Source organism: Vombatus ursinus, unplaced genomic scaffold, assembly GCF_900497805.2.
Source record: "Vombatus ursinus unplaced genomic scaffold, bare-nosed wombat genome assembly UNPS02001419.1, whole genome shotgun sequence".
NCBI classification, from domain to species: domain Eukaryota; kingdom Metazoa; phylum Chordata; class Mammalia; order Diprotodontia; family Vombatidae; genus Vombatus; species Vombatus ursinus.
This window is the reverse complement of record NW_020941197.1, coordinates 2,423,228-2,495,316: the sequence shown is the minus strand read 5'-3', so window position 1 is coordinate 2,495,316 and position 72,089 is coordinate 2,423,228. Positions and strand designations below refer to the sequence as shown.

Below are 72,089 nucleotides of genomic sequence, written 5' to 3'. Positions count from 1 at the left end.
ATTCTGAGCTCCAGTACTTCATCACTAAAATACTTAACATTTGGAGTCAGATATCCCATAAACATCTTAAGCTCAGCATGTCCAAAACAGAATCCCTGATCTTTCGCCCTAAACTTCCCTTCTTCTAAATTTTCCTATTTCTACAGACACATCATCTAGTCCCCGAGGTTTAAAATCTGAGTGTCATCTTTGACTCCTCACTCTTTCTCAATCCAAAAATCCCATCAGTTGCCAAATATTGCCATTTCTATCTCTGCCCTTTCTTGCATAAGTCTCCTCTCTACTCACAGGGCCACCACCTTAGTTCAGACTTAATAACCTCTTGCCTGGATTATTACAAATGCCTTCCAATTGGACTTCCTGTCTGAAGTCTCTCCCCACATAGCTGTCACAGTGATTTTTTATAAGCTGACCATGTCATCCCCCTGTGCAATAAAATACAAAGGCCTTTTCTTATTTCTAGGATCCAATATAAATTCTTGTTTGGCATCTAAAGCTTTATATAACACGATCCCCTCTCCTTTCTGACTTCTTTTTCTTAACATAGTCCCTTCTTCTCCTTCTATTCTTCTTTCACATTATTCCCCTCTCCAAATTCTACCGTCCAACCATACTGACCTGCTTGTTGTTCCTCACACACCACCTTCAATCTCCTACTGCAATGCCTTTCTATTGGCACCTTCCCACACCTGGAAAGGACTCCTCTCCTCACCTCTTCCTCTTAGAATACCTGGTTTCCTTCAAAATTAATTCAAAACCCTACCCTACCCCACCCATAGCTGCTAGTGCAATCCCTTCCAAAATTACTTTGTATTCATTTAGCAGATATTATGTTTATACTTACTTATTTCCATCCCGTTTCCTGCTAGAATATAATCTACTTAAGGGCATAAAACATAAAAAGGAAAACATGAATGGAACAACAATGAAGGACTAAACAAGAATAAGCTGCTTATATTCTAATAGTGGAAGATCAAACATGTGGCCCTACTGAACTTTTCATCATCAGGATGAAAGAAAGAACCTAATTAGAAAGAAGGACAGGGAGCGGTTCTGTTATATCTTAATTATCTTAAAAGAAGGATGGAAAAGGAGAAAAAGAAGCATACACTGGGATGGGGGAGAGAAAGGAAGATTAGGGAAATTATCTCACATAATCTAGATGTAAAAATAGAAGTCTATATAAAATGGAAGGGGGGGCAGCCCTTGAATCTCATTGTCATCTGATCTAGTCAAAGAAGGGGAAAACACACACACACACATAATTGGATTTGGAAATAAATTTCACTTAAGGAAATAGGAGAGAAAAGAGAGAAGGGAAAAAGAGAAATTAGAGAGAGAGTAGATTAAGAGATATAAGAGAGGCATTAGTCCCAAGCAAAACAAACTCTAAGGATAAACAAAAATATTTATAGTTCTTTATGAGGCAGCAAAGATTTGGAATGTAATGAGGTACCCATCAATTGGAGAATGGTTGAACAAGTTATGGTATATAAATGTGATAGAACACCATTGTGCAGTAAGAAATAAAGAAAGTAGTTTCAAAGAAACCCTTGCAGACTTTTATGAACGGATGCAGAGTATAGAATGAGAAGAATAATGTATACGGTAACGATATTGTATAGATAAACTCTCATCAACGTAACAACCAACCATAAGTCCAGAGGACTATTGATGAAACATGCAACCCACTTCCGAATAGAGAGATGATAGACCTAGACTGCAGAATGAGACATATGTACAGATGTACCCATACATATAGATGTATATACATACACATATACATACATATTTATGTGTGTGGTATATATAAACATATATAATTTTTTTCTTTTAGACACAGAAAATGCAGAAATTTATTTTGCTTGACTATACGTGTCCTTGTAATGGGGGTTCTGTTTTTCTTTCATTGTCAATTGGGATGGAGAGAGGGCAGATTTTTGTCCGTTGAAAAACAATTTAATTTTTAGAATACCATCTAACAGCTAACAATCTAAACAATCCATTTTTTGAAGCCTTTCTTTTTTCATTGAATAGCTGGCAAGGTTATGTCTCAAACCAAAATATATAGGAGGAGTAGAGTAGCATGCAGCCCTAATTAACTTCATACAACCAACCCCAAAGACCTAGAGAAGGAAGGGATTTCAGAGGTTGTCTGGTCCAACCCTTTCATTTCTTTAATTAGGTGAAAAATCACAGTGATGTTCAACATTTATTCCAGGTGTGGTGAGCCACCTAACCAGTTGACTGTGATTTTGTCACCTCAGACATGATACAAAAGAATACTGAAAGGAGAGTCAAAGAACCTGGTCATGAATACCAGCCTTACTGTGCCAAACTGCCTAGGTCAAGTCAGTCACTTCGCCTCTCCTGGCCTCAGGTTCCTCAACTCAAAGATAAGGATGGGGAGGGTTGGAATAGATGTCCCTTAAAGTCCCTTCCAGCTCTATATCTATTATCTTTTGTGCAACACTGGCTACCCTGGCCCTCAAAAGCTGAAGACCAGATAGGTTAGATTTTTACCCCTCCCCCAGGGTACTCTGGTGCTCTTAAGTGGATTTGGGGGTATCTAGGATCTCTGAAAATGGCTTTAGCTCCCACCAATGTTGTTTCCTCAATTTGAAAGGGAATCCCACTTCTATTAACCACTGACAATCAAATTCATGTGTGATGAGAACAATTTGTCCCAAAGGCCTCGAAGGCAGCTGAAACAGGTGTTGCAGAGTGCTTAGAGCTTAGTCGTACATCAGAGACTCCAAGATCATCCACTGCATCCTGGGTCATTGTCAATCGTTCTGACTTTTGTCCTACCACTGGACTTCAATGATGCAGAAAAAGAGAGTAAGGCTGATGACTTTGTCCAACTCTGCCTCACTTAAATCCAATTCACATGCAAGTCAAGACATCACCAATGATGTAATTGGTTCTCTTCAAAAACAAAGAATAAACAAGAGCAACAAAAAAAAAATATAATCACAAAGATGCAAACATACTCTCCCAACATGTGGAAGAGATAATCCCCCTCCTTCCTTGTACCACCTTAATCTCTGAGGAGGGGAAGAGGATTAGGTTCATAGTTTAGCTCAGTTCCCATAGAGTACAGTTCCAATTCCAAGTCCAAAATTCACCTCTGAATTGAGTTCTAGGTACCCTGGTTTCTCCATCCCACCTGTAATCCTGGCTCTAAGATTCATGGCTTGAACTCCTGGGTCCTGTAGGAATCACTGCTGACACCTAGAAACTGAGGACAAATGACACAGGACAGAAACAAAACCAACCCAATCCCACTGCTTGGGGAGTAGTACAAGAAAAGGCCTTCGCTTCTCAAGGGTTCAGTTCATGGTGCCCATGCTGGGGGTGAACTGTGATCTTCACACTCTGAACACAGCAGATAAATGGCCAAACAGAGCAGCAGAGAGAGTGACCAGCTCAGTCTTACCAGTTGTAAAGATGTAGGCAACCAATCAAAAGAGATTACCCTATGCATATGGTAGGGGATGCAGAGGCCTCCATGTTAAGCAATCTGGACATGCTCCAAAGTCCTTTCTGGTTACCTCCATGTTAGGTTTACTGGGCATGCTTAGCCCAACCCAGGTTGCACTTTGCATGCTATAATTTCATGGTATACTGTATATTTACCACTTATTTGCAAGTAGGGCTAAAATAAGTATAAATAATAAATAACTGAACTATGAATAATATTTCATTATACAACAAATGATTCATGATTAATAGGAACTGACAATGATTCGGGACAATCTAATTAAACTTTAATTAAATTCTTCAGCATCGTGACATGACAATTTTAACTGTAATTGAATCTGTAGCATATTTGAAATGTGTCAAAAAAAACCCCACTATTCCTATTGATTCCAAGATTTTATCTTTGTAAAGAAAAAAATACTTTCCTTATTGGGCACGTCACAGTTGAAATAATAATAACAATAACAATAATATTAATGACTAACATTGCTATCACACTTTAAGTCTTGTAAAGGGCTTCATATAGACTTATTTGATCCTCACAATAATCATGTGATGTTATAAAGTAAAATAAACTTAATTTACCTCAGATTTATCTTCAATGTGAAAGAACATGCTAGGTGCTTCTAGAAAAAAAAAATCCTAAATAAAAGTGTCAGAGTGAAGTGAACTGAGGGCTCTGAAGCCTTATTGTCTAAGCCTAAGAGTCTATGTAGGGTCTTGTGTCTCTCCTCAGAGTTTTGCTTTCTTCTTTCCAGAAAGAAAATGTACTTGAACAATTCCAAAGGACTTATACTGGAAAATGCTATCCACCTCCAGAGAAAGAACTGTTGGAGCCTGAATGAAGATCAAAGCATACTTTTTTAATTTCTTTTTTTCTTTCTCTTTTTTTTGGGTCTATATTCTCTTCTGTAACATGGCTAATATGGAAATATGTTTTGCATGACTGCACATCTTTATCAAAGTGCTTGTCTTCTCGAGGAGTGGGAGGGGAGAGGACGGAGGGAATTTGGAATTCAAAAATTATAAAAAAAAAAAGAATGTTAAAATTTGTTTTAGTATGAATTCAGAAAAATAAAATAACATTCTTTTTAAATTTTAAAATTAAAATTTTAATGCATTTGACACATTATTCATTTTTAATAGATTGGTTGATTCTGGAAGGTATGATTTGATAACTCAGAGTGATAGGGAGTTTATATTTTAGGTCTCTAACTGCTTCAAGGTGTGGGTGTGTTGTTTTGATTAAGAGAGTACAGAGGAGCTGACTGTTCTTTTTGTACAATGATTAATAGAGGAAATTTACTCAGTTCTGTTCTCTGGCTGTTCTTTGCCAGCTTTTCCCAGGACATCATCTCCCCTGAGCTCATTATGACTAATAACTGCTTCTGTATGTACCATCTTCAGCCATAAGGTCAATTATGTTGCTTTACACGATTATCTGCAATACTCCCAAGTCTGAATAACAAAAATTTTAAAACTCTATTTTAAATGACATTATTCCATTTTGCAGATGAGAAAACTGAAAAATAGATAGTTGGGAAAGAAGCAGTGTTGATGTAACAAGCGTGTCTGGGGAACCCACCCACCCAGCTTTTGCCACTAATGTCGGAGAGAAAATAAACTTGTGTGGAGACCTTCTTACGAAAAGGAAATGAAAAATAAAAAGAGGATAGAATGAACAAATCGTGCCAAATGGTACAGAAGTGACTGAGAATATAGCTGTCTGGGCCTAGAGTGAGAAGGAATGGTGGGCACATCATTCTCAGTGTATGGTCCTGCCCTTGAGCTTCTTCCTCTCTGCCACTCTACAATCGGTAGAGAATAATTAGGGTTTCATACAGCCCAGATGATGAGCCTGTCTCACCAGGAAGCAAAGAGCGTCATTTGAGGTCCTAGCTACCTAGCACCACAGGAGGAGGAATCAGTGGCCAAGGTCCAGAGTTCCCTCAATTCATTGAATACCAATGCCCCTGGAGGTCTGGGGACAGATGCCACTTTCTAGTAGGAACTCATAGGGAAATCTAAGCCTAAGCATTTTAATTGTGTTTGTGGAACTTTTAGGTTTGGGGCATTGCTGATAGACTGGTTAAAGGCTGCCAGGGTATGAGAATAGTTCACGCAATAGTTGTTTTAATATATTTGACGTTATTCTTTTTGTCTCTTCGTTTATAAGTAAAAAATGGTACACAGTTAAGCCATGCTTCTATGGTTACCTCCATTATGCAATGTTCCCGTAATTGAAGTCTATTGAAACTTAGCAGCAAGAAAAGAGGTTGGATTCTCTCAGTGGTTGGCAGCTGAGCCAAGAACTAATTGGATAAAGCCAAATTAGCAATACTCCCATACTAATGAGAAACCGCGGTGGAGCTAATGGTAAGATTTAGTCAGGTCGCTGAGAACCATAAAGAGCTTATTATTTCCCAGAGAAGCAGGGTAGCTAGGTGGTATAGTGGTTAGAGTACCAGGGCTGGAGTCAGGAAAAACTGAGTTCAAATCTGGCCTCAGATACTTACTAGCTGTGTGATCCTGGACAAGTCACTTAACCCTCTTTGCCTCAGTTTCCTCACTTGTAAAATGAAATGGAGAAATAAATGGTAAAGTACTCCATTATCTTTGCCAAGAAAACCCCAGATGGAGTCACCAAGAGTCAGACAGGACTGAAAAAACAACTAAACAACAACAAAATTACCTAGAGTGACCTCTGGGGTAAATATGGAATTGTCATGGCCAGGTTCTTATTATTCATCATGATAAGGCAAATGGCCAGTAGCATCCCCTGATGGTAAAAAAAAAATGAGGAAAAGATTGAGGAGTAAGAAGTATTAAACCTGAAGAAGAGAGAACAGAGTTGGTACTTAAGTCTATAACTACATGAAAAAATGCTACATACAAAAACTTGAAGAGAGCTTCCCAAATTTCACCAAAGACAAAAACAAAAGAAAAGAGATATAAGTTGGAGCATGAGAAATTTAGATTGGATATTTGTTATTTCAGTAGACTTCATTTTGAAGAAAAGCTGTATCCCTGGAATGCTGCAGAGAAAAAGAATTTTTGTTTATTTTTATTAAATCATATTTTCTATATACTTAATAAGTCTCAAGTACTGCCTTCTGGTAAGTAACTTCTTCTTTCTCAGACCTTCGCCTTTAAGATGATCTTCCGTCTACTCTGTATATATCTTCTATGTATCTGTTTCTTTACATATTGTCTCCCACCATCTGATTGTAAGCTCTTTGACAGCAGAAGAGTGTAATGTGAGGGGGTGGTGGGGTTGCTGGACCTGGCATATAATCAGTAATTATAAAATGATTATTGGTTGATTTACTTAAGTAAACCCTTAAATGACTCCTCTTATCGTACACATTCTGTATTCATTTTGTGATTACTTTTCTTGAAGTGGGACATGCTCTGTCAATATTTAGCCAGTGTGAGAAAGTGTCAGATGTAGGGGCAGAAAAAAAAGCCAGTGGTACATCCTGCTATATTCAGATGCTCCAAAAACAGGTGAAGAAAATGGGGACTAATAACATTAGTAACTTTGTCAAGGGACTTAGGGAAACCAGATAAAAGGAAGAGGGCAAGTGTACTTCATAACAAGTCAGTCTATACACAGTAAATGGACCATGTTGTGAGATTAAATATAGTGAGTGCAAGGGAGAGATTATTTAAGACTGAAAGGTAGCAATGCCTGCCATGTTTCATCATTGTGATATGTGACAAGTTTCATGGGTGTCTGTGTCAATCTAGGCTCATACCTTGTGCTACTCCAGACCCCACACCACACATGCAATAGAATTGGAGGAGACAACAATGATGAAAGTTTTGGTCAGATCCAGCTGAGAGCTACCTATCTGAATTATAACTGATGAATTTACTCTTCAATTCTCATCTTGTTTAGCAATGGGCAGTAAGCATATATAAAAGACTCTAAAATATTTGGGCCCTTACTGTGGCTAATACAACACCTCACCAGGGTGAGGAATGAGGATGCCCAGCACACCACTGCCATAAAAGAATGCTATCTTGGGCAGAGAAGTTGCATGAGAGAAACTGCCATTTTGCCAATACCTGCTGTTTTCATCCTTGCTGTATATGTCTCTTACCCATTCTGTACTGATCTTGTTAGCTTCAATCTACAAATTCCTTCTAACTTCCACATGATCCTTTGATTTGGTTATGCTGTGAAGTTTCTCTTTACTCTCCCAGACCACGATTTGGACCATGCCTTCTTTCCCCAAGAAAGAAGTTTTAACCTATGTTAATTACCCTTGATTACCACTACAGTTAGCTTCCTTCCCCCCTCCAACTCTCACCCTCACCCTTGCCCTTGCACATAAGGTACTGACAAGGGATTTTTGAGGTGAGCATATTTATGTAAAAGTATTGTTCTGAAAGTTCTATCTAGAAATAACAGGATAGACGGGATGATGTCATGATCTTTCATGAGAATCATGAGTACATAAAAGCCTTGGAAGATGACATTCTACATCTTATGTATCTTGGACAGCTGTGATGAAGGCACGCAAACCTGGAATGGTCAATTGTCTGTCCACAGATCTAATTCAGCCCAATTGACCTTTCTTGATTGTCATTGAGACTATTCAGAAAGATCTTGAATCAAGGATGAGATAAAGACTATGATTTCCCATCCCTTCTTCATGGATCTTCCAAGCTATCTATAGCCCAGTAACACTTAAAGGTTATACATGACTCATCTCTGGCTTTAAGCACCCCTATGTTGAATTTAACTGTCAGATCTGGTTACACAGCTGCCTTCATTGAGTGCTGTTTCATGCTGTTGTCATGGAAGCATGGCATAAACCTAAGGTCTAAGTGCAGGTGGCAGCATAGATCTGTCCTCATTGACAGATTAATATTTCACCTCATCTGTGCTCACATGTTCTATAGTGGACCAAGATAGCCTCAACTGGGTCTTTTGAGTCAAGTAATTGAGAAATAATCATTATCTAGTACTTAAAGATTCCTATTCTTTAGTATTTAGACAGTCGTACTAGCCACACAAGAAATTTACTTTAGAGTTAGCATAGTAAACACTTAATAAATGCTTTTTTATTCATATATTCATTCAACAACTGAGATACTTGTTCAAATCCTTATTTAACAGGAGCTCTGTATTATTATAAATAAATAAGTCATAATAATTCTTTCATCCTAAACCTCTATCTGCTCATTTTCCCCCTAAAATAAAATATCCCCATTGCTGAAAACCCTTTGGTAGTAGTGATTAGAATGTAAGCTATTTGAAGGCCTGGCTGGTCTCCTAGGAGTGTCACATGAAATATTGGCACATGAAATTGGCACATGAAATATTTATTGATTGAATGATTGATAGGGTCTGGGAGGGCTTTTTCTTTTTTTTTCTTTTTTTTTAGCAAAACCTGCTTTTATGTAGTAGGGAGCTCAATTTCATATCAATATAGTAATCATCATTAGAAAATGACACTTTGGTTTACCAGAGAAATATTTCTACCTACTGGGTAGGGGGGGAGAGGGTGAGAGAATAGACCAAAGTGCAAAAGAATAAAGAAAGACTTAAATCGTTGCAAAAATAATAATCACTCATGTTTGAGCAATACCAATGTAACAAAATGACAATACTATCTAAATTACTTTGCTTATTCACTACCATAAAAATCAGACTAGTTAAGGTTTACTTTTTAGAGCAAGAAAAAAATAACAAAATCAATCTTACCAAACAAAAGGTGGAGAATTTCAAGAGAAATTATGAAAAAAAAAAAATGGGAAGGAAGAGGACCTAGCAATAACAGATCTCAAAGTAGTATACTAAAAAACAGTAATCATCAAAACTATTTGAAACATACCCATATCTTTCCCATCCCCCTTGACTGGAAGAAGACTTTGTGACCTTTGGAAGGTCAAAGGATTTAGACCTCTCCTTGGGATCCTAGCAGTGTCGCTGTGATGACAGCAGCTGCCTACAATGTCCTTATCAGGCACCAAGGACAAACTAGACACATTGAGGAAAGACAGCATTGAGGCGTATCTACAAAGAGCACAGCAGAAAGCTGCACCACACCTAAGGGGAATTTCATGAGGGCCTCACAAATGGAAAATGGAAAATTCTATCAAATGGACTTTCAGAAGCTGTTACCCCCTTTGCCAAATAGGCCCTAAATTTAAGCCCACTTTTCCTCAGACTCTGTAAGTAATTGTGAAAAAGTATATCACAGACTTTGGATGAGGGGAACATTTATACCAACTGTTCATACTATACAATCTCAGTAAAGAGAAAAAAAAATCCCTTTCTAAAAGTTAATTAACTCTATTCAACTAATTAATATCAACTGTTAATCATTGGGTAAACACAGCGGATGGAGTTCGTGAGCTATATATAATATTAGGAAGCTGCTCCTTAGTGTGGATAGAACCAAATTAAAATGTAATTGGGAAATATTTAACAAAATAAAAACATAATAGATCATAGGTGATGTTGATATGTGATTTTCTAGGTCAATACATGTCCCACAAGGAGCCTCATGTATGGTTTAATGATCCCATTTCTATTTGAGTTTGATACCACTGGCCTAGACTATTACACAAGCTCCAGTTGGTTTCCCTACTCCAATCCACCCTCCAAACAGTGGTCAAAGTGATTTAAATAACACTCAGGTCTAATCCAACACACACACACACACACACACACACACACACAACTCTAATGGCTCTCTCATACCTCCAGCTTCACATATAAAATCTCCTGGCATTTGAGGTCTTTCTCAATGTGGCCTCTTTCTAGTCTTTTTCCAAGCTCAAATCACACCTTCTGCAGGAAGCCTTTACATGAAGTAATGCAGAGCCAAAAAAGCAGAGCCAGAAGGAGAATTCACACACTACAACTATGGAGTGAAAGATGTAAACTGCAATAAGTCTGTGAAAAACACAAAAAGTAAAAATGGATTGCAAAGACAAGAATGATGTGGGTAAACTGACATTGCTATTACATTCAAGGTCTTCAAAGGAATTTACATACATATACAAATAATGAATCTAGGTAAGTAGTAGCGTATACTTAAATTTGCACTATTTAAAGTTATAATTATATAAAATATGATAATTTGTTCCTGACCAATGAAAATATACCATGTGAGTTCAAATAATGCCAATAGCCGCTTCATGGAATTAATTATTCATGCTTATTAGAACCTAGCTGTGTTGCATTTACTCCTCACTATAGCCTTTCAAAGTATTCACTATAGACATTATCACTTCTATTTTTGGAAACAAAGAAACTAAGGCTCAGGGAAATTAGGTGACTTCACAGAATCATAAAATTATAGGATCTTAAATTTAGAGTTGAAAGAGACTTTAGAGGCTATATAATCCAACTCCCTCACTTTATAGATGAGGAAACTGAAACCTAGAGATATTTAATGACTTGTCCAAGATTACATATCTGTTAAATGTCTGGGATAGGACCCAAGGTCAGGTCATCATTGACTTCGAATCAAGTACTCTTCCCACTCACAATCCTGCGTACTACCATATTAAAGACAATGTGCCCATCTTTGAGATTGTTTAGCAATTGAGTACCCTCGGGTTCTCCTCTGCAAAGGACAAGAATTAAAAACCACATTGAAGAAGAACACATGGCTGGATTGAAACATGTACCATAGTAAAATACAACCACATTAATAGGTACACAGTTTTATTAAAGTGCTGATTTTGCTCATTTATTTAGCATCTTCCGTTTGTCAGTGGAAATTTGAAAATTATATATTAAAAAACGTTTTAAACGTTTCCACAATTTCTTCATGGAACAGATAAATATTATCAGCTTTCATATCCTATTTTTATAGCTAAAAATGACATTTGGGAGATTTTATGACCTCTGCTTGATCGTCAGGGTACAAGAATAGCAGAGCTGAGAAATGAACTTTGAAATCAAGACTCATCTAATAACTGAAATGATGCTACAAATGTCTCCTTTATTTTTGTACTTCAAATAACAGCACAGGCAGATGGATAGGCTGGGCAGTGGGTAGAGTGCTGGACCTGCAGTCAGGAAAAACCTAATTTTGAATCCTGCCTCAGACATGTATTACCTGTATGACTCTGAGCATGTCACTTCATATCTGTCTACCTCCATTTCCTCACGTATAAAATAGGGATAATATTAGCACTTTCCTCCCAGGATTATTGTGAGGATAAGAGGAGATAATAGTTAAAAAATGCTTTGCAAACCTTAAAGTACCATATAATTTCTAGATATTATTATTATTATTATTACATTACTTCATTAGGACACTGTACTATATTAATTTTTCCTTTAGTGCCATTAGTTTGCCATTTACCTTTTCTACATCTTATCTGATATATTTCTAACAGATGAAAGAAGTGATACTTATATAGTTGGCTAAGATTAATATAAAAAGAAATGTGAATTCCTCTAACTTGTCTGATGTCAATACTCAAGATTGAAAGTAGATTTCCTATCCGGCAGCTACAACGAGTAGACATTGCCTCATACTTTCTTGGAGTAGCCTAACCAGGTAATTGCTCCTATTTTGAATATCTTAATAATAAAGAGAGAAGAGAGACATGAACTAGCATATTGCCAAACCAGACTGTATGGTCCACTAGGACAGTGGCTTTTATATCCCAACATCACTTAGCAAAATGCTAATCACATAATAGGTACTTGTTGAATAAATACATTCCCAAACAGATCCTTATTCTCTGATACTAATGCAAGGTTTTGGTTTTTTTTATTTTTCTTTTTTTACCAGCCTTATGATTTGTCTTATAAAGTTTGCCTGCAGCACTGAATGGGTAGTTTAATTACCAATACTGATTAGAGTTAGGACTTAGACCCAGGTAATCCACACTCCCACGTCAGGCTCTATTAACACTAACCTAGGATCCCTCTATTTAATGAATGGATATCCCTCAACAAAATTATTAAATTGATCAAGTTTATTTTTCATCTCCCAGCCTCTATGTAGGGGCAGGTAAGTGGCACAGTACACAGAGCACTAGGACTAGAGTCAGGAAGACTCATCTTCCTGAGTTCAAATCTGCCAACTCTGAGCAAGTCACTTAACCCTATTTGCCTCAGTTTCCTCATCTGCAAAATGAGCTGCAGAAGGAAATAGCAAGCTACTCCAGTATCTCTGCCAAGAAAACCCCAAACAGGGTTACAAAGAGTCAGAAACAACTAACACAAGTGAACAACAAAACCTCTGTGCACTATATCCTAGTATCTTCTCTCTAGTGTTAAGGGGCCAGGGCCCTTAAATTCTCTACGTTTCAATTAGAACTTGAAAATGGCCAAGACAGGCAGGTTCCAGGATAGAGGGCAGGATAGGATCCTAATTCTTCTTTCTGTCTCTTTTCCTCACTGACACATTCTCCCTTCCTCACACACACACACCAGTCAACAAGTCCTACAGATTCTTCTTTAGAAATATCTCTTACATTTATTCTTTCCATTTAATTACAACAACTATCACTCAAATCCAGGCCTTTATCAACTCCTTGTCTCTATTCTCTGATATTCAGTCCATCCTGTATACTGTTGCAAAATTAATCTTCTTCACAGACATCCTCAGCTAAAAATGATCTCTTCCTAGAGTCTTAACCAGGGCAGGGTAACTGGGAGTTAAGGGGCAGGAGGACCCTTAACAGTATTTGCCCAAAGACAAAAAGTTACTAGCTATGCCTCTAGCACATGAGCCTGCTACTTCCTTACCTGTACAATTGTCCTGTGCTGGATTCAATGCTAAGAGAAGCTTTATCTCTTCCTTAAGGGACTGGCCTTCCCATTTTCACAGTCAATATCTCATTACTCCCACCAGGCTACTCAGGGAATGTTGCTAATTTTGTTATATGGGAAGCTCTCTGGGATGAGGTAGAGGAAAGATACTTGGGATAACTGTGATAACATAAGAAAGTAAATATCAATAAAAATTCATTTTTAAAAAATTAAGTTATGTCATGAAAATCTAAGAGATCCTCCAGAAAGAATGGAAGTAAAAAATAAAAATGCTCCATGCGCTATATGAATTAGACATGAAACAAATAATTTATTCTTAAACCAAAAGCAACATTAATCAAAATAGTTGTAGCATGCATGGCAAAATGATTAGAACAGAATTCAGTAACTTATTACTGGGGCAGCTAGGTAGTGCAGTAGATAGAGTGCCAGGCCCAGAGTCAAGAAGATCTAAGTTCATATTTGTTCTTAGACTCTCACTAGCTGTGTGACCCTGGGCAACTCACTTAATCCTCTTTGCCTCAGTTTTTTCCATCCGTAAAATGAGCTGGAAAAGGAATTGTCAAACCACTCCAGCATCTTTGCCAAGAAAACCCCAAATGGGGTCAAACAGGACTGAACAACAACAACACAAACCTATTACTATTAGTAGAGTCAAGTCTCAGTGGGACATGAAACAATTATAAGGCTGCTGAACAGCTGTTTCACATCTCACATATGCACTGAGCATCGTCTAGTCAATCATGCTAGTGATCTCCATTCCAGTGGCCTTTCTTCAATGAAGGCTGTTTCCTTGCTGCAGATATAACCCTGCTGGTGCTCAGGCAACTTCCATTGCTCCAGCAGACTTATTTCTTGCCTCAAACACTCATAGGCCTTCTGGGACTTTTCACTGCTTACAGAGTCACTTACTAAAGGGAAAGATATAAAAAACTAATAGCTAACATTTAGATAACACTTTAAAGTTTGCAAAGCACTTTATATGTGTTATCTTATTTGATTCTCTTGACAACTCTGTGAATACTATCATTTTACAGATAAGGAAGCTTCTTGACAGAAGCTAAGTGACTTGCTCAACATCACATAAGAGTCTTCCAATCCAATCCAATCTAATCCAATCAACATTTATTAAGTGTCTGTGAAATGCCAAACACTGCTAAATACTGGGAGTATAATTAATTAAAAAAATTTTTTTAAAAGTCCCTGCCCTCATGGAGCTCACAATCTAAAGGGGGAAACAACTTAGAAAAGGAAGAAAAGCTGAGTATTTCTGTCACTTTTTTTTAGGCAATTGGGGGTAAGAGACTTGCCCAGGGTCACACAGCTAGTAGGTGTCAAATGTTTGGTCTGAGACTGGATTTGAACTCAAGTCCTCCTGACTTCAGGGCTGGTGCTCTATCCACTGCACCATCTAGCTGCCCCTGGAAGAAAAGCTGAGGGGGGAATGAGGAGTGGGCAGAGACCAGAGTATATCCTGCGCATCTTGTTTCATGGAACTGAAACTAGGGAGAGCAGCAGATGCAAAGTGGAGTGATCTGAAAATCTAGTTTCTGCCCTCTATAAAAAAGAAGGCAGTGGGAGGAGTTCGGTACTCCACCCTGGAGCCCTCTAAACAGAGGGGAGAGGAGGCTGAATCAATCAAGGCTTGAGAAGCCTCGGGGTGAGCTTACCCTGGGAGAGGCATCTTGTTCTGTGGAACTGGAACCAGGCAGGCAGTAGATGCTGTGCGAGCCATAGTAACAGAGTTCACATTCTACATGGGGAGTTACAGTACCCATACAAGTACATTGGAATAGAAAAAAGCCTTCCTTCTTTACCCTGCACTGAAATCATGGAATCATATGTTGTCACCCAGAGGGTTTCTGCTTTGTCTGGAGTGACAGACAGAAATAACTTCTTTTATCAGATCTAGCACCTATCCTCTTAACTCTGGGGGTGAGGGGGGAGAGAGAGGAGGTATGGGGCTGAGATGGAGGGGGACTCCCAGGGAGGTGAGGAGGAGGGTGTGAAAAAGGGAAGACTCAAGAATTACCAAGTCATTCTAAAGCATCAAAAAGTCAATCTAGGTCTGGGTCTCCACCTGGCTGGGATCAGCCAGGAAGTTCTCTAAAGCAATAAATGAGTCACTTTGTCCTTGCAGGGGATACCAGGAGACATGCTTCTTGAGATGGCCTGTTCATACAGTCTCAATAATCCTCTGTCTCTCCTTCTTCCAGCTTTATTATGGCACATTGTGTGAATCTTTCCTTTGTCCCTATCAACTCTATGATGAATTATATATGTTGTATATATGTCAACTTCCCCTGGTAGATTATAAACTCCCTGAGGTATGCTGTTTTTCATCTTTGAATCCCCAGGAGCTGTAACAGTACCTCAAATAAAGTAGACACTTTATAAATGTTTTCATTGAATTTCTAAAGCAAGGTTTTCATCATGCCACTCACCTAACTCAAAAACTTTCAGTGGTTTTCATTACCTTCAGGGTAAAATCAAAATATTTTCATCTGGTATTCAAGAATAACAAAATGCACAAAATGCTTGGATTTGGAGCCAAGGAAGTAACTCAAATCCAGACTCTGTCATTTACCTGTGTGACTTTGGACAAGTCATTTAACCTTTTCTTGAATCTGATTCCTCATCCATAAAATGAAGGAATTGGACTGGATGATCTCCAAGGTTATATCCACCTCTAAATGATATGATCCTATGAAGCCTCATACAACCTGGCCCCAATCTGCCTTGCTAGCTATGTCTCCTACATGAACAGCCAAAATACTGTATTTGCTGACCGGGTCATTGTGCTTTCTGAAACTAGCACTTTTCTGCCTTTAAGCCTTTGTTCACACTGTTTCCTTTGCCCAGAATACCCTCCTCTCAGGGGTATGCTGGAGCCAACTCCATGGTTTTTTTTGTTTTTGTTGTTTTTTTTTTTTTATGAAAGCTAATGGTTACATTTTCAAGATGGTCCCTTTTTTCTCGTATTTTCACATATATTTAGATAGATTTGTTTTAAGCATATGTAAATATACATGAAAAGATATAAACTTATCGAAAACATAAGTTCATCTTTTAAACAATATGCTTCTCATGTATGCCTATATAGCATGAACTATCACAACTGTGGCTTATGAAAAGTCCAAGAGACATAATTTCTAGGTAGTTAATAATCAATTTATTAATTATGGCTACCAAATAACTAATAGATTGAAGTCAGTGACTTTCTCTTGTAAACTAAAGAAGAACCTTCCGGGGCCCACTGAATGTTTAAAATACCCTTGGAAAATGGGTGTTCCCAAACATTGGGTATTCCCACCAACAGGTGTTCCCAGGAGGAAATCAACTCTGATTGGTTAACAATTAACGAGAGAATGAATTAATGAATTAACGAGAGGTGGGCTTATTCTAATGAAGACTGGCTGGGGTGGGGGTGGAGAGAGATGACTGGGACTCTGACCTTGTCTCTCTCATCTCCATATCTTGTCTCTCTCATCTTCTCCCTCCAAGCAATCTATACAAAATGATCTGTCCTCCACCTAAACCATTTATGCAGTTGAACAATGGGCTGAAATTCACCTAGATAAGATGGTCTTTACCCTTTAGTCAAAAGAAAGCTTTCCCATTTTGGTGGGGTCCCAAATATTAACCCAATCTCATCATCAGTCCTATCCTTCAGAGACTGCTTTGACCTAATCTCTAAATGAGGAAATAGAAAGGGAAAAAACCCAGGATTTCCACCCCCCCCAGTATGTTAGTAAGTGGTTATTAATAATCATTTTTCTTACAGCCTCCAAAGAATTAAAGCAGAGAGTCACATACAAAGGATAATAAAGAGGTGCACATTGTACATGAGCAGGGTAGAACACATGACAAACCAAGAACTGTGCAGAAGTGACGTAAAGGATGTCATTAAAACGGTAGATGATCAGAAATAAATGGGTCAGTCATGTAACCGAAGTGAGGGACAACCAATGGACAGCATGGCATTGTGGAAAGATGGCCTTGGAGTCAGGAAGACCCAAACCCAAGTGTCATCTCTGACACACTGTCTGAGATACTCCAGGTAAGTCACTTCTCCTCTGTGCCCCAAGCAATTGTCTATAATTTCAGAGAAGGTACCAATCTATATTAATAGATGCAGTTTCTCACTGGGACATCTTTATGCTGATGAAATCACAGGTCCAGCCAAAGCAAGCAAACAAACAAAAAACCTTAAGAACAGCCCAAGTGCTCTATTAATATCCATATAATCAATCAGCAAATCCACTGGGAATTAAGTGCTTATTTTGTGCCAGGTACTGTCCTAGGTGCTAGGGATACAAAAACAAAGAATTAAACAAATTTTGACCTCATGGTATCCAGAGATGTAGAGAAAGACCTCCATTCCCCACTCCCAGCTTGTTGGGTGTATCCCATTCCCATGGAAACTTTAGGCGTATAACAGACAAAGGTAATACTAGGTGGCAATCTGCCATCCTTGGAGGTGGCTAAATAACAGAATATCTAGAGCATTGGACCTAGAACCTGAAAAAATGTAAATTCAAATCCAGCCTCAGACACTTACTGTGTGTCCCTGGGCAAAGTCACTTAATCTCTGTCTGCCTCAGTTTCCTTTTCTGTAAAATGGGGAATGATAATAACAGCACCTACTTCTTAGGGTTGTTGTGAGAATAAGATGAAATGATATTTGCACAATATACACTATAATATTTGTATAATATGTAAGGATTATACTCTTTAAATTCAGTCCTAGACTGAATACTAAGTGGGCTCAGTTCTGAATTACATTCTAATACTTGGCCAGAATAGAATTTGTCAGGTCAGCCAAATATTCTGTTAAATACACCATTTTGTTGGCTTATATTTCGCTTCCAATTTAAGGATTTAGCTCCTAGAAAATATTTGCTTGAAACTAATCCAAACAATTTGAGCTTCACATGGAAAATCATTTTTCCCAATAAATGACAAAGTCTCTAAATAAAGAATGAGATTTCTTCATATAAGAATCTCTTTTGAGAATTCTGACAACACTCAATTTTTAAATCTGATGAATTACTAATGTGGCACATATTAAATTGGTAGGATTTAGATAAGATTTCTTGTCCTAGAAATGGAAGACAGGGGAGCCCTGTGCCATTTCTGATGCCATCTTAGAATAATTTAGTTATCATCAGAATTTAAAAAGGAGATGCTAGAACAAGGCCTGAGCTGGCAATTAAATCTTGAAGTGAACAAATTCATATCCTGGAACCCAGGATACTTGTGTTTTTTCAATTACATCTTTCCAGCAACCTTCAAATGCTTGCTGTTTTGGCTTTTCTGTTTTTCATTCACTAGGAACACAGGAATGTTTGCCACCTTTATTAAAATCTCCTTCCTCTTTGTTTTTGTTCATCTTTCATTCTCAAAGAGGACCAACGACATCACAAGAGTGATATCTTGACTTGCACATGGATTGGGTTTGAGTAAGGGCCCTTGAGTAACGGCCAGGAAGGTTCATCTTTAGTTTACAAGAAAAAGCCACTGACTTCAATCTATTAGTTATTTGGTAGCCATAATTAATAAACTGATTATTAACTACCCAGAAGCAAAGTCGTCAGCCTCAATTTCTCCTCCAGAGTCATCAAAGTCTAGTGCTAAGACAAAAGTTAAGATTACTGATGATTGCCCAGGATGCAGTAGGTCACCTTGGCCTTTCTAATAAAGGTATTTCCCAGGTCTCAGTTTGTCTGAGGCAATGCTATTCAAAGAATAAGGGCTAGGTAAGAATAGAGACAAAAGATGGCCCAATTTACCATCACAAAAATATCAATCTGGGAGGGAAGAACCCACAAATTTTCTGGTCAGAAAAGAAAACAATTCCGCCTTCCTTATATTCTAAAATCAAAACACTTTTTCTGGTGTTTTCATGCAATATTGTATATCCAGGTGTGATTATTCCACCCTTCCTACCCTGAAATTATCCCTGAAGTCAGACTTGTACCAAATGATTTGTGTACTGTCCTTTGGAAAAATAATTAGCATATAGCAGCTATGTCCTTTGGCACAGAAATGTGTCAGTTAAGAATAATTCTACAAATTGTAAACAAATAACATGGAAGTCAATTTCTTTTACAAGCTGTTCCCACTTTCCAGTATGTGGGAGATAACTTCATCCTTCATATGCCTGTCTACTAGGAGAGTTTAATTGTTATTTAAATTACATATTAAATTAGTGGAACTATTGAAGTTAATGGATAAAGTGTCCCTTCAGATATGTAATCTATGGGTTCATTTTGGTGTTAAAGCATATGTTTGTCACATAGCACTTCAAACTTACAAGTGTTTAATATTCACAGATTCATAAGCAAAAAGAAGGAAAAAACCTCAGAGATCACGTTGTACAGATTCCTTATTTTACAGATGAGGAAACCCGCAAAGACCCAAATAGACCAAATGACTTTTGTCCAAAGTCACCCAGCTGAGGAGGGAGAAATCTTAGTCCTAATTCAATAATTGGTTATCATTATGAGAGGAATAATCATTCCTCTCAAGCCAAATAAAATAGATTCTGCCTGGTGGGGCCCATTAGAATGTAAGCTATTTACGAATAGGGTTTGGTTCATTTATTTTATTTGTATACTCAAAGCCTAATATAGTGTGTGGCACATAGTAGTTATTTAATAAATGCTTATTGATTAATTGATTGGAAGATAAATTTGAAACACAAAAAGCAGAGCAAGTAAATTTTTGTTATCCATTTTATGCAGATATTTGAATCACAGAATTAAAAATATTAATTTTTTTTTAACTAGACTAGAAAATTAGATGCTATATTAATTACATGAAGCTAAAGCTGATATTAACAGTTTCAACCTTCTTTTCCTCCTTTTAGATCAAAACTACTTTGCCATCAGCTAGAGCTGGGCAAATAAAGAAAGGTTAGGGATGAGTTGATAATAGTTGATTTGAAACAGAAAGAAGTGGGATTGCCAGTTCTTTGGAACAGCAGGATGATGCAACAGGGGTTCATGGGATGTTGGGCTGCTCCCTACCATAGTTTCCAGTAGAGTCAGAGCTTCCAGGAATAGAGAAGTGATGAGTCCACTGACCTCTGTCCTTGTCAGATCTCCTCTGAAGTATTGTGCCCAGTGTCTACAAGCCACAGTTTAAGAAGGATATTGATACCCTAAAGAATGTCCAGTTGACGGCAACTAGAATGCTGAAGGGCCTTGACTACATACCATATGAGGATAGGCTGAAGGAATTGGATATGTTTAGTCTGGGGAAGAGAAGACTCAGGAAGGATATGATGGTTGCCTCTCCCTTCCAAGTTCCCTTGTTATTGTCAGTGACACCACCATCATCTCAGTCATCAAGGCAGGCTTACAACCTTGATGTCATCCTCAACACCTCCCTTTCCCTCATCATGCACACCCAAATCCTTTGCCAAATCCTGTGCTGTCTTCACCTTTCCAATATACCCCACTAACAGTTCAGGCCTTCATTACCTCTGCAACAGTCTTCAGACTGGTCTCCCTGTCTCAAGTCTCTCCCCACTTCAATGCACCCTCCACTCAGCTACAAAGGTGGCACAGGTCCAACCAAGTCACTCCCATGCTCAATGAGCACCAATGGTTGGTTTCCTGTTGCCTCCAGAATCAAGTATAAACTTCTTCTGTTTGTTTAAAGTTCATTATAACTTGGCCCCTTTCTATCTTTCCAGTCTTCTTACATTTTCCTTCTCTCTTAGAGGCAGTTAAGTGGTGCAGTTCCTGGAATCAGGAAAACTCATCTTCCTGAGTTAAAATCTGACCTCGGAGACTTAATAGCTGTGTGATTCTGGACAAGTCACTTAACCCTCTTTGCCTCAGCTTCCTCATCTATAAAATGAGTTGGAGAAAGAAATGGAAAATCACTCTAGTATCTCTGCCAGAAAAACCCAAATGGGATCTCAAAGTCAGACAAAACTGAACAACAGAGATTAATTGGGATGGGTAAAAGTGGAAGTGGGGAAGTAATGAAGATAGAATTCACTCATTCCCACCTAAATGTAGAGAGCCTGGGGGAATTATTTGAAGGAAAGGGCTAGATTGGAATAAAAAGGTCTTGTCCTGAAGCTTCATTTTTCTATGCTGTAATGATGTGACTCAGCATAAAGAATAAAGGCTAAAATTTTATTGATTAGTCCTAGGCATGCTAGCAGAGAGGCCTCATAGAAAAGCTGCCTAATAACACCTTTGAGAAAGAAGTCCCAGCAGCCCCCCCACCCCACCCCACTCACTACACAAAAAACCCTGAGACGTCAAAAGTTCCGGGGGGGGGGGGGAACAAAACAAAACAAAAAACTCAGCAGCAGATGACCAAACACTTTTTAGAGAAGCAATGAATATTGAGCTACATAGGAAGAGTGCCTGAAACATGAGAAGTGATGCACCTAGGAACATGAATTGTCCAGGGAAATCAATCAATAAACATTTATTAAGCACTTGCTATGTGCCAGGCATTTAATTACTGGGAGACACGAAAAGAAGCAAAAGCCAGTCCTTCCCCTCAAGGAATTTACAATTTAATACACGCCATCATATACAAAGTAAACTCTATTACAGGATAGATAGGAAATAATTAGCAGAGGGAAAGCACTAGACTTGAGAGGGATGACAGACCACTTTCTGTGGAAGACTAGATTACACTCTAGAATACTTAAGAGATTTGTAACTTTCGGATAACTCATAATTGTTTTTCAGTAAGACTGAAACTTTTTAATACATTTCAGGTCTAACATTGTACAGGAAATTAGATAAGAGTGCTCTGCAGTGAAGGTTAATGTCTGTTCAACTGAATCAAAATGGGCCAATAAAGATTTCTATTCCTGCAATGGAAGCTTGTTTAACTGGAATCAAACTTCAGGCTTTCTTCAAGCCATTACAATAATTGAGAAGGGCAAGATCTCTGATTTATTCTAAATTCACTCAAGAAAATTCCACTATTCATATCGTTTAAATAATCTTTTGGCAAAATTCCGTGGACAGTACGTATTTGACCACAACATGAGCGGGCGACAGACATAAATGAATACAAACTATGGGAAAATACCGTCACGTGGGACAGAAAGGCTTCAGCCACGCAAAGGTTAAATTCCTCGGACAGGAGAGCTGGCGCCAGACGCAAGCGCGCTAACGTATTACGCAAAAAGGAGGAAATACTTAGCGCTCTCTTTGCTCAGCTCCGCGTTCTCCAGCCGGAAGTATCCGGTTGGAAAACGTCGCTGCTGGAGACAAAGAGACCGGGGTAATTTGGTTCCGGCCCAGATGGCCTGTCAGTAGGAACTCCGCGGTTAGGAGGAAGGGTCGGTGGACACCGGCTGGGAGGTTTGTCCTTCCTTCCTGGCCGCGGCTGCCATGATCCCGATTCCGCTGGTGGTGCTGGTGATGGGGGGTTGGTGCGCCATTTACCTGGCGGACACCTTGCTGAAGGTGAGGGCCCGGGCCCCTCCCCCTCTTGGTTCTCATCTCGAGGATCCTGGAGCTCAGGTTACGAGAGGGGGACTGACCGGGTGTGAATGGGGGGTGGGGGGGGTCCTGCCCCCTTCTTCCTCCCCCTGAGTCCTCTCTTCTCCCTCTGAGTCCTCCTCTTCTTCCCTAACAGTCCTCCCTCTTCCCTCTCAGTTGTGCCCCCTCCCTCCTCCCTCCAGTCCTGCTCCCTTCTTCCTCCCTCCTCTTCCTCCTCTCTAGTAGTCCTCGCTTTTCCTCCTCCTCCTCCTCCTCTTCCTTGGCAGTCCTCCCACCTCCTTCCTAGTCCTATCCCCTCCCACCCCCTCCCTCCCAATCCTTCCCTCTCCCTCATCCCAGTCCTGCCCCTTCCCTCCTCCCTCTCAGTCCTCCCTTCCAGTCCTCTCTCCTCCTTCTCTCTCTCTCTTCTCAGCACGTGGGCTCACTTCTTGTAACCTTGTCCCACTGGGATAGGAAAGAAGGGGTACCCTGCAAGGTGTGGGTCAAGTTCCATGGGTTTTGTTTTGTTTATTTGTCTGTTTTCTAAGAAATGTTCATGCTAATTCTGTTTCTTAGCTGTGTAATGATTTTGACCAAGCCATTTCACTTTCTCCCCTGGGTGGCACAGTGGGTAGAGGTGATTAGACTTAGAGTCAGTAAGATCTGAATTCAAATTCTACCTCAAGACACTTAAGATAGCTGTGCAAACCCTGGACATAAGCATCTATACACCTCTCAGCCTCAGTTTCTCCATTTGTAAAATGAAGATAATAGCTAACATTTCTGTAGCACTTTCTATGTACCTGGCACTGTGCTAAGAGGATTATTTCATTTAATCCTCACAACCATCCTGGGAAGTAGGTGCTATTATTATCACTACTTTTCACATCGGGGAAACTGAACCCAACAGAAGTTAAATGACTTGCCTAGGCTCACACAGCTAGCAACTACTTCATGGGGTTGTTGTGAGAATCAAGTGAATTAACATGTAAAATGCTTTGCAAACCTTAAAGCACCTATATAAATCCTAGGTTTTATCATTATTTTATTTTATGCATTTAAAAACATTACTCTGAGAAAGGATCCATAGGTTTCACCAAACTGTCAGAGGCTCAGAGGTGGCAGTGGCACATAGCTAGTTAGTGGCAAAGCCAAAAGCCAAGTTTCTTAGCTTCCAATCAGTTTTTTCCCCCCTGCCGTATCAGCCCCCTTCCTCAGTCCCCTAACAATGAAGGAAGAGAATTAAATCCCAATCAGAATAAAAAATTCCATAAATAAATATAATGATTGTAGATTTAGAGATGTAAAAGACCTCAGAGGACCTCTAGTCCTCTTCTCTTGTTTTAGTGATGAGGAAACTGAGGCAGAGAGTTTAAACAGTTTGAGTTCACACAGGTAGTATCACTGGTGAGATTTGAACCAGGGAGCAGAGTCAGCACTCTTTACAGTCTATCAGTTTTTTTTGTTTTGTTTTGTTTTGTGTTTTGGCAGTTGGGGTCAAGTGACTTGCCTAGGGTCACACAACTAGTAAGTGTCAAGTGTTTGGTCTGAGATCAGATTTGAACTCAGGTCATCCTGACTTCAGCACCGGTGCTCTATCCACTGCGCCACCTAACTGCCCCTACTTTATCAGTTTTTAAATGGAATATGATAGTTTGTTACTTGGCCACATTAATAATAATGAAGTGGAAGATTGGTACAGTAGAAAGAACCCTGGCTTGAGAGTACAAGGGCCTGGGTTTAAATCCCCTCTCTTTCCATTTTACTACCTGTGTGACCTCAGGGAAGTTTCCTCACTCCTCTGGGTCTCAGTTCCTTATCTGTCAAATGAGAAGGTTGCTCTGGATGGCTTCTGAAGGCCCTCACCACTCTATGAACAGCAACTAACACCTTCACTGAGGTTATAGATTAAAAAAAAATGCAACATCTTTACTTCAAATGCCATAAAATGGTCAGTACACTGGACTTAGGGTTACAAGCTCTGTATTCAAGTCCTCGTATTTCCTAATTGAATATTGACAATGCACTTTAGCTTTCTGTGACTTAGTTCCTTTCATCTCTAAAACAGGTAAGATAACATTTATATTTCCCCCATGACAGAGTTATTGTGAAAAAAATCTAAACCTTAAAGTGTTCAAGTAAGTTATTATTGAGTGCTTCTTAAGCTTTTTTAAAGAGCCAGATGCAATCATTAGTTGAATCACTTTTGCTTTGGAGTAAGTCAGTCCAGTGCAGTGCATTGGAAAGAATGCTGGATTGGAGTCAGAGGACTTCTATGTTCATTTTGCTCAATTACAAAATGAGAGGATTGGACTAGGTCAGGGGTGGGGAACCTATGGCCTTGAGGCCACATGGGGCCATTTAGGTTCTTAAGTGTGGCTCTTTGACTGAATCCAAACTTCACAGAACCAATTCCCTTAATAAAAGGATTTGTTCTGTGAAGTATGGACTCAGTCAATAGGCTATACCCAAGAACCTAGAAGGCCACATGTGGCCTTGAGGTCACAGGTTCCCCATGCCTGTGATATTTCTAGCCCCAAATCTTTTATCCTAATCTTGATAACCTACAGAAAATGATCTATTTAATTTTCATAAATGTCTTTAAAAGTTGGTCTTCAAAATCACATGATCACTTCTTTCTCCTAGGCATCAGATTCTTTGAAGACTTCTTATGAAGAATGGCTGACATCTTATGGATTGAGCATCTCCCCTTTTCACATACGATGGCAAACCCCTGTCTTCAATCGCCTCTTTTACGATTGGGGACGTTGGAAACCCAGGCTGCTTTACCAGTGGTATTCGTTGTGTGCTGTTTTTTGCTTTAATTGATAATAGGGACAATTATATTAATTTGTTACTCAGGTTAACACTAACATTTGTTAACCTCATAATTTTGTAATCACTACAATATAAAACATGGTGATTTAAAGGCAAAATACCCCAATCAGCAAATGTAGTACAAAGTCATACACATAACAGTACTAAACTCTTGGATATTCATTACATTCAGGTATATATGTACATATGCATTGCTTCTGTTCAGTAAAACAAGTGAGATGTATGTGTAAGTAAATACAATAATTACAAGAATGGGGAAAATATATTGTTTGCATAAAGTGCCAAGCACTATTCTAATTGTTCTACGTACTTAAATTATAAGAGTTGGGTAAACTTGTCAGTTTGTTTTTCAACAAAACATATTTTTGGGGTATATTATTTAGCAGATTGATCAGTTTCTCCTATTTCAATAGACATGTCTGAGGTTGATACAATAGAGATGTGGCTGTATTTCCTTTACTTGTTATTATTTAGAGTTAATAAGTAAAATTATGACTGATCATTGAACCTAATGATATTTGAGGTGTGAAGTACTGCATATTAATCTGAATTTCATCTTGACAGGTTCAATTTAGGAATGGTCTTTGGAATAATTGCCATGTTCAGTTCTATTCTTCTTCTTGGAAAAACCCTGATACAAACTTTGTCACAGATGTTGACTGAAGTCCCTTCAGCTCAGAATGATAGGATGCTACAAGTTGTGGTCAGTGGCTTTTCTTTTCCTTTTTCTCCTTACTTTCTTGAAATGTGTAAAGAAAATGTTTTCCACGGCTGCTTTTCACTACTAATCCTCCAAAGATAGATGTGAAAATAGATTAGAAGTCTCATGACTTTTCCAAATACTGTGACTTGGCTGAAATATGTGTAGATCTCTTTTTGAAAATGAGAGAAATTAATGTGAAAATTTATGGATTTAATAGACATAATTAGAGGTTAATAAAGACTAATAGTAAGTCAGTAATAGTAATAATTTTAGGTTAATAAAGATAAGAATATTAGAAAAATTACACACATTTTTATGCAAGATTGCTACAAAAGGTAGTTTTCTTCTACTCTTCAAAACTATCAATAAGTTGAGTTAATACTTTGGAGAAAACACATTTCATTCATGTTGCTGTTTAAAGATTATCTTTGGGGGCAGCTAGGTAGCACCGTGGAAAGAGCACTGGTCCTGGAGTCAGGAGGACCTGAATTCAAATGCAGCCTCAGACACTTGACACTTACTAGCTATGTGACCCTGCGCAAGTCACTTAACCCCCATTGCCTAGCCAAAATCAAAAAAAATTTAAAAAAGATTATTTTAAAAAAATATTATCTTTGAAAGTAGTATAGTAAAGGGACAGCAGGGCTAGCTTCAAATCACTATATGGGAAAGTTGCAGTTTCATTCTTTTTAAATTTAATACCTCTCCAGTTCTTAGAGTACACTTAAATTGTATGAATTAATACCCTTTTTATTCATAGTAAAATGTTTTTCTGAGCAAACATTGTCACTTATGTACTAGGGTCTCAGTGACATCTACTCACACTTCTCTAATGCTTGAAGGTTTGTAAAACACTTTTCTTGAAGCAGCCCTTTGAAAGTAGATATTGCAAATTAGGTATGTAAGTTTCTATCTTCTCCGTTTTACAGATGAGGAGACTGAGGCATAGAGAGTGAAGTGACTCTTCCATACAACTATTGAGTATCAGAGCTATGGCTTGAATTCTGGGCTTCTGAGGCTAAGACCAGTACAATTTGAGCTCTTTCTAAGGTCTCATTCTGTCTCTTTAAAGTATCTGTTTTTACATTTATGGATCATGTAAATAGTAGCAATGATGCAACTTTACATTTCTCTTGAGTAAATAGCCTCTTCCCTGTTGACTTTGCTGGTGTCAGTTGATTTTTATTAGAAATGTTTACATTTGTCATCTTAATTTCAGTTATGAATGTTGTCTTACTGCTAACACATTAACTCAAAAATGTCTTTAATTTTTAGTAGCAGGTCTTTTTTTTTTTTTAAGTGGCAAGTTGACCCTAGTCTTAAATTGTTACTTACAGTCACTAGTAAGCTTGTTATTTATAGTCACTAGTAGTGGTGAGGCTGGGCTTAGAAATTAGTTGCAGAAAATGAAGTGAACAGAACTAATAGATCATTGTACACAGTAACAGCAATATTGTAATGATAATCAAGTGTGAAAAACTTAACTACTCTGGTCAATAAAATGATCCAAGATAATTCCAAAGAAATCATGCTGAAAAATGCTTTCTCCCTCCAGAGAAATTACTAATGATCTCTGAATGCAAATTGAAGTATAGTTTTCTACTTTATTTTTCTTGCTTTTTTATTTTTTCTGATAGGGATAATATAAAATATGTTTTACATGTTTTCATATGTATAATTGCTATATTGCTTGCCTTCTCAGTTTTGGTGGGGGGGGAAGAGAAAGAGAATTTGGAACTCAAAAATTTTAAAAAGAATGTTAAAAATAAATAATAATTAAAATTAAAAAAAAAAGAAATTAGTTGAGAACTACAGAGAATTGGTCATGTAATAGTAGCATCTAGTCAGTGGCTTATCTGTATTAGGGGGTCCAGGAAAGTTGATCTCTCCTTATCTTTATGACTAGAGTGGTAAAATATCATTCATGTAGAGAACAAGTTATTTCCAAGGTTGGCCTCTCACTTTATTGAGCTTATTAAAGCATTTCATTGTATTAGCAGAGCTATATTTGGGCAACTCTAGGCTGCCCTGAGATTCCCGTGTATTTTTATTTTTTATGTACATGTTTAAGTGTCATCTGCAGAATTAGACTGAAATTCTGAAGCTGCAGGAACGTGTTTTCTACTTACTCTCTAATGCCCTGTGGAATTAGTCTAATATTGTTATTGAACAAGAATTTGGGACTCTGAGTGGTTTAGAGATCAGTATTCTAGTACAGCTAATTCCTTGTGGGCTGCTGGCATGGACAGAATATGGCAAGGGTCAGATCAGATGCTGGTCAGCTCGATATTATGACCAGCCAACTGTTGTTTTCATATTGTCACAAGTTCATGCTTATCTCTCAGAAAAAGAAAATATGGCCTAGTTGATTATCTATTGCTTTATTTCGTATAACAGGATAAGGTTGGCTGACTAATTTGTAATATAGAGAGAAAGTCTGAGAAAAAACATGCGTCTTCCCACCTTCCTTTCTTAATCTTTACCCCACTTATTACCCCATCCCCATGTACCCAATATCCTGATGCTGCTTCAAACTTCCTACTGTAGCATCCTGCCTAAGCTTCCCTTAGCCGTTTATTCTCCAAAATTATCTTCTTTAACATCTTGCCAATCAACTCCCATTCTCTAGACATATTTGATCTTAGCCAGGTGCTAGTATTGAAGAAATTTAGTTGAACTAATTTATAGTGATAAGTGAATGACTGATAGAGCCCTTTAATCCTCCCATGGGTATTAACATATCTAAAACAGGATGGCTCAGGATCAGGAAAATGATACACACAGTGACACAGGGACTCTTACAGTGTCGATGGAAAGAACAGCAACGACAAGCTGCACATTTTGTGCCGTGGCAGAGGGTCAGAGCTTGGCTGTACTCTTCAGTAGCTGTGTGATCTTGGACAAGTAACTTAATCTTGCTGAGCCCTAATTCCTCCCCATTTAATCAAGAGGCTGGATTAAATGATCTTTGTTGTCCTCATCAGTCTAATGCTGTAATCCTAAATATAATGACCAAGCTTGGCCCAAAGAGGAGATAAGAAGGGGGACTATGGATGTAGAATATTACATAACCTGGCAGGCAAGGTTGATGTGTTGGTTAGTTTTTCTGAACTGCCTTTTTCCCCCCTTAATTTTTTGTTTCAGGGAATGGATTAGTAGGTAGGGAGTTGGGGGGGGGGATGTGCAGGGCATCCCAAAAGTTTTAGTGTAAATTTAAGTTCTTAAAGCTTTTTAAAATCACCTTCACTTATCAACTTTTATTTTGGGTTGTTTTTTTAATTATCACCTTCATTTCCAAATATTTTAAGCTTTAACAACTTAAAACTGCACCAAGACTTTTGGGACAGCTTGTATTTTGAAATGGAGGTGATATAATAAGAGATACATCACTATAATTCTTTTAATATAATTTATAAAAAGAATCTCCTAGAAAGAAGGGGAGGGACCAACTTCATTTTTGCTCTGGACCGCTATCAGCACATGAGGTAGCTCAAGTATTAGATAACCTAACACATATGACATGACTCTTTTTACTGCTCACCCTTCTGACTGGCCGGATAAAGAAAAAGGATTAACAGTTACATATATTACAGAAAAATTACTTTAGTACTTTATATCTTTTTAAAAAATATATATTAGTTACTTTATTTGTAACAGCAAAAACTAGAAATTACCTGTGTGCCCAACAACTAAAGAATGACTGAATGAATTATGGAATATTCATAGAATACTAAGATACAGAGCTATGAATGAGTGATAAGAATATGAAGTATCCAAGAAGGGAATGATGAATATAAAGTGAGGTCAGAACTTTATACACATTAATTTCACTTCTCCCCTCATCCGCCCCACTCCACACACACACACACACACACACACACACACACACACACACACACACGTTGTGTCCTTCAGTTAGACATGTTCCTTGAGTACAGGTGCTGTTTCTTTTTTGTCATTATAACCATAGTCTCTGGCACATAGTAGGCACCTCAAAAATGCCTTGAGGCCTACAACTATTTTTTATTTGTCTTTATGTTCCCAGGGCTTATCACTGCCTGACATATAGTAAGCTATCAATAAATGCTTATTGTTTGATTTTGTGTCTGTTTCATTGTTTCTTTTTAGCTTATAATACAATTTTTTTGAATAAAGTAAAATTTATGGTAGAAATTAAAAACTGAGCCATTTATTTTCATGCCTGTTTTGTATGTGGAATATTCACAAGAGCCATGACAATATAACAATAATAACAATAATAATAATAATAATAGGAAGCTAAAGTAGGAACAATTTAAAATAATCTGTTTTTTGTTTTGTTTTGTTAAATAACTTGGTACACTAGTATGTGTTTTGTTGTTTGCTTGAACAGGTTCCTGGTGTAAATTTACCTGTCAGCCAACTGACCTATTTTTTTACTGCAATCCTTATTAGTGGTGTCATTCATGAAATTGGCCATGGGGTGGCAGCTATCCGGTAATGTAATCAGACTTTTTCTCTTCTATTATATGTTAACAAAGTTTTTAAAAGAAGTGTTGTTTCAAAGTTAGCTTCTTAAGTTTGACATCTAATAACAATTTTTAAATGGAAAATGCAATTTACAGTACTTTATTGCATTTTAAATTTGCTCTCTTACAGAATGATATCTTATTTAAGGTAGCTAGATCTAATTCTGCTACAAAATTTGGCAGTCCATTTTACTTTGTCTTTCATGCAAATTATCTTCAGTTTTTTGTACTAATGGCAAGAACAAAAATTGAGAACTTTTTGAAGGAAAAGGGACTTTTTTAGTAAAAGTTTAAATTGGTGTGTAAAAGCTTAGTGTTATATTAGTTCTTGATTTATGAATTGAAGCAACATTACTAAATTCTTATTCCTTTTTCTATTTCTTAGAGAACAAGTTCGATTTAATGGATTTGGAATTTTTATCTTCATTGTTTATCCTGGAGCGTTTGTTGATCTATTCACTACCCACTTGCAACTTATATCTCCAGTCCAGCAGCTAAGAATATTCTGTGCAGGTGATTTGAAATTGTTCTTTTAAGTATCAACTTTATGAGTTCATTTTGTATCTATCCTTTACAGCATCACAAATGAAGACGTCGTGTCTGTCAGAATTTGTTTCTTGGTGATTGTCTGTAACATATAGTAGACATTACTGCTGTTAATGGGAAAGGTTAGTAAGAAGACTGAAGTTGAGTTGAATCTAAAAAAAATAAACTATTCATTTGTACCAATATTTGATTAGGCTTTTGATGAATTGATTTTCATGGTACATTGAAATGCCCTTATATAATTCAGGAAAGTATTCTGTGTTGCAATATATGCTTACTTGCTAAGGTTACATTCTGCAACTTGTCATTCTGGATGTATAGATGAGAAATCTAGAGACTTGAATGGATACTTTTGGATTGTAAAGTGTTTTAGCTATTCATGTCTGCCTCACCTCTCAAGCATTTTCACATCATCATACTAACTTTGGTTTTTAGTTTATTAATAATAATAATGATGATATTGGATTGTGAGTTCTTTGAAGGCAGGGACTCTCATTTGCCTCTTTTTGTATCCCTAGTGCTTAGCAAGTGCCTGATAGTGGCACTGTGAATTAGCAGAAGGCACTTAATAAATGTTTATTAATTGAATGAATGAATGAATGATATAATGATGATGATTGATAGATAGCATTTATATAGTGCTTTAAGGTTTGCAAAGTACTTTACAAATGTTATCTTTTATCCTCACAACAGCCGTGCAAGGTAGGTGCTATTGTTATTCCTGCTTTACAGATGAGGAGACTATTGCAGACAAGTTAAGTGACTTGCCCAAAATCTTACGGCTAGTAAATGTTTGAGGCTGGAATTGAACTCAGGTCTGCCTGACTCCAGGTCCAGCCAGCTGCCTGTAGTGTGTGAGTTTATGCTAAAAGCAATTCACTTGGCAGTGAAGTAGCTAAGAAGTAAATGCTTCAATATATAGATATTATGCAAAGTGTGCTTTCAGTTGGCTTATTCTAAATATTACTTCTGTCCCTCCAGTCTGCACATTTGTGTGTGTGTGTGTGTGTGTGTGTGTGTGTGTGTGTGTGTGTGTATGTAAATGTGAAGAACATCATAGTATAATAGATAGAGTGCTGACGGAGTCAGGAGGGCCTGAGGTCATACTAGCTTTGTGACCATATGGAAGTCATTTAACCTCACCATGTCCCTGGCAGTTGTCAAAGACTATCATTATGTAAATTAAAGTTGCTGATCTGTATCAGCAGAGTGAGTTTCTATACTAGGAATTATGGGTCTGGACAACATAAATCAACCTAAATCCCTTGTTGATTTCTAAATTACCATAAGGTTTTATAACTAAGGAGTTCTAAAATTTGCTCCAGGGTTGAAGAGATGTGTATTATCACTTATTGCAACAGCCTCCCAGTTGGACCTCCTGTGTCAGGTCTCTCACCACTCCAGGCCATCTCACAGGCTGCTACCAAAGTAATTTTCCTTAAGCACAGATCTAACCTTGTGACTCTCATACTTAGCCAATTCTATTAGATTCCTGTTGCTTCTAGAATAAAATAAAAACTCCTTTTTTTAATTTTTAAAGCCCTCCTCAACCTGGTCCCAGCCTATATTTCCAGCCTTATTGGACTTTACTCCTCCTTCCTCACACAGCCAAACTGGCCTTCTTTCTGTGTCCCATGTAACACTCTCATCTCCTTCTCCATGCTTTTGCATTTGCCATCCTCCATGCCTAGAATACATTCCTTCCTTGCCTCTTCCTCCTAGCATCTCTGACTTCCTTTAAGATGCAGTTCAGATGCAGCCTTCTGTATGAAGCTTCTCCTGATTGCCCCATTTGCTAGTGCCCTCCCTCATATTTACTCCCAAATGAAATTGTATTTAATTTTGCCTATATAGATATCAACATCTATGTGCACAGAATAGTAATGTACATACATATGTAAACTTTATATTTGTGTGTGGATATATATTATGTATGTATGTATATACATGCGTATCTTGATACATGTACATGTGTGTATATGTGTGTGTGTGTGTGTGTGTACTTGTCTACTTTATTAAAATATAAACTCATTGCAATGGGGAACTGTTCCATTCCTTGTATTTGCATCCCCAGCACCTAGCATAGTGCCTGGCATGTATTTAATAAATATTTGTTGATTAGTTGATCGATCAATTCCTTTCTCTTGGGAAGTTAGTGAGGATTTTTGAGTACAAGAAAACAAATTTGAAGAGATATTGGTGGACCTTGGGAGGGTAGGAGGTATACTATTTAAAGAAAGAGTGCCTAACTTTACTTGTCTCCTAATAAGTTAGACACTTCTCCTGCATTGCTACATCTTCTTCTCTCTGTAAGATTTAGAAATCACTTCTCCAGAGTAGGCAGTCAGTGCACTAGAGATTCTTCTTCAATTCTAGTGAGAATACTTAAAGGAAGATTATGCACCAGCATAATTTTGGGAAAGGAAAGGGTAGCCTTGATTCAACAGTGCTTCAGCATCAACATGGCTTCTCAAAGAAAATGTCTTAAAAGTTCTGTTGTACATATCAGATGTAGTACAGTTCATCCCAGGTATGGTACATAATTGGACTTTTATATTAAGCCGCATGTTCCATTATCTGACTCAGATTTAAGATTTTTATTTTTTAAGATATTTTTGTGTTTTTAAATTTATTTTTATATTTTTAAGATTTTATAGACATTCCTGTAAATTATGCAGAATTGATTAGAAATTATATGCTAGTTTTGTTTTATATTTTAGGTATGATTTGCTACTATTTTTATGTGTACACATATGTATATGCATATACATTTATGTTATATATGTATTTCTGTGTTTTACTGTGACTGGCACTGAGGAAAAGTGAAAACTATCAGTTAAATCAGGTAATCACTAAACTATTTTCATTCAAATATTTGGCAGCATTATTTAGATGAGTCCAACAGAGGACATTCTTTCTTTGTGAAACTGATGCCAATCTGAATCCCTTTTGCTGTAATTTAAATATACTTTGGTTTAAATGTCCTTAACCTTATGTAATTAATAGCCTGGATCCCATTTCCTTTCTTCCTCCCTTCACCCCCACCCCCTCCTCATAAGCAGAAAGCTATGGACCCCTTATCAGAATAAAAAAAAGTACATTGGGTGACAAAGGAAACTCAATTATATTGAAATAGAGTTATCAGAACGAATATATTTTTTAAAGTTCAAAGACCCTGGGTAAGAACCTCTGCTATAGCAATATGTTCTTTTGTTGTTGAGTCGTTTCAGTCATGTCCAACTTTCCATGACCCCATGTTGGGGGTTTTCTTGCTAAAGATACTAGAATGGTTTGCCATGTCTTTCTCCAGCTCATTTTACAGATGAGGAACTGAGGTAAGCAGGGTTAAGTGACTTGCCCAGAGTCACACAGCTAATAAGTGTCTGAGGTTGGATTTGGACTCAGGTCCTGCTGACTCGAGGCCTGGTACTCTATCCACTGTGCCACATATCTACCCCAATGTATTCTTATAAATATATTTGAAAAGTGAAATTTTGCTACAGTATCATTAACCATTCCTAGTTGTTATCTTGTCCTTTTTACCAAAAGGCAAAGTTCTTAGGATAGTGATATAACTTACATGCTTCTTTAGGAACATATATTTCCAGTATTTCTTATTTATCCTACTGTAGTAGTCAGCTAGGTGGTGCAGTGGGTAGAGTGCTATGCCTGGAAAGTCAGGAAGACCCAAGAGCAGATCCAGCCTCAGACATTTACTACCTGGGACACCCTGGGCAAGTCACTTAACCTTTGTTTGCCTCAGTTTCCTCACCTGTAAAATGAGTATCATACTAGCACCTACCTCTCAGAATTGTCAGGATCAAATGAGATATTTGTAAAGCATTTGCCCTGTTCAAGAACCTTCTATGACTCCCCATTGACTGTAGAATAGAATATAAAGTATTAAACACATCAGTCTGGTATTTAAGGCTCTCCATTATGTAATCCCACTCTTAACTATTTAATGTTATCTACCACTACTCCCCAGTATGAGTCCTCTGCTCCAGACAAACTCTTCTATGGCAAAACAAAACTAGCAAACTATGGCCCCACCCAAACCAAGGGCATCTCCTAAACATCCTAAAGGCAGAGCCCCTTCTGTATCTCTAGGGTTTGGGATAGTTTTTCAGTGGTTCAACCCCAAGAATTGTCAGACTCTGCTTTTGGGTAAGGCCTGGCCCCTTGCTCCAGCCCTGTCCACTTTAATCCAGCACATGTTTAAGTCGAATACATAGCTAACTTAATTACAGTTTGAGAGAATTTAGGGAATATTGACTGTGTATTTGAAGGACATCAAAAGTAGTCAAGTCTCTGTGTTCCTAGGAAATTTATGATTGATTTGGTTTTTTGGGAGAAGGAGGTAGTTTTTTAAGTGTTTACTGATAGCTTTTATTTTTATATCTATATTTCCCAATATATTCCTCTCCCTACCTCTCCCAGGGAGCTGTCTCTTATAACAAGGAAGAAAAAAGAACAGGAAAGATAAAAAACCAGCAAAACTAAGCAACACCTCAGCCAAATCTTATTTTATATGCAGTGTTCCATAACCATGGTGTTTGACCTCTGCAAGAAAGGGAGGGAGATGCATTCCCATATCTTTTCATGAGAGTCAACCTTGGTCATTATAATTTCACAGCATTCTTTTTAAAGTTTTATTGATAACTTTTGTTTTTCACATTGCCTGAATTTCTCCAGGACTTTATTTTTTAATATTCTTGTCTATTTTTTGAGGGGGAGGGGACAAGGCAGTCGGGGTTGGTCACGTGACTTGCCCAGGGTCACACAGCTAGTAAGCGTCAAGTGTCTGAGGCCAAATTTGAACTCAGGTCCTCCTGATTCCAGGGCCAGTGCTCTCTCCACTGTGCCACCTAGCTGCCCCTTGGCTCTTATTTCTTGCTATTATTTTCATGTCTTTTTGATGACTTCCCTTAGACTTTTTATGTTACGTCCTTCATCCTAGGTTCTCTATCATTGTCTATCATGGTTATTTTTTTTTAAATTTTCTCCAGGTTTTTCAGAATTCTTCCTCTTACTCATCTTATCATCTTTTCTCAAAAAAGTCATTGACGTCTGTAGTCTCCACTTCCTCACTATTTCTTAATCCTTTCCAATCCGCCTCTATTACTTTATAAGAATTACTCTCAATGAAGGTCATCTATGACTTTCTAACTTACATATCATTTAGATTTTTCTCAGTCTCCATCTTCTTCAACTACTCTTAACATTTGATACGTTTGACCATGTAAATGTTATTTAAAAGTTTTGATTTGGACCAGCAATTAGTTTCTCTGGTAGTTCTTTTATAGTTAGTTTAATTTCCTTTTCTGAGATTGAATTATTTAACATCTCTATTTGATGTTCTGTTAATTTGAATGTTTTATATTTTTGTAGGTAGTTGATTTCTTTTAAATGCTCAGATAACTACATGGTAGTTTCTAATCATTCTCTTTTTTTTTCTTCTGAATTTGATGTGATTTCACCCTGTTCATTTATTTGTTACTTTGATTTTCTTCCCTCTGTTTAATCTAGATTGGCTAAAGGTTTATCAATTGTGTTAGTCTTTTCAAATAATCAGCATTTACTTTTGTCTATCAGTTCTATAATTCTTTCAGTTATCTCTTATAATATTCAAGATATTCTCTTTTATATTCATTTTCAGTTTGTTAGCTTAATATATACCTTTAAAAATAGACTAAAAATAGCTAGATGGCGCAGTGGATAGAGCAATTCAACATCAACCACAAAGTTTTCTCTGATTCCAACAACAATTATTCCCTCAGCTTTTCAAAATTGTATCACTTGTAATAACTTGAATAAAGTAATTAAAGTGTCTCCTAAGATTGTCTACATTTTGCTGTTGTCTTCACTTATTCATAGATTTTACCCTCTTTTCAGGTGTCTGGCACAATTTTGTACTTGGAGTTTTAAGTCTTGTGGCTCTCTTTATGCTACCTGTAATTCTTTTCCCACTTTACTACACTGGAGTTGGGGCCCTTGTTCTGGATGTCACTGAGGTAAGACAAGTCAGGCTAATCGCTTGATTAGCAGCAGCAACAGCAGCAAAGATTCTATCAACTCTTGTGTAGTATAATATTCTTTAATGTGAACAGTAATTGTCCATATGTCCCTATGTGCAGAAGACTCACTTGTGTTCAAGAGAAATTACTCCATGCTTCATAGCTCGAGCTATGAAGAACACTAGATTTGTTTAAAAGACAGACTTATAAGATGGCCGAATCCATCAAAGGTAGAATGTGGTGCATGTTATTTATTGGTGAACATAGATGGTTTCTCTTTGTTTAAATTTATAGCTGAACTTTTCAAATGTGATGATTCTTAAGGAATAAAGACATTAAACTGAACCTTGTTTTCTAGTGGAGTTAGTAGGAGGGCAAGTTAATTCCCTAAGTTCAAAAAATACTATGATAGCTCTATAGAGTTTTTGTTTAGATTCTGGATGGAAGAAAACAATAATTTCCAGGCAGAGATAATGATGAGTGAATCATGGAAAGTTTTAGTTAGAAGGAAAAATCTTAAAATTTATATCTATTGAGAAATGTTAATTAAGAGTTTTAAAACAGTTGTCCTTTCGTAAAAGGTTTTAATATCCATGCTCATTGTAGAAGAATGTGTACATGATGTAGTTAGATAAAGCTTTTCAGCTTACCATATTAAATGTGTTTGATGTTGCTGAAAACTTCTAACTTCGATTTAAATAAAATAATGTCGTTCTTTGATTCAAATCAGGCCTAAAATTTTCTGTAGCAAGTAAATTGACTCACCTTTTTTTAAGTACTATATATTTAGAGTAATTTTAAATTGGCTTAAAGGGGCGTTAAGTGAAGATACTTTAAGGATTGTTTCCAACTTGTTTTTCTCTCCACTACCATCTTCCCATTCTTATTCTCAAGGACTCACCTGCTAATGGACCCAGAGGCCTCTTTGTGGGAGACCTAGTCACCCAGCTCCAGGACTGTTCAGTTCATAAAGTGGAAGATTGGAATTCCTGTCTGGGGATCATCTCCCAGGAGCCACAGATTGGTTACTGTATAAGTTCAACAACTTTGCAACAGTTAAGCTTCCCAGCCAGAGGTATGTGTATGCTGGCTATAATAAAACCTGTAATACTGAGCAGTCACTTCTACTTAGAACATGTAATTTCCTTATGGTTTCTTTGTTCAAAGATAGATTTCTGAAAGTTCAGTGGCAATGTACTAAAAAATACTAGTGGTCATTCTCCCTGCTACATTGGATGCTGACATCCAAGTTTCCTTTCTCATAAATCCATTTTAACTTTCTGTCCAATTTTCCTACTTAATTCTTAAATCTCAAGATTACTAAAGTTACTTCTCTATACTTTCAAAAATATGTGTGTACAGTCAGCAGTGATAAGAAAGCTCAGAACTGGAGTAAAAAAGTTGGTCTTCATAATTACTTCTGTCAGAGATGTATCAAAACTTAGATAATTATTATCTTAAGACCTAACAGTATAAATGGTGGCTATGCAGAGAGTAACAATCAGTTATTTTTATAGTTCTTCACAACTTAGAAAAGCCTTTTCATAAGCTTTATCTTACTGAAGTTTTCAACAACTTTATGATCTTGGCAAAGCAGGTATTTTGCCTCCATTTTACAGGCTCAGATGTTTTCTCATATAGGTAGTAAGTGCAAAATCAGGGAATCAAGTCCTGGTCTTCTGACTCGAAAACTTTATCCACTCTGTCACTATTTATTGTCCACTGATTGTAAGAGCATACACATCCACAGATGGTCATTTGGGTAGTATTTTCAACTGTGTCCAGACATATATATTGCTCTGATTCTTTTTGTTTTGTTTTCTTTCTTTCTTGTTTTTTTTGTTTTGTTTTGTTTTTGCTTGGCAGTTAGAGTTAAGTGACTTGGCTAGGGTCACACAGCTAGTAAGTATCAAGTGTCTGAGACCAGATTTGAACTCAGGTCCTCCTGACTCTACTGTGCTACCTAGCTGCCCCTATTGCTCTGATTGTTAGGATAGCACAATTATTGTGCAACTGTGCTGCCCTTAGGGTCCAAGGACAGGCAGAGTCCTTGATGAACACACAAGGCTGACTTTGAGTTTCATCAGCCCCACAGATTCACCAGACCTTTTTTTTGTTGTTGTTGTTGTTGTTGCTTTTTTGGTGAGGCAATCAGGGTTAAGTGACTTGCCCAGGGTCACATAGCTAGTAAGTGTCAAATGTCTGAGGCTGGATTTGAATTCAGGTCCTCCTGACTCCAAGGCCAGAGCTTTATCCACTGCACCATCTAGCTGCCCCAGACTCACCAGACTTAAACATTTCCATCTTGTACCTTAAAAGCTGAAGGAGCCCATCTTACCTAATGTCTGAGACTATAGAAGTTTAGAACACAGGGTTTATCTTTGTTGCTAGAAAGAAGCATCCTGGATTGATGTTTATATCCCTCTTAAGACAAAAGCAATTTGGAGTGGACTATTAATAAAAGTTGGTGATTTGGGTCGTGTATTTAAAAGGGCAGTGGCCTTGGAATCCAAAGACTGGAGTTCCAGCCTGTGTCTGCCATAACTAGTTGTGTGACCCTGGATGAATCCCTTAACTTCTCTGAACCTCAATATGCACATCTTTAAAGTGGTGTAATACCTTTCTTGTTAACCTGCAAGATGGTTATGAGAATTGGGTCAGAAAGCAGATAATTAAAAGCACTTTATAAAATTTAAGTCTTATAAGTAAGTATTAAGTATTAATAATAAGTATTAAGTAATGTCTTAAGTATTATAGGTAAAAGATTAGGTGATAATATTATATATACAGCTTATATATAAGCTTATGTGCATATATATATGCTTACACATATAGCTTATGCACAGCATGATGAAATGGTGAATACTTAGTTTAAAAAAAATTCTTGATCACAAAGATACTAAGATAAGATAATAAGGATGTTCTTCCTTATACCTTCTGTAGGCAGTCAGGTAATAATATAGTTCTTTAAGGTTAATATTTTTATACATTTTTCTTAATCTAAAGTAGATTTAACGGCAACCAAAAAGGGACACCATATTCTTTAACAATTCAAGTAACTAAAGACTATTAAGGGGGCAACTAGGTGGTGCAGTGGATAGAGCACTGGCCCTAAAGCCAGGAGGACCTGAGTTCAAATTCGGCCTCAGACCAAACACTTCACACTTACTAGCTATGTGACCCTGGGCAAGTCACTTAAACCCAATTGCCTTAAAAAAAAAAAAGACTATTAAGCTATCCTTTTGCCCGATGTATCGATAACTAGATAAATAACTCTAGTTATGTTAAGCTTTGCTCAGAAGTTTTGTTTTCAGTCCTGTGTCATTTTCTGTGCTTTCCTGTGATTCATCTCCATCTTAAACTGTGAAATCTCAAGTGACTTATTAATCTAATAAGAAACTTGACCAATTCTGAATTTAATGAGAAGTTTTGTAAGGGTGCCTGCACTGCCAAATGCAACAAAGCTCTTTTCTTATCAGATAGAATTCAGGTAAGAATTTTCTCAGAAATCTTTCTAAATTTTTTCCTTATTGCTTTCATGATTCAAATGCTTTTTGATTGGTATTTCTAAGTAGTCAAAAATGATTACTAATCTTGCCATGGTGGTATAAAACTTTAAAAAATCATAGAATTGAAATCAAAATATATTTCTGTAGCCTTCATTTCATCTGCTTATGGATGACAGCGGTATTATGGCCTGAACACTAGAATAGAACTTGGAAACATAAGAGTTTTAATACCAGCTCCATTACTGTGTTATGTAGTACCTGATAAACCTTTGTCTCAGTTTAAGCCTCTGTTTTTTAGGATGAGGATAATTGGTTCATTTATGGAAATATTGTCTATTCATTTATGAGCTATAAATGGCTTTAAAATTATATTCTAAAATAAAATTATTTGTGTGGCAAATGGGTAGGCAGTTAAGGTAATAAATAAGTCTCATATAGCATTGTGCCTTCATTTGGTTAAAAGTGGATTTTGTGCCCTTTTCAGTAAAATAAATTATAGTCATTTCTTAATGTGAATAAAGGGGAAAAAAATGGAGGCCCTGGTCATCTCAAAGCCATTTATATTAAATATAGAATAAGCTTTTTTATTTTCATTTCAATATTGGCATATAGAATTGAGAGGAGGATTTGTCACAATATTTCCACTCATTAAGCTACTGTGGGAATGATTTCCCTGTTTTGCCTGCCTTACTTGATCCTTCTTCTTGACTCTTTCTTTCCCATACCCACCCTCATTTCTTTGTGTTGGTATATTGGGATTGGATGGTATCATTTCTTAGTGTGATACAAACCACCAGTCTAAACTCTGGCCTTCCCTATGTAGGTAAAGGAAGTAATTAACTAAGCCACAGGTTGCTTAAGACACAAGTTCAGGGAGAGAGAGGGAGAAAATTTGGAACTCAAAATCTTATGAAAGTGAATGTTGAAAACTAAAAATAATTTAATTACTATTTTTTAAAAAGACACCAGTTCAGATAAAGAATAAGAGAACTGTGTTGAACAGCCAGAGAGTACTTGGTTAAGCTAAAAGGCATTTTTAGTGAGAACTTGAAAGTGAAATTTCTGATAGATAAACCCAGGTGTAAATAATCTACCTAATGATACATTTTGTTAAAATTACTAGAACCAATTTCTTACTATCTTAATCTTCACTCACTTCCTTAATTTAGGTTAAATATCACATCATTCTTAACTATTGCCATCCCTCACCCATGAAAGAACAGAATAATCCTGGACAACCCTTGGAGTTGGGGGAAAGATAACACTGGGTCTGGGAGGATCCTCATTGGTCTTGAATTTATCCATGTTAGAGTAGACTTTGGGAAAACTGAGTTTCTGGAAAGGCAATTCAAAGGATTGTCTATAACTATTGTCTGTTCTTGGGTTTATTTTTGTAATCCAGACCTGTGACTTCATTGATGTATGGAAATCCCAGTAAGGAAATTCAACTTATACCAATGCAAATCTGCACCTCTGCAATTTAGCCTTAGAAATTTGTTTGGGGTACTGAGGGTTAAGTGATTAGCCCAGGGTCATAGTGCCAGTACATGTAAGAGACTTGAATCCATGACTTTTTAACTCTGCGGCCAGCTCTCTTCTACTCTCACACTGCCTCTCAGCAGTTGTATATAATAGGCCCAAGAATAGACTAAAATTCCCAGTGTGGTTGTGGAACTAAAAATTCCTCAGAGGGACTTTTCTATAGCTGTTGTACGTCAGAGCAGGCAGAGGCAAACTCTTCTCCCGAGCTCAGCATCCAGATCCAAATTCCCAGATCAACTACTGGTCAGTTGGCAAGACCCTTCTTGGCACTGTCTTGCTCGAACACATCTCCTTCTTAGTGTTTTGAATAGAAATGAAAGTTAATGCTATTCTGATTCTTAGTTGATTGGTTTGTTTTTTTATTTTTTTTTACCTTGAAGGTAGTTCACATTCTCCCTCTTTTTCATTGTTTCAAAGGCATTGCATTTCATATATTCATGGAGCTTAAATTCCTTTTTTTCTTTTTTGAAAGCATTGTGTTGGCTAAGAGGCAACATATTCAGCAAATCCAGCCCTCGATGAACCTACTATTTTAAGGAGAATGGGATTGAATACTAAAGGAGAAAATTGAGATCCCTAAGTGAAGCTATGAGTCAAATCTCACGTATCCCACTTGGACAACCTTAATCCCCATCTAAAGGAGGTGAGGGCACCCTTGGCATATGCCCATAGTGGGATGGGATAGGACTATTATGTTGTCCACCTTAATCTTTACCAAAGGAAGTAATATAGTAAGAACCATCCTAACTTAACTTTAGAGACTAATAAAACTAAAACTCCTTGGACCCTTGTATCCCCACCTCATGTGAGTACTAGGTTGTTCTGTACCCAAATTTTCTCTATTATATGGAATCTAAAGAGTATCTCAGTGCATAATAAAATTAGAGTCATTTGGGGGTAGGAAAGTCTCAATAATATATATCCCAGATTAATAGATACTTGATTTAGTTTGTATACAAATGTGTAGTATAATTGCTGTTTCTTAAAAGTCTTTACATTTGGGGATCTCAAATGATTTGTCTGTAAGCAACATGGATTTGAGCACACTTCAACTAACATTGGCTTGCCTTTGCATCTCCATTCATCTGCATTTTTTTAGTACTTTGCATAAATGCACACTGTTTTTGTTCCTTGGAAATCTTGTTATATGTGCCCTTGGTTGAATAAGGCAGCAGTGGTGGTACTTAATTCCTGTTATTTAAGAGAGTGGTCCTGCACTATATAGATTGGCATTTATTTTCTTCAGTCCACCCTGGACCAAATTATCTCTGAAGAGTCAGTCACAAGCAGCTTCAGGAGCTGTCTGGTGACTAATTCAAAGTAGACTCAAGGGTATATTTGAGCTGAGAATACTGAAATTTACCCTAGAGTAGAATTCTAGGCCTGATTAGTTTTAAGTTTTTCAAGAAAAATGGCTCAGATTAAATTATGATTTCTAGCATCAAACTAGATGGAAGAATATCTCTAAGGCTCATCTCAGTCCCATTCTAATTTTTACCTGCTGGGCCAGAATTAGACTTACTTTCCATTCATTTCATTAAGTACTTATTAAGCGCCTGCCATGTGCAAGGAACTGTGCTATATGCTTGGAATACATAGACAAGAATGAAGCAGTCTCTGCCCTCAAGCAGCTTATAGTCTCTAAATATTCTTAAGAATGAAGTGATATTAGCTAGAATATACAGGGACCACATGTTTGGCACCCCTATTTTAAAGGTTTAAAATTAAGGCACAATAATTTCAGCTAAGTAACACGGTTTTTGTGCTGCCCACCAAAAGATCCAAATTTTAAAATCAATCATATTCATGATTCCCAATCCAGCACTTGATACTTAGTAGGAGATTCAGTATTTTACTTTTGTGATATATCTACCTATTTCTATATCTATATCTATATATCTCTATGCACACACACACATACCTAGAGAGAGATAGAGAGAAAGAATACAGAGGCCACATAGTCATACTCAGTATTTTAGTTATGTAATTTTTTTAAAGAAATACGTTAGTGAAAAATGCCAGGTGTCACCAGTTACAATTACTATCCATTATTAAACTAGAAAATTTATTTAGGTCTTAAGCACAGGTCTAATAATACTCTGTAAACTCCAGTGGATCCTTATTGCCTCTAGAAATAATGATAAACTCCTCTGGCTTTTAAAACGCCTTACAATCTGTCCCCAGCTTATTTTTCTAGCCTCATTATATATTGCTTCCTTTCCTGCACTCTCCAGTCTAGCCAAACTAGTTTTCTTGCTATTTCTCCCGCATAAAACTCTTACCTTCTATATCAGTGTCTTTGCACTGGTCATTCTCTATGCCTGGACTGATTTCCCTCCTCGCCTTCACGTTATAGAATTCCTTATTTCCTTCAAAATTCATTTCAAGCATTACCTTCTACATGAAGCCTTTCTTGATCATCCCCAACTATAAGTTCCCTTTCTTCCTAAACAAACTGCTATTTCTTGTGTATACACATATTTGTACAAGCTGTCTCCCTCAGTAGAATGTATGTTCCTGGAGAGCGTAGACCATTTCATTTTTTCTTTGTATCCTCAGCACCTAGCACAGAGTCTAGAAAATAATAAATACTTAGTAAATTATTGAAAATCGATTGGCATTTGATAATTGAGTGGTAGATAAAATAAGACAAGTAATTGTAAGCATGGTATATACTAGAGATGTCTATGCCAGTAGATGCTTAGGAGTTTGCAGTAAGAATTTCAAGTAAGTAAACATCTTCAACTTCCATTAAAGTCCTACTCAAATGCTTTATTTCATTTTAGTGTAAAAGTTTTTAAAGATTATTCTAGCATGGTACACATTCTGGCAGGCCCTCTCAAGCTGGAAAGGCCCTGAGTCCAGTCCTGGGATGGTCTCTACGCCTTTTGTCTGAGAGCCAGACTCATTCGGTTCACAGAGTTTGGTGGCCAGCAGGTTGGACACTCATTCTTTTTTCTTTTTTTTTTATCCATAACAACCCACAACAATAAAATCGTGGGTCCTAACAGTATTTTAAGCATTCTCAAATACTTATTTTTCTAGCCATTAATAAAAAAATAACCATATCTTAACAACCAAAACAAAGTGGAAATTTAAAGCAACTATCGGCATACTTTGAAAATTTGAACATGATTTACCTAAATTATCCCAATAATTACCTGTATTTTGTACCTTGTTTTCATTATTGACAAATAGCTAACTTGTATAGATAGGGAAGGCTGAAAAAATGTCTTCCCAAAATGGTCTATTTAAAGTGCGTTTGTGTGAGTCTGTGCACACATGTACAAGCATACCTGCATGTGTACATTTCGACAAGATCAAACGGACTAAGTCTTAGATCATTTACATTTCTGGTTTGATTAAAATATTATTAATTCAGATTAATAAGACTACATGTTCAAGAATAAAGCTGTTTTTGTAAGTGCTGGGCTTAGACTTCCTATCAGTGTAAAACTCCAATAGGTTTTCGATCCAAGACTTTCTTCAGTATCATTAACAGGTGTTTTATGTAAGCATTTCTTGGCATGAAAATTTTAATTCCTCTACTCAGCCCAACTCTTACACTTGAAACCTCTGCAACCTTGGACCTCAGATTCTTCATTATTAATTGAAGTGGTTGAATCAGATGATTTTGAAGGTTCCTTGTAGTCATTTTATATAATCACATTTACTAGTATAGCATACATAATATTTTCTAGCTCTTTTATATATGTATATTTGGATATCATTTATTAACATCTAACACATGTAAATAAAAGAGCTGGAAAGGACCTTCAGAGTCATCTTCAAACAATCTCATTTTTTTGATGAAAAAACTAAGATCAAAGGTTATAGAGATTGTAAGTATCCTAGCTGAGCACACTGGAGAGCTCAAAATTTTCATGCAATGCTAAGGATTGTTGAAGTAAAGCATTTGTTGATGATATTAAAGAAAGTCTTGAATTATATAAGATTTTAGGCTGATATTAAAGCTGTACCACAATCTAAGAATTATACATATAAAAGATATAATTTTCTTCTTGAAATATAGTCTTAACTGTCTGAGTATATTAATTTTTAGTTAAATCAGAAATTCTAATTTGTCCTTTATGTCTAATACATTTGAAATTTTAAACATTTAAAGTCAGTGAAGAAGACCAGGAATGATGAAGTGAAATCAGCCTTTTCCCCATGTGGACCAGCAAGCTAGCTTCTTTATCCTGCCCCAAATGGAAGTGATGTCTACTTGTATTCTACCAAAGAACATTTGAAAAAAAAAAATCCATGGACATAAACAGTCTCCCCATCAGCACTTCATTCTAAAAATGGCGACAAAGACCTTCTACATAAATAGCAGCAGACAGTCCAGTTTGGTCACAGTAGGCCCCTTTGAGAAAGTTCCCAAGGTGAGTGGATTTATGGTGGCCAACATCACAGGATCTAAGAATTGCAAGAGACTTTAGAACCCATTTAGTCCAAACTGTACCTGACCAAGAAAGAATCCTCTCTCCAACAGATCTGACAACTGGTCATCCAACCTTTGCTTAAAGACCTCTAGTTAAGGGGCCCCACAGCTTGCTAGGGCAGCTTTTTCTACTTTTGGACTATACCGTTAGAAGTTTTTCCTGATATAAAGCCTAAATCTGCATCTTTGCAGCTTCTACCTTTTGTCCCCTAGTTCACTTTAGGGCCAAGCATAACAAGTCTAATATACTTCTTGAGGCTTGTAATAATGTCTGTAGTGCTAGTTGGGTTCTAGACATTGTCTTCTTCTCTGTTCTGAATTTAGCAGCAATGTAGGCCTTCCGGGGGTAAACTTGGATGAATGAAGTCCAAGGCCTGTTGGACCTACTATATACTGGGCCCGTAGGTATTCAGTAAAGACTTGTTAGTTAATTCATTGGGAGTGATTTAGGAAAATATGCTGAGACTTTAGAGTGTAATTAAATTTCTACAAATAAACCAAACCCTAAGTATCAGTCCTGTTTACCAATTAGAAAAGTGGATATGTGCCTCAAAATATTAAGAAACTATTAAAATCAGATTGTAAAAAACCATTAAGCGAAAATATAAATTATGACATAGCACTCTAGAAGTCATTCAGTTTTTTTCACTTCTAAACCTTTTCACTTTTCTACCTTGAAGACAAATAACTTTATTAAATGTGTTTTTCATATAACTGATTATATCTCTGTCTAGTATACAAAAGGCTCGATGGGACAGTTGAATGCTGTAGCAACAACAGCCTCACAGATGTCTGCTTTTCCTACAGTAATAATGTGGACACTCATTTGGTAAGTAACTCTTTTAGTGGACTGATAAATATCTATCAAAAACAGAATGAGGAAAAATACAACCTGAGCCAAGTATTAGAAAAGGCCTAAAATAATGACTGTAACAACGGAAAAACTAATGAAAGGTATAATTGCTTATATATATATATATATATATATATATATACACACACACACACACACACACACACACACACACACACACATATATATATATATACACATATACATATATACATATTATATATAATGTATATATTGCCTTCAGAAAAATAATATCCTAATGCCTTATTAAAGGAGGCAGGTGTACCAACTCCTAGAAAATTTGTCATTGGAACTCAAACTTTGGCCAGACCCAGAAAGCTAAAAAAGGATGCAAGTTCAAGTATGATGATAGAGTATCCAAGGACCAGCCTGCTTAAATTTAAAGAGGTTCCTCACTAGAAGGCTGTCTGACTACCAGTAATGATTTTTGTTTTTTGGCCACAACATCTTATGAAACCATCTGCTGAGGAGGGGTTGTGATCTGCATTGATGGAGGAAATATCCACCCAGGTGAAATCATGGATCTTTGGGAGTGTTTGAAGGATAAAAATGAATACAGGGAATTAAAATAGAATTTTTATTACTATTACTTCCATTTTTGTCATCTAATATTTAGTCAGAAATCCAACACTCTTTCCATTATACCATATTTTAACAACAAATCCCAACATTTTCACATTTGACTTTTTTTTTGTGTGTCAGAGACAAAATGAATCTTCAAAAGCATCAAAATCACAGAAAATTAGAGCAGTAAGGGACCTCGGAAGTCATCTAATCCATCTCCTATTTGAAATCTGAATCCCTTTGAAATACTGAAATAGTTTGGCTGGGCAGTTTCAGCAGGTGAAAGTGTTCTATTAGGGGAGCTCACAAACCTCAACATGCAAAGGTTCAAATCAGTGTTAAAATTTGGCAAAGTAGTTTAGACTCACTAACCTCATTATATTCATTTAACTTCTGTTGTTTAGAAGCAGTTTTTTTTTCTTAAAATCACTATTGATGACTTAAAGTCCTTATTCATTGCTTTTAAGCAGATTTTAATTTTGAGGTTCAGCGCATCTGAAGCCTCATCTGAGGCTTTAATGTTAACAGATCCCAGTGCCTCAGAGCAGAGGTGTCTTGAGGCAACACTCTCAAGTGGGCTGGAACCAGATTAAAATGTGATTATTTGACAAAATAAATTTAAAATACAGCAAAACATAATAATGTTAATATATGATTTTCTAAGTTAATATATAGCCCAGATGGGTTCATATGTACAGTTTAATGACCCATTTCTATTTGAGTTTGATACCACTGCCTTAGAAGACCTGAATAAATAAGCCAACCAGGTCTAAAACTAGGGTATGGTCCTGGGGACTCTGGATAACTAGTGTACCAAAAGACAGCAGACTGACTGATGGTAGTCAGAAATTAGCAAGTTCTTCCAGTTCCCTGGCCCCATGTTTGTAAAAATATATTCCTGCGTAAAATGTAATATGCAGTATAAGATAAGATTAGAAAGGTAAGGAATGACAAGGGTCCAAGCTTCCATCACCTCCATTGATGCAAAATACAGCATGATTTAGTACCTACTCTTTTTTTTTTGTTTGTTTTTTGTTTTTTAGTACCTACTCTTTCTGAATTGTTGTGGCTGAAAACTTTGATCACCTTCTGGTGATAAATCTCAGAACTTAACTAAGCCAGTACTCATTTGACAGACATGGTGTTCTCTGCTAAATCCACAATCAAAGTCTTTCCAACTTGGTAAGGCTTCACTTGTGCTTCCTGGCACATCCCCTTTGTTTACCCAAGGTTACCATCATACCATAATAAGGCATCAGATGAGGATTTTAGTGGAAAAAAAGAACTTTCTTTTCTTTTTTTTAGGGATTTAGTTTCCTGCATTTCCATAATCTCTTTCTTACCTCTCAGTGTCATTGATTCAGTAGCAATTAGAGGAAGACATACCTGCATTAAGTACTCCTTTATTTTACTGGAATAATTTCTACTAAGGCCAAACTTCTTGCCCTCTCAAGTCAGAACTTCAGAGCTGCAACCCCTTTGTTTAATTTCCTCATTTGACAGATAGGTGAACTGATACCAAGAGGGAAAATGTACTTGCTCGTTGTGGTGCTGTCTTAAATAAGGAGCGTCCTCATAATTAGATGAATGATGGTAGCATTCTATTTATATGAAATGTTTCTCTTATAGCATCTGAAGCCTTTAGGCTTCAGTTAGGGTGTAAAAGGTGTTATTAAATGTGTAAATATCACCACCAAAACAAGGTGAATTGCTCAGATATGAAAAATGAAAGATAGCTTAAGTGATACAATAATATCTTCAATGTACTAAAGAACCTGAAGAAGACTTCCCATGTGTGGGGTAGTACCTCTATGAAAGACACAGAATAAAAAAACCTGAAAAAGTACCCAGATCTATGAAATCACAATTCTTTAAAAGCAGGAATTCTTAACCTGGAAGTCCACAGGCCCGCAAGGAGTCAATAGAGAGGTATCAGGTGGTCTGTGAACTTGGATGGGAACAAAAAATTACATCTTTATTTTCATTAACCTTTTATTGAAATGTATTCCTTCAATTGTGAATTTTTTAAAGTTATTCTAAGAAAAGGGTCCGTGGCTTTACCAGAATACAAAGGGGTCCATGGCTCAAAAAAAACTTAAAAGAATCAAAATAAGAGATGTGCTGTATCATCTTGTATGAGAGAATTTAACTTGCTACATTTTTCCTGAAAATAAATCACTTTTGTTTTTATAAGGAGACATAATTGGCATGGTTATGACTCATACCTATGATCTAATGTGTTTGATTTTATGACTAATTAAAAATGTATTTCTAGTATGCTTGTCTGCCAGCCCGGAAAACAATTGAAGCTAATCAAGTGTGTAGAAGTAATGCAGATTGTCAAAAGGACTTTATTTCAAGTTTATGTGTAATACCGTCTTTGGAAAATCAAACTCGATTAATTAGAGTGAAACACTCACCTCAGATTGATATGCTGTTTGTAGGACATCCGCTGCACCTTCAGTACACAGGTTAGTAATTCTGTTAGGATCTTGGAGAATACCTGAAATACCAAATACACTTGGAAAATTTTTTGTACTGATTCTGTTCTAAAGTAAACAGTTTTGTGTTTTGTTTTTTTTTCCCCCAGAGGCTGCTCTGAGAATGTGCTCAAAGCAAGCCAAATTAAATCTAGGTGAGCAAACCAGAAGTGTTCTTAGAATGCTTGCCTGGCCATTCTTCTCTGAATCCCTGAATGATATATAATAGTGAAGAGGGGCGTAAGATCTTTCTTTTCCCACCAGCTGTAGCTCTCCTATATGTCCACTTCAAATATTGAGTCTTTTGTGTTAGGTGTCAGTGTGGGATAGCCACCAGCTCATCTAGCTCCCCCAGTACTTCTGAGAGCCACTTAAGGAACTAGTACGTGGACCAGGGTGACACTGTCAGTAGACAAAAGTCAAACGGTCCCTATTCATGGAGCTTGCATTCTATTGGGGGAGACAACATGTCTCTTATTGTAAGATATGAAACAATATGTCTCAGAAGAAATTTATACTAAATTAATACTAGGGAATTTTGGAAGGGAAGCACTAGCTGCAGTGCTTTCAGGATAGGCCTTATAGAGTTTGAGCTCAACTTTAAAGGGGATTTTAAGAGGCAGAGGTGTGGAAGGATTGCATTACTAGCATAGAGGAGAGATTTTGCAAAGTCGTGAAGATAGAAGCTAGGGCATCCTCTACTGAGGAAGGAAAACTTCTAAGAAAGAAATTCTGAAGACACAAAGGAAAACCATTCTGAGGTGGAGGAAAAGGGAGAGCTGTACAAAGAGACCCCTGTGTATATACAGGGAACTCGGCAAACAATTTGGATTTAAAGATGTAAATTTAGACTTGTCTCCTTTTTCTTACTTCTCACACATAGCAGCACATAGGATCATAGCTGTAGAACTAGAAGGATCTTTGACGTAGCCTAGTCCAACACCATATTTTATAGATGACGAAAATGAGACTCAAAGAGTTAAGTGACTTATTCAAGGTCACATTAGAAGTGACAGAGCCAGGATTTGAATCAGGGTCTTTTGATTCTGAATCTATTTCTTTTTCCACTATTTCTAAGAAAATTCTTTGGTAACTTCCAGCTTTAAATACCCTTAGAAAAGCCCAAAGGCAGACCTACTTTTTCTTGCATCCATCCCTCTAATGTGTCATGATCAGAGCTGTGGTTTGTTTATTTAATAAGTATGTTCTATCAGTGTCATTTGTCCTTACCTCACAGTAGTTTGTGGAATAAAAGTCTCTCCCTATCCAGATCAACCCCTCCCTTGAGCCATAGAAAAATCAGCAAAGAAACCAGTTATAATGACTCCATTTGTATGTAATGTTCTGACTTGGTAGTCTCCTGTCTGTCTGCTGTGGGGAAAGTGACATTTTTCATTTTCTCTTCTCTGTTATTGGTTTTCTAATTACTTAGTCCTGCTTTTTGATAGTGATCTTTTTATTTAGGTTATTGTAATCTTATATAGTGTTCTTTTGATTCTGCTTTTTTTCACTCTGTAGCATTTTCTCTATTATTTTTCCATATTTCTTTGAATTCCTCATATTCATCATTTTACTACACAATAATATTCACTAACGTTCAGATACCGTAGTTTTGAGTAGTTTGGTTTATTTTTTTAGCCTTTCCCCAAAGATCATCTACCTTGTTTCCAGTTCTTTAGAACCAAAAAGAGTGGCATATGTCAGACTTTTGGCTCTGTCTTTGACATCCTTGAGGAAGCCCCAGTGGCACTAGTTGGATCAGAAATTATAGATGGTTTCAGAGCTTTGTTTTAAGAAGATTAATTTAGTAGTAGGGTTCTTAACTCATTTCAGTCTGCATTCCAACCCCACCACTCAATAAAAATTCTCTCCAAGATTGCCAGTGATTTCTTAACTGCTGAATCCAGTGTATCTTCTTCTAAGACTTCATTCTACTCAGCTTCTCTGCAGCTTTTGGACATTCTTCTCCTCTTACGCATACTCTCCTCCCTTATATTCTGTGATACTGCCTTTTCTTGATAATATTCCTTGATAACTACAACTTCTCAGTCTCCTTTGCTGGCTCATCCTATCCATTAAGCATGGGGTACCTCATGACTCCTTCCTAAGCTCATTTCTCGTGGCTTTCTACCTTTTTGGTAATCTCACCAGCTCTCATCAGCTGAATTACTAGTTCTATGCAGATGATTCCCAAATCTCTATGCCTAACCCTGATCTCTCTTCTGAACCCCACTTCTGTATCACCAACTGTTGTTGGATATGTCTCTTTGGAAGCATCTTAAACTGAGCATGTCCAAAATGGAACTCAAAATGATCCAGAGCTAGAGGGGTAGCTAACGAAATGAGACAGTATCCAAAAAGATCATAGTAGGCTTAGAACATTGGATGAATCAAATACATGTAATTCAATAGGGATCTTACTGAATCTTATATTTGGGTCAAAAAAATCAACTTCATAAAGTATAAATCGGGGAGGCATTTTTTGATAGAAGTTTGAATAGTATCTGGTGGTTTCAGTGAGCAAGAAGTTCATGATGAGTCAGTCAGCATTGCAATGTGACAGCCAAGAAAGCTAATAAAGTTTGGGGCTGTATTAAGAGAGTTACAGCTCCCAGAAAAGGTGATAATCGCTCCATACTCTGTCCACGTCAGACTTCATCTGGAGTACCGTTTTCAGTTTGGGACACCACAGTTTAAGAAAGATATTACTTAGCTAAAATGTTCAGAGGAGGCCAAGCAGGATGGTATTGGGTCTGAGTTCATAAAATGAGTATTAGTTGAAGGAACTAGGGAGATTTAGCCTGAAGAAGATATGACATTGATGAGGTATGATAGCTATCTTCAAGCATTTGGAGGGTTGTTATATGAAAGAATGATTACACTTATTCTGTTTGACTCCAGTGGGAGAATCAGGAATAATACATGGAAGTTGCAAAGGTACAAAGGTTTGAGGAAAAACATTTCCTAACAATTCAAGTTGCCTTGAAGTGGAAGGACTTCTTTATTAGCAGGTTCCCTGTCTTTGGAAGCCTTTTTTTTTTTAAATTTATTTATTTTGATTTATCAACAATCACTTCCATGAGCTTTTGAGTTTTAAATTTTCTCCCCCTCCCTCCCCAAGACAGCTTACAATGTGATATAGGCTATACATATACATTCCTGTTAAAGATATTTTTACATTGGTGATGTTGTAAGGAAGAATTAAAACCAATAGGAGGAACCATCAGAAAGAGGAAACAAAACAAAATAGAAGGAAAAAAAATAGCAAATAGTATGCTTTGATCTGCATTCAAACTCCACAGTTCGTTCTTTGCATGTGGATAGCATTTTCTATCATGAGACCTTTGGAGATGTCTTAGATCCTTGCATTGCTAAGAAGGGCTAAGTCTATTAATGTTAGTCATTGCATAGCATGACTGTTACTATGTACAATGTTCTCCTGGTTCTGCTCACTTCACTCAGCATCAGTCCATACAAGCCTTTCCAGGTTTTTCTGAAGTCTGCCTGCTCACCATTTCTTATAGCACGATAGTATTCCATGACATTCATACACCCCAACTTGTTCAACCATTCCCCAATTGATGGACATTTCCTCAATTTCCAATTCTTTGCCACCACAGAAAGAGCTGCTATAAATATTTTTGTACATGTGGGTCCTTTTTCCATTTGTATGATCTCTTTGAAATACAGCCCTAGAAGTGCTATTGCTGGGTCAAAGGCTTTGGAAGTCTTAAAACAAAGGTTGGATGACCCAGATTGTTTCAGGGAGAATTCCTTTTCAAATGTAAGTTGGACTAGATGGTCACTGAAGCCTGTTCCAACTCTGACATTTAATTTTGTGATTCATTATATTTCCTTGAAAGCCATCCTTCCTCCAATTTTCTCTATTTCATAGTGGTCTCCATGGTAGGGCTCATGACTTGACACCTTGGAATGTAAGGAGAGGGGTCTCATCCCACTCTTCTTAAGATGAGCAATCATTGGACTTGTCTCTAACACAACCAACTCCTTCATCAACTATTCAGGCTCCAACTCCTCACCCCAATGTTGTGCATTGGCCCTTTAGGGCAAGTATAACCTATTACTCAGGAAGCCACAGCCGCAGCTGTGTGACATTGGAAATTGAAAAAATTCCACATGCACATACTCCAAAACATCTGCCCCCTGGATTACCTCATGACTGTCTTAAATAAGGCCCTCTGGGCAAAGACCAGTGAGGAAGAAAGAGTCCTGCCTCTCCTTCCTTCTCATTTCTTCTGTGGAATAAAGTGAGTCACTAAGGATGAGCCAAACCCAGACCCATTGTAATCTACATTATCCATTTCATGACATTATCTTTATTCCAAACCCGCCCCTTGATCAAATTTTCCTATTACTCTTCAGGGCACTACTGTTTTTCCTTTCCTCAGGTTCACAACTTGAGTGTCATTTTAACTTCTCACTCTCCCTTTCCCCAGAGAGTCAATCACTTGGCAAATTTGTCATTTGTATAACATCTTGTGTATATATATCTCCTTCTCTCTACTCATACACCACCCATTGCCTTACACCTGGACTATACTGTAGCCTTTTTTTAAAGAAAATTGTATTTATGTCATTAAATATTTTCCAATTACATGTAGAAAAATTTTTTACATTTATTTTTAAAAATTGAGTTCCAAATTCTCTCTCTCTCCCTTCCTTGAAAAGACAAGCAATTTGACATCAGTTATATGTGTGAAGTCATGCAAAACATTTCCATATTGGCCATGTTACAAAAGAAAACAGACAAAAAAAAACACACAAAAAAAAAGTAAAGTAAAAAAGTATGCTTCAATCTGCATTCAGAATTCATCAGTTCTTTCTCTGAAAATGAATAACATTTTTCATCATGAGTCCTTTGGAATTGTCTTGGATCATTGACTTGATCAGAGTAGCTGAGTCTTTCATAGTTGATCATCTTCACAATATTGCTGTTACTATGTACGTGTTCTCCTGGTTCTATGCTATAACCTTCTAATGGATCTCCCTACTTACATTCTCTCCCCCTCTCTAATCCTCCTTTCACGTAGCACCCAAATAAATACTTCTAAGACACCTGTCTGACCATGTCAGTTCCCTGCTCAAAATCTTCAGTGGCTATTTATTGTATCTAGGATCAAATACAAACTCCTCAGCCTAGCATTTAAAGGCCTTCACAGGCTGGTTCCTGCTTTTATAGACATTTCATATTATTCCCCTTCACTCACTCCATGTTGTTATTCTAGACCAACTATCAACATGTCATCTACCATCTCTGTTCCCACACTCTGGAAATGTATTTCCTTCTCATCATTTCCTCTTAGAATTCCTACATTTCTTCAAGCTTAACTCTTTAATCAACTTAACTGATGCTTTCTACTCAATGGGGCAGCTAGGTGCCACCGTGGGTAGAGTGCCAGGCCTGAAGTCAGGAAGACTCATCTTCCAGAGTTCAAACCTGGCCTCAGACACTAGCTGTGTGACCCTGAGCAAGTCACCTAACCCCATTTGCCTCAATTTCTTCATCTGTAAAATGAGCTGGAGAAGGAAATAGCAAAGCATTCCAGTATCTTTACCAAGAAAACCCCAAATGGGATCATAAAGAATTGGACATGACTGAAACAACTGAATATCTACCCAAAGCCCATCTCCCTCCTGAAATTACTTTGTCTACATAAGTGTTTTATCTCCCTCCCAGTATAATATAAACTCTTTGAAGGCAGAGATTTTTAGTTTTGTCTTTGTGTCTCTGGCACCTAACACAAGACCTTGACCATGCTTAAAAAATATTTGCTGAATTGGGTTACATTTTTTTAAAGATGTATACAGAAAATGGAAGCCAGGGCAGGTAAGGGAGTATGAATATATAAGAATAGCATGGTCCTTTAAAAATAGTATTGAGAGCTAAGTCTCAGAATGATCTGGGCCTGTTGTGGAAAGCTAAAGACAAGATGTGGCCGTTGTAAAGGGGATAACACTCATTTTTGGTGTCTGGTTTCTGGTATATTTTTTTTTTTAACACATTCAGGATACACTCAGCTTTACCCCATTTCTCACCTTAAATAGATAGGAGTGTATGTTTGGAATTACACTCTGTGTTCTATTACTATATATTAACCCAAAGCAGCACCCCAAGAAACAGTGGGATTCTTTCCTTTTTTTCTATTTCTCTTGAAGCACCTAACCTTCCTAGGTAAATTTGAGGATGAACTTCCTTTGGTATTATATTTTTGCCCAATCTCTGATTGGGAGGTTGAAGAAGCCTAATCAACTTTGGATAAATGCATATATCATTAAATATATGCTGTTTGTTGACTCATTAATAATATTTGTAATCACCACTTTTTTTTTTTTTTAGTGAGCCTCAGCAGTTTCATCCCACGGTTCAACTTTCTAAGCATTGATCTACCTGTGGTAATAGAGACATTTTTCAAGTATCCTTTCAAGTGCATAAGTAACTTTATACAAAAGGTTTGTATGAAAAGTGTGTTGCTTAGGGTCTGAACACAGAGTAATTAGGCAGCAGGGCATAGGTCCAATAACCCTCTGAATTTGAGTCCCAATTGTATCACTTACAACCTGTGTCATAAGGCAAGTCACATAACTTTTATGAACCTGTTTTCTTCTATGTAAAGTGGGCCGAGTAATACTGGCCTTTCTCACAAGGATCAACTGAGATCATGTGTGTTTAAATGCTACATAAATATAAGTTTTTATCCATAAAATAGATGAAGACCTGACAGGAATCTCTATGCCGAAAGAAGTCATTTTAAAACTGGATAGGCATTAAAAGTGTGCTTGAATAGAAGACAGGGAACAAGATTTCTAGGGAGAAAAATAAAAGATAAAATATTCTGGGGAATATATAGAAGCCACATTAGAGTCGGATGGGTGAATCTGAAACCTTCCTATTTATTTGGCTTACAGCTGGTTATCGCAGACGGGTAAAGCATCTGAGTTGTTAATGAAGGCAGAGGTATGCTTTGTGCCCCCATTTGGGCCAGTTCATTTGGTTGCCTTTTTATCATGGCTGCAGACTATTTGCAAACACAGTTAGCTATTTGTCTAATCTGTGCCATTAAGGGGGAGCATGCGGCTAAAGAAGAGCTGTAGAGAAAAATAAGTGGAATAGCATCGATCTGTTGTCACTGCACTCAGTCCAATCACATGGCATATCAATAGTGTCTTCTTTATATGTGAAAGACTGGGGTGGGGGGAGGAGGGAACAGAAATGAATGCGATAACCAGGTTTCAATAAACTAGATGGTTAAGTAGAACATATATTTTGAACACATTTGTTTGTATTGGTTTTCTACTTTCCTGTGTTTCTTACTTTAAAGGTTTAACAGAAAAAGAAAAGGAAAAAGGCTATATAAGTAGTTAATTCAAAAGATACCAAAAAGACTATGCCATATATCCTGTAATCTTTATTTGTATGGCTGCTATTGTCTTAGGAGAGAATTATCCCTCTACACCCTGCCTCTAAGAAGTTACGTTGACTAATGTTCAAGAAACAAAAACTTTCATTTGTCCCATCATATAACCTACACAAGGTCAAAAAGTAATTATTTTCCACTTCTTCTCCCTCCCCGACTATTTTCCTTTTTGTATCATTATAGTCAGAATTATACAGGCTGATGCTAAAGGAAGATGTAAGTTGTCTTCTTTCATTAGCTATGTCTTTAAGCTAATTGGGCCTAAAAATATGTTCATTTGATTGTCAAAAAGGCATAGCCTCTTCTGTATTGCAAAAGCTTAGGAAAAGAGTGATTTCACTTTTAAATGGGAAAGACCACTGTAGTCTTACATGTCAGTGTGTTGAAATTTTTCTCTCAATTGTTCAAGTATGGTTTTCAATGGTATACACATTGTTCATCCCTTTACTGTTTATTCTGCTTAACTACATATAATCAGATACCTGATTTCACTCTCAGGAGCACTGGCTGTCATCAATGCTGTACCCTGCTTTGCTTTAGATGGACAGTGGATGTTAAACTCTTTTCTTGAAGCTACCCTTAGTTCACTGATCATAGACAAGCAAAATAGAGATTTGCTAGGATTTTTAATCTTGCTTGCTGGTAGTACACTTTTGGCTGCCAATGTGGCCCTGGGACTCTGGATGGTGACAGCCCGATAATACATATATATATGTATGTATGTATCTGGAGTCATTTGACAAAATCTGTGAGTTGTTACAATGTGCCAAAAAAAAAAACCGTAACATTTGTTGCTGATTAAAAAAAACTTTGCTTGGTTTGAAATATAAATAACTTCCTTAAAACTCTCTTAATCAGCACCATTTAATGAGATCCTACTAAATCTAAAGGTCTGTACTAGGTATTCTTCACAATACCTTTTGTTACCCCACTGATAAAAGAAATAAGAAAGACCTGATCTCTGACCTCAAAGGATTTCAGTCTGTTTGTGACAACTTTTGTACATTAATTTGGACTTTATAAGTTCATCTGTAAAAAAAAAAATATTTGTCATCATATCTAAGCGGTATGTTACCTTGGGATAAGGGAATGAATAGAGGTGAAGAGGTGAACTTATATTAGGTTTTGAAGGAAGCAAGAGATATTCTGTGGCCACACTGAAAGGGTAAGAATTTCCTAGGCTGGCCCGTCACAACTGAATCAAAACATCTTTGGTCTGCAATGTTTTTAATTTAGTGCTAGATTATTTGTCACAGGAGGAAACTTGGGTAATAGAGAAAGGTCTAGCCTCTGAGTCAAGAAGACTTGGGTGCGAATCCTGAATCTACCATATAACTGGCTTTGTGACCCTAGACAAGATCTACGCAGTATGCTAAGACTATAAGTTACAGAATTGTTACTGATTAACATTAGTACAGGGAGTTTTCCTCAACATAAATTCCCTACATCTACAGATCCAGACCAAAAATTATGTTTCTTTAAAGCAGCTTTGATTAAACATTCTCTTGACAAAATTTTGTTTACATAAATATGGTGTTAAATTTCCCTGAATTGTTCAGGGACGTGTGTGTGTGTGTGTGTATGTGTGTGAGTGTGTGTGTGTGTGTGTGTGTGTGTGTGTGTAAATTAATGACATAAAAAGAAATAAAAATCTAGACATTATTTTTCAAGCCCTGTGTCTCCAAATATGCTTGGAGACTAAAAAAAGTAGATGCTGAGACCTACCACAACATGAGGTTTGTTTTTTAACACTTTGTAACAACAGTTAATTATTAAATAAGATATTACCTTATCTTTAAAAAGCAGCCTTAATGGTGAGTTTAGTTGTGAGCTTCAAGCAAAAATCTTTGTCTTGTATAACATTCCATCAGTCTACCTTGATAGTGTTTTTAAACCTACAAATCACAGTATAGGTATAGGTATTGGTTTATGGGTACCATGTTGTTTCAGGGCTCTTACTCTCCTGTGCTTGGCAAGTTGGACTGGAGGCTGTCTTTCCTCTAGAATAATGGCATTTGTGGCTGTTTCAATTAGTCCTAGCCCTGATGTCAGAGTTATACAATAGGAGCTACTTTTCAGGGGAGGCAGCTAAGTGAGAAGGTAGAAATACAGGAATGGGATCCCATTCCAGCCCAAACAGATCCTTGAGTTTGATGTCAAAGAAAAATCAAAGGCTAGATGAGATTGGGTCTTATGACCTTATTATGGCTAAATATCAGTATAGCTCAGCTGAGCCATTCTGGAAATAAGTGGTCTCACAGCTACTAGGCCTTAGGAGAGGATTATCTATTCTTCCAGGAAGAGGGAAGGTTGATTAGCCACTTGGGAAGGGTTCTTTGAATCCACTCCTCCCCTAGATACTAGCAGTGTGACCATTTGTCACAATACATGTATAGAAAGAATCTCCCTCAGTATTCTGTTCCTGAATAATTACAAAATAAAAGTAATCCAAATAATTGCAAAATTCCTGAGGAAAAGGGTTCTAATTGTTCAAGACAACTTGCTATTTACAGTTTCTCTTATCTCTTGAGTCCTTTCTTTGGCCTGTTCAGCTTATGTGAAGCCCTTGACAACTGCAGGCTCTTCTCTTAGTTCCTAATTCTCCCCTTGAACATAGTTTCCTCCCTATTTTGGCTGCCCTTCTTATCCTTCATTGAGTCACAATCTGTCCTGTGTCTCATGACATCTTTTCTTCCTTCCCTTTGGATTTCATATACCTCTGATATTTGGAGAGGTAGCTAAGGAAGGGATGGACTCCATTATTGGACCAATTTTTTTGATCTATCACAATCATGACAAACTAGGGTTTCTGATGTCCTTTGTTTACGGTGATTTTTGAGCTTAGAGTCATTTCTCAGAACATGGTAAAACCATTTCCACTTTAGATTTACAGCTTTCTAGTTTCTTTTTTGGGATCTCCGGGATGGACTCTGGCTCAAAATTACCCAACCTGACTTAGAGTATACAGAACTGGACAACCACCTGGAGAATCTGAGAATGGCCTTTTTAGCAGAGGAAGGTAAACATTTTTGCCTGGAAGCAACTAAGGAATGCTTTTAAGGAGGTTAATGCAAATTCAGAATCAAGCTTGTAAGTGTTATGTGAACAATGGTCAGCCTCTTGGGATCCTCATAGAGTCCATAGGTATAGGAGGCTTAAGCTAAAGTGGGTATTATATGTAAGTGCAATCTTTTATGGAGTCCTAGAAGTCTATCTTTTAATGAAACAACCACACTGGTTCTATTATTTCAACAGGGAATAATTATGAAAAGTTTTCCAAGACCTCCAAGACACCATAAAATGCAAGGAAAAGAACTGTGTGTCAAAGGACCCTGGATAAGCTAGAGGACTAGAGAAATAAGTTTTTTCTATATCAGATAAATGCAAAAATGATGACTCCTCACAGTTATTGAGAATGAAATCATAGAAGACAATTATGCGCAGTCTCAGAAAAACATCCCTTGATGCCACTTTGAGAAATAGAAAACTAGAAAGAGATCATTGCCTTGGCTATAGTATGGAATTTGTTTTATTAGATGAGTTCACTAGCAAATTGTGTAAAGGGTGGTATTAGATAGAAATGTGTGTAAGATGATCACAATTAAAGAGGGATTTATGGAGTCGGAAAACATACTTCTGTGTTTAAAATGGCAAAATGTACCATTGAACAGTCACTGTGCAAAAGTTGTATAAGTTGTAGTTTTCATATCGCTTCTCTTTCATGTGGGATATCCATTTTTTTAATTGCTTAGCGTGATTAGAAAATTGGATTCTTTTAGGGATGAAGAAAATTGTCTTTGTGCTGCCATTTAATTTAAGCAGGGAAACCTTATTTTCCAACTCTGTAGTGTTCTAACTATGGTGCCATATTTATATTTTTCTTTTTTTCCTTAGAGATGTTATATAAAGAATTTGTTTTCTGTAAAACATCTCTGTAAAGGAATTTGTAAAACATACAGCATTTTACTTTTCTGGTCATATTTCTATAGAAATCATTACCTTATTCCAACCTGAAATATGTGAATATATTTCTTCTCAACTTGTTGGGCTCAATCACAATCATCAGATTGCATGTATTAAATGTCCACATGTAAGTGATGCATAAGTATTTTTTTCCTAAAAAACTCTTTGACTATACTATATTAGATATACAGTGAATCCTTTTTTGGGGGGCATGGGGGGTGGAAGATACGGCCAGGCATGGTGGCGCATGCCTGTATTCCCTACTGCTGGGTGAGGCAATTCTGAGCTGTATCAGGGCCAAAGACAATCAGGTGTCTGCACTAAATACAGTACCAACATGGTTAGCCCCTGGGAGAGGGGGACTGGTAGGCTGCCTAAGCAGGGTCTAACCGGCTCTGGTCAGAAATAGAGCAGGTCAAAGTTTCCATACTGATCAGTAGTGAGATTAACCCATCAGTGGCTGCTGAACTTCCAGCCTAGGCAAAATAAGAGGACCCAGGCTCGCCTCCTTCCCCAAAAAAAAGTTACGCTTCAACTTGAAGACAACTTAATTGCTGGCAACTGTTGTTAATAAATAACATCGTGGAACCATATTTTGTACTTTATACTGACTTGATTCCATTTCTTTCTGATCATATATATAAAATAATTCTCCTCTGATGATTGAATAATATCTTAATTGTCTATAATCTTTTCATATTTTTGTCTAAAATGAAACCACTCCTACTGAAAACAATCACTGGTTCTCTGTTAATTTCAGACATTTTGGTTATTGGTGCAAACTCTGAAGCCTGTTCTAGATTCTCTTCCTTTGCAGTAACTACTTTTATGCCTATGGTTATGTATTTATAACCTTTGGATATAGCTGAGTGCTTTATTTGCACATAACAAAATAAAAATAATTTTTAAAAAAATTTTAATTTAATTAGTTTTTTAATTTTTTCAGTTTTTAGAGGTTCAGAGGAAAGAGATTTTAGCTATTAGTTGTATATTGTATCAAGTTCTTAAACCTCCATATCTAATATTTCTTTCAAAAACTTTTCCACTCAAGCTCTGGCTGTATTTCATAAAGCCGAGTTAGCTGCAGTTATCAAAACAAGTTAGGAACAGCTGTCATTTTACTTTGTGCAAATGGGACCACTGGCTAGGAGAGTTTTCATGCCTGAATTGTTTTACCTTGTAATAACAGATTCTGTTCTCTCTGCTATAGATAAACCCTTCTATATTCCTGAGCCCTTTTCAAGCTTGAGTTCTATGTTTATGATGAACAGTAGAAGGAATAGGACTTCTCTAGTATACGAAAGTTAGGAAGGAAAATCAAAATGTAATTTATAGTACTCAGGTTTATAGTCCATCTTGCTTGGGTTAAGTAGGAAGTGTTTTATTCCTGGACTACTGGTCTGCTGCTGAATTGAATAAATTCATCATTTCCAAAGAATGGGGAAAATTAAATAGGCTATATGGTTACATTTTATTTAAGAGACAATAAACCTATTTTAATCTATGTATGTAAAATGTTTATTTTGCTTCTGAGGCTTCACTGATTTGAATGATCCATTGTATATTTTATCAGAGCATGGCAAATGAATTCAATGAAAGGAAAACCTCTCTTTCTGACCTTATTAATTGTACAATAGGTTGTACTTCTTAGGGTGGAGATAGAGAAAAATGGATCCAGGAAGCTGCAATTCTAATTACCCAGGTTCACCATTGTGTGATTTACTTTAGTATTAAAGGGGGAAAACGCCTTTATTTCATGACTCTGAGTTTCAGGAGATGATGAATTTCATCTTCTGCTGAGCTTATTTGGTTCAACAGAATAAATTGTGAAACATTTGCAAATATTACTTTGTCTTAGAAATAGTTTTTAGCTAACTACTTTACATGGAATAGGTAGACTGTTTTTCTTTAAAAAAAAAGTTACACTGATATTTCTTGCTTTTACATCACATTCATTGCCTTTAAAAAACAAAAACTTAGTTCAATTTCATTTTTGTTCCCATCACATTCATTTTCAAATATATACTTCCCTATCAGGCCTTCCCTTATATTTTAAAGCACCATAAACAACTTAATTGAATGGAAGAAGGAAATAGGCACTTATTAAGCACATACTGTGTGCTAGACATTGTGCTAATAAGCACTTTACAAATATTTAATTTAATCCTCACAACATCCCTGAGAGGTAGGTGCTATTATCCCCATTTTATGGTTGATGAAACTGATGAAGATAAAGGTTAAGTGACTTGCATAGGGTCACATAGGTAGTAAGTGTCTGAGGTCAGATTTGAATTCAGGTCTTTTTGACTCCAGGCCTGGTGCTGTATCCATTGTGCCACCTAGCTGCCTCATCACTGTAATCAATGAATACTTGATTTTGGTTTTTATTAAAATTCTCATTTGTATGTAGCCTGATTTATTTTAACTCCAGCATTTTTAAGGCTCTAAGTCAGCACTTGCCTATGTTACCCTTCTTTCAACAAACATTAATTTATTTGTTATTATTAATATATCATAATATTATTGTTATGTACACTAGGGATACAAGATAAAAAAAAATCCCTCCCACACAGAGCTTACATTGAAACAAGAAAAAATGAAATTGAACTCTGTAAATTTTTAGTTTTATGGGAATTCTCAAAAGAAGAGAGAGATTTTTGTATAACAAGTGAAAATACTAAAATTGTGAACAGCCATTGGAAGAAAAGGAACCAGGTTTCTTATCGGCAAATCAAAAAATACACACTATGGTTAAAAATTAACAAGTATCTTTGAAAAAAAAAGTCAAAAGGAATAAATGAAAGAAGTCAGTGATCAGTGTGCTGATGCAGCAGTTTCTAACATGTTAAAACTTCCTCAGGATGATTAACCATTGATGGGGAGAAGGGAAATGGCCCACAATAAAATGGCTAGAAAGGCTCTGCCTAGTACTTTAGATTTTGCATTTGAACAAGAATAGGCAAGCAAAGAAAAATCTCAACATAAGAATTTAGGTACCAGATATCCCTGTAATTAAAGTTTTACTTCCTTGTTAAAAGTTGTTCCCTTTAATCCACTGGTTTTTTTTTTTTTTTCAATCAGTCAACAAGCATTTGTTAAGAGCTTACTATGTGTAGGCACCGTGCTAAGTGCTTGGCAAGCAAAGAAAGGCAGAAACAGCTCCTGACTTTAAGATCATATATTCTAATGAGGGAGAGAACATGTTAAAAAAATAAATAAACTAGGTACGTACAATATAACACAGGATCAAAGAAGGTGAATCTGAGAGATCAGGGCACTAGCAGCTGAGGGGACAGGGAAAAGGCCTCTTGCAAAATGTGGGACTTGGGCTGAGTCTTGAAGGAATCTAGGGAAAAGAAAATTCCAAGGTGAAGTGGCCAGAGCATTCCAGGCATGGGGAATATCCACTGCAGAAGCACAAAGACAGGCAATGGGATCATTCTTTTTTTTTTTTTTTGACCTGTGCCTTATTCCCACTAGGAGTGTGCTCTTCAGAGCTAATTAAATCAATTCCTTTCTTTAAGGAATGTGTTAGTGAGTGATGGTGAATTAATTTGTTACTGAGTATTTGCATTTCTTCCTGTTTTCTCCCATTGCCATAACTTTTCTCATTTCCACAGCCCTTCCTTCCCATTCACACTGGTTCAATCTCTTCCATGCCAATCTTAGAAGCTCTTATTTTGTAAGGGGTATTTTGTATATGTTTAACCTAAATGTTAGGTCTAAGTATTAATATCTAACAAAAACAACAGTATGTTCACAGTTCATACTTAAGGAAATGAAAAATATTCTTTCTCATACTGTAATTTCATTTGGAAAATTTTCTTTAACAGATCTAACAATTCTTGTGTAAGAGAGAAAAATTCTAGTTTTGAGGTTTTTCTGTGCAATTAATTCATTTTTCACTCAGTATAGCACCAAGAAATACATGGATTCTTCCCATCATGCTTGGCAATGAAGTTTAAATCTTTTAACATATGTATGTTAACATTATTGTTGGCTCAGTAATAACTTTCCCCCTTAAAGAAACCTTAAATACTGTAACATGCATATGGAAGAATATAATATATGGTATATTAAAATATATAGGACACTTGAACAATTTTCTCTTCAGCCACATTTCATTGCAGTACACTAGACATCATTTCCAAAAATATTGGATGTTTTATCTTCAATTATATATGTGTATATATATATATATCTCACTAAATATGTATATAATTTCAGTGTTTTTAATTTAAAAATCTGCTTGTTGCTTATGCTTTGTAATTTTCATACCTTTCTCTTTGGATTGTCTGCCATTCATCTTAAATGTATAAAATCCATGACTGGATGTTTCTCCAAGTTTTAAGATAAGTGTGTGATCTTTCTCTTCATTTGTTTGGGTATACTAAATGAGTAATTCTGGAATGCCGAATTTCTGGATTAGCTGTCCCATACTTGTATTGTTTATTTGTAAGTATCGGAAAGTCTTGCTTTCTGACAATGTTAAAACTGAGAAATTTGGGTATATGTGTTTGAATTGTATTTGTTATGATTCACCTTTGTATTTTTTCTATTTATAATAAATTTTCAATCCCAAATGCATTTGGATTTTTATTTCCATTTAACATCTTAGAGACAAAGATTGCTTATTTTAAAATGTTTTAAACTCACCCAATTCTAATCCCCCCCCCACTCCCCGCAAGAGTTAGTGTGTTTATTTTATTGCGTATACTATTTATCACTACGAAGATTAGGAACCTTAGAGTATGAACTCCCTCAACGCCTTTCCCCAGCTTTTTCAAAACCTTCACAGCCTTGTCACTCTGGTTCTGTTTTCCTGGCCACAGATAAAAGAAGTATGCCTTATTCTTCAATAAGAAGGATGCCCTCTGACTAATAAGCCTTTGATGCCATAGCCTCCTACAGCCTCTGGTACCATGCTCTAATCAGTTCTTACTCATGTATCTTCGGTCCCCTCCCTACCAGCAACTTCCTTTCTGGCAACAGACATGCTTATATATCCTCAATCCTTAAAAAGCCTCCAATGGACAATTGTGTCTCATGCAGTTAATGTCCCACATTCCCTCCTGTCCTTCCCTTAACTGCTAAACTATTTAGAAAAAGGTTTCTACATCTGATGCCTCCTTTTCAATATTACCCACTGTTCAACCCTTTGCTATCTGCCTTCCGCCTACTACCAGCCCTCTACTGACACTGCTCTTTCCAAAGTCACCAATGACCTAATCACTAAATCAGGTAATAGTTTTCCAGTCCTCATTGTCCTTGACTTCTTTGTAACTTTTTTACACTGTTGATCACCCGCTCCTCCGGGATGATACTGTCTCTCTTCCTTTGGCTGCACAGACAACACCATCCTGGTCGTTTTACCTTGCTCACTGTTCCACCATTTTCTTATGTTTTTCCTGAGCCCTTAGTGAGGATGTTCCCCAAAGGCCCCTCTATTCTATGCCTTCTCTTGTCAGTCTCCCTCCCAATGGCTTCAACTGCCATTTCTGTGTAGATGATTCCCAGATCCAGATCCTTGACCTCTCTCCTCAACTCCAGTCCCACATCTCTAACTGCCTGCTGGCAATCTCTACCCAGATGTCCCAGAAGCTTCTGATAATTTCTTTTGGTGAGGCAATCAGGGTCAAGTGACTTGCCCAGGGTCACACAGCTATTAAGTGTCAAGCATTTGAGGCTGGATTTGAACTCAGATCCTCCTATCTCCAAAGCTGAAGCTCTATCCACTGTGCCATCTAGCTGCCCCTCAGAAGCTTCTTAAACTATGTCCAGAACAAAATTGATTTATCTTCTAAATCCATCCCTCCTCCCAATTTCCCTATTTCTGTTGAGGGCGCTGCCATTATTCTAGTTACACCTTTGTAAACTGGGATTTTTCCTTTACTCTTCATTCTTACTTCCTGTAGCCAAATAGTCATGGACTCTTGTCAGTTACACCTGATCCATTCAAGACATCTATTGTGTCTTTGCCTTTCTGTCTACTTAGCATAGCCACGCTGGTTTAGGCCCTCATCACTTCTAGCCTAGAGTCTTACAATTGGTCTCCGTGCATGTGGTCTCTACCCTCTTCAATCCATCTTCCACATTTCTATGCAAGTGAGGTTCCTAAAGCAAAGTTCTAATAGAGTCACTCCCTGCTCATGAAGCTTCAGTTGAACTCTCTTGACTCTACGTTAAAATAAACTCCTATTTGGGAGTGTGGCTTCAGCCTGTCTTTCCAGGTTGATTACCAATTACTCCTCACATTAAAGTTCCAACCAAAACTTGGTTTTCCATCTCCTATCTCCATAACTTTGCCCAGGCTGTTCCCCAAAGCTGGAATGTTCTCATTCCTCACCTCCACCTCTTGGAATAGATGGCTCCCTTTAAGGTTCAGGCCCCACCTTCGAGAGGCCTTTTCTGATTGCCCCATTTAGTGATGAATACCCCGCCTCACCATCACCAAAAAAGTACCTTATGGTATATATCCCCTGCATTTATTTTATCTGTAAGCATTTTATATACCCCCACCAGAACATAAGCTCCTTGAGGGCAAAAACTATCTCATTTTTCTATCTCTAACACTTAGCATAGTGCTGGCATATAGGTGGTGGTATAGTGAACAGGGCACAGCTCATTGAGTCAGGAAGACCCTAGTTCAAGTCCTGCCTCAGTCGCTTACTAGCTATGTGACCCTGGGCAAGTCATTCCTGTTTACCTGTTTCTTCATCTGTAAAATGAGGATACTAATAGCACCTACCTTATGGGGTTTTAAGGATAAAGTGAGAAAACATGTAAAGCACTTTGTAAGCCTTAAAGTGGTATATAAATGCTATCATTATAATTACTGATTGGTTAATTGTTAATCTCACTAATGAACTTATCACTATCTATTATAGTTCTCTGTGTTTGGGTTGCTTTATTCCCCTGGTAGACCACACTCATTGAAGCCAAGGGCCATGTACCTAAATTTATCTCCATCAGCCTCATACAGCCTACGTGCTTAATTATATCTGAGTTAAATTTTAAATTTGGTTGAAAGCACAAATTATTTATGGAGGGAACATTCTCTCTAGCTTGGTTACTGTTATATTCTTTCTTCACTACTCATGGGAGCTGATGAAGACCATTGTAAAATTGTTTTCCTTGAACTAAAAGAGATTGTGAAAGGAATGGGCCTGCAATGTGGACTGTGATGTGTTTGAACTAATCAAAGATGCTATTGCCATCATTTTTAGGTGGAATAAGTGAGGAACTGAAAGGTTAGGCTTATGCCCTGTCAGCTGGGTGTCAGCTTGTAAAACAATCTGTTCTAAGAATTTCTCGCTGAAATACTCCTTAAGTTATGGAAAAGTAGATACTCTTATAAATATTTTGTAGCTGATAGACAAAGAAAACCTGACTAAAGTAAATTTAAATATACTTTTCAACGTGCATTAAATATACTTTTAAAGTACAATGTTTCAAAAGCACAAACAAAAGTTCTTCCAATTTTCTATTACAGAAACTCTAAGTACTACGTAGGCAGACGTAATAAGGATATGGATAGATCATAAACAAACAATAAATATAAATTTGCCTTCCTTTATTAAATATCCCTATGCATATATACACAATGATCCATAAAAGACACATATTTGCACTGTGTGTGTATATTTATCTGATGAGACTGGAAGAAATTTCATTTTCTTATTGCCTACAGTCTTAAAATGGAATGTGCATACCATTATCCCAGATCACTTCACCCATTTTAGATGCCTCCAGCCAGAAAACTACTATTACTTGGATTATTATTTTAACTTCTTATAATTGTGTTCACTAAGCTCTAAATCTGTGATTCGAGGGAGAGCTGGATTTAGAGTTAGATGATATGGCTTCAAAGCCAACCTCTACCACTTACTACTTGTACAACCTTGGACAAGTCATTCCTTGTGCCTCAATTTCCTCATTGGCAAAATGAGGGACTTAAAATAGATGACCTCCACAGTCTAGATCTAAATCTATGATTCTATAATTGTAATGGAATTTGCCCTATATTTAGGAAAAGTATAAATAAATAGGGAAGGAGTTGGGTAAGTTTGGATTACTGTCTCTAACGAATCTATTTTCTGTTTACAAAATATCAAGCTATTATTCTAGACCTAATATTCATGATAGTTTTTCATTATTGTTAAAATTTAATAATGAGTAGTTGTCCTAGCACATTTTTCATAATGCTGCTCAGGAGGTAGCATGGCTCAGTAAGCTAAACAAATAAGACTTCAGTTCCCTATTCAGACATCTTGACTATTATGTTCAATTATGTTGTTGTTCAGTCATTTCAGTCACATCCAAATCTTTGTGACCCGCATTTGGTGTTTTCTTGGCCAAGATACTGGAGTGGTTTGCATTTCCTTCTCCAGCTTATTTTACAGATGAGGAAATTGAGGCAAACAGGGTTAATTGACTTGCCCAAGGTCACATAGCCAGAAAGCGTCTGAGGTCAGATTTGAATTCAAGAAGATGAGTCTTCCTAAATCCAATCCCAGCATTCTATCCACTGCGCCCATTGATAAACTAGAATCTATCCAGAGGAGTGAAACTAGGATGGTGAAGGAACTTGAATTCATACTTAAAGTGATTCTCTTTAAGAATCTGCATATTTAGTCTAAAGAAGAGATGGGGAACATCTGAGCTGCCTTTAGCTATTGGGAGGAGGTGGGAAGAAGACAGGGTCAGAGAGGGGAGGTAGAAGAACAGAGATTAGGCTTGTTCTTTTGGGATCCAAAGATTAAGTACAGAGAGATGGAGCGTGCAAAGAAGCAAATCTAGGTTTTGTGGAAAGAACAACTTCCTCTAGCAATTATGGAATTGGAATGGACAATAAATGGGAGAGATTCCTTGTCCCTGGAGGTCTTGATAATCTTGGAGGAGTGGATTCTCCTGGACTGAAGTGTTCAGACAAAAGCTGGATGACCACTTGTCAGGGAGAGTCAGGAAGACCTGAGTTTAAATCCAACCCCAAAAACTTACTAGCTGTGTGACCCTGGGCAAGTACTTAACCTCCATCTGTCTGTCTCAGGTTCCTAATCTGTAAAATGGAACAAGACTACATAACTCTCAGGGTTATGAGGACAAAATGAGATATTTATAAAGTGTTCTGCAAACCTAAAGTGCTATATAATTATTAGTTATTATCATTATTATTACATTGCAAAAAGTCCATCAAAAGAGTCAACAGTTATTAAGCTCTGGGATACAAAGAAAGGTCAAAGATAGTCCGTACTTCTGAGGAGCTCATAGTCTAAGGGAAGAGACATTCAAACAACTATGTGCAAATAAGCTAGATAGAGGACAAATTAAAGATAAATCAATAGAAGGTTAACTAGGGCTTGAACTAGATAACCTCTGAGACTTCCTACAATTCAGAGATCCTGATTTGTGATTTTACTTCCTTTATTGTTGTCGTGGGAACCTGACTAATGTGCTACCTGAATATGAATTGGGGGGGCGGTGGAGATTGGAGGGTTGGAGGGTAGTTTCCATCCAGAATACATAAGGATGCATGCTAGGCAGGGTTAGCTTAAGGCCATGTAAAAATTTTAGTTATCTGCTATAAACAACACATCACAGGGAATAAATGTCTAAGCCCCGAGTCAGACCTGCAGCTAAGTCCAGTCAGCACGAGCCATAAAGTCAAAAAGCTGATGTGAATTGAAGAGACAGAAGCAGCTCTCAGCCACTGGAAATGGGAGCTATAGGATTCAAGATCAGACACAAAGACACAGCAGAGGAGGCAAGAAAGATGGCAGGCCAAGCAGAGAGGGGTTCTGTCTGTGCTCGGCCTGCCCTTTTTTATATTCCCACAGCTCCATGATGGATGAGTTCATCAAACGATAACTGTTTATAGTTGCTTAGCAGCAACAAAATCTGAAAGGAAAAGCATCAGCTGTAGGAGCTCCTTTCTTCTGAGTCTATTCCGAAGAAA

At 37.1% G+C, this 72,089-nt stretch overlaps 1 protein-coding gene across 2 annotated transcripts; it reads left to right on the top strand.

Moving 5' to 3' along the window:
• Window positions 1–22,459: 22,459 nt before the first annotated feature.
• MBTPS2 (membrane bound transcription factor peptidase, site 2) lies at window positions 22,460–58,950 on the top strand. 2 transcript variants are annotated; one of them, XM_027868315.1, is made up of 11 exons: window positions 22,460–22,749; window positions 25,354–25,502; window positions 26,110–26,248; window positions 30,621–30,724; window positions 31,142–31,269; window positions 37,198–37,316; window positions 38,214–38,394; window positions 47,552–47,646; window positions 50,531–50,726; window positions 57,094–57,169; window positions 58,650–58,950. In XM_027868315.1, the coding sequence occupies exons 1-11, from the start codon at window positions 22,618–22,620 to the stop codon at window positions 58,870–58,872; spliced, it is 1,542 nt and encodes a 513-aa protein (XP_027724116.1). In that variant the 5' UTR covers window positions 22,460–22,617; the 3' UTR covers window positions 58,873–58,950. The 2 variants fall into 2 exon arrangements, with proteins under 2 accessions (XP_027724116.1, XP_027724124.1); XM_027868323.1 differs by having other exon boundaries at window positions 22,462–22,692.
• Window positions 58,951–72,089: the final 13,139 nt, after the last annotated feature.

Excerpts from the sequence above, each read along its gene's own strand:
- MBTPS2 (XM_027868315.1), top strand. The coding sequence starts at position 22,618 with ATGATCCCGATTCCGCTGGTGGTGCTGGTGATGGGGGGTTGGTGCGCC. Across the intron at positions 22,750-25,353 it reads TCGAGGATCCTGGAGCTCAG|GCATCAGATTCTTTGAAGAC; the intron begins GTTACGAGAGGG and ends TCTTTCTCCTAG. Across the intron at positions 37,317-38,213 it reads TTGTTCTGGATGTCACTGAG|GACTCACCTGCTAATGGACC; the intron begins GTAAGACAAGTC and ends CTTATTCTCAAG.